At 56.1% G+C, this 69,633-nt stretch overlaps 1 protein-coding gene across 2 annotated transcripts; it reads left to right on the top strand.

The window, feature by feature from the left end:
* The first annotated feature begins 9,238 nt into the window (after positions 1-9,238).
* Positions 9,239-49,866, top strand: SCARB1 (scavenger receptor class B member 1). 2 transcript variants are annotated; one of them, XM_049769222.1, is made up of 13 exons: positions 9,239-9,408; positions 33,796-33,953; positions 34,734-34,875; positions 35,717-35,920; positions 39,335-39,430; positions 40,128-40,243; positions 41,335-41,501; positions 43,032-43,150; positions 43,706-43,779; positions 45,230-45,281; positions 45,608-45,754; positions 47,681-47,809; positions 49,414-49,519. In XM_049769222.1, exons 1-12 carry the CDS (start codon positions 9,283-9,285, stop codon positions 47,807-47,809), a joined length of 1,530 nt encoding a protein of 509 aa, XP_049625179.1. In that variant the 5' UTR covers positions 9,239-9,282; the 3' UTR covers positions 49,414-49,519. The 2 variants fall into 2 exon arrangements, with proteins under 2 accessions (XP_049625179.1, XP_049625181.1); XM_049769224.1 differs by lacking the exon at positions 47,681-47,809 and having other exon boundaries at positions 49,414-49,866.
* The last annotated feature ends 19,767 nt before the right edge of the window (positions 49,867-69,633 follow it).

The following is a 69,633-nucleotide window of genomic DNA, read 5'->3' as shown; positions in this document are numbered from 1 at the left end:
GCTCCTGGGCCTGACACCACGCCTGCCATGGCCTCTGTACCGACTGGATGTTGAGTCAGGAACGTCCTCCCCCACGCCTCAGCTTGTCCTCCACCCCCTCATTTCTCTGGGTCTCACCCACATCTTCCCTTTGCTGTTTTCAGCATCTCTGAGATCCTTGTTTATCTGCTTCCGTGTTATTTGCTTGCATTTAAGTCTCTCTGCCTGTTGGAGAACGGGCCAAGACAGAAACCCATGTCTTCCGGAGTCTGTTGCTCCACCCACCCAACCACCCCAAAGGCTTAGGATGTGGGCTAGGAAGGGGGGACCCCAGGGACCTGCCTGCACCTCCTTTAGTGCTGGGCCTGAAAGTTGTTCTCTCAGAAAGATTTCACAAAGCTCCATAAGAAAATAATGGTCGGGGCCAGAAAGATAGCATGGAGGTAAGGCATTTGCCTTGCATGCAGAAGGACGGTGGTTCGAATCCCAGCATCCCATATGGTTCCAAGCCTGCCAGGGGCGATTTCTGACCATAGAGCCAGGAGTAACCCCTGAGCACTGCCGTTTGTGACCCAAAAACCAAAAATAAATAAATAAATAAAAGAAAAAAATAGTTGTAGGGTCCAGATTAATAGCACAGCAGTAGGGCATTTGCCTTGCATGCAGCCAACCTGGGACGGACACGGGTTCAATCCCCAGCATCCCATATGGTCCCTGAGTGTAGGGTACCTATCTGAGACCCACCCATTTCTGGGAGGGGTTTTGGGAACCGAATAATAGGTGTGACCTTACCTGCAAGACCCCTCCCAGCCCCAGCCACGTGGCTTCATCCCCCATCCAGCCTGCGAGTCCCAGGCCCAGGTGATCGGCGAAATTACTCACATGCAGGCATTAGGAAGCATTATTTTTATTCATGCCCTGACCACCACAGGTGTGTGGCCTATCTCATAACCTTTCAAGCATTTGGCCATTCTTAGCCCTGCATCTTATAATTCAGTCATCTTCCTCCGAGAGCCCATCAGGGCCAAAAGGCAAAGACCCTAATTCCCTGGCTTCCGGGTTTATCTACCTATTCCAAGACCCCTCCCAGGAATGGGCCGGGTCTTGCAGGTAAGGTCACACCTATTATTCGGTTCCCAAGACCCCTCCCAGAAATGGGTGGGTCTCAGATAGGTACCCTACACCTGAGCATGTCAGGAGTAATTTCTGAAAGCAGAGCCAGGAGTAACCCTTGAATGCCACCAGGTGTGGCCCAAAAACAAACAAACAAACCCAAGAGAATAATGGTTGTAGTATTTCCCAAGGACTCCAGTCCAGGCTGATCCCTCTGGGGCCTTCTCACTGTGTGTGGGGCAGATCCCCCTTTCTGCATGAATATAGCAGCCCAAATGCCACCCCTTGCAGAAATGGCCCAGCTTCAAGACTGCACATGATCAAACTGCTCAGACACCTAATTTGTTTCAGGTTTATAAATGTGGGTCATGCAGCACCATAGAAAGTTCCATAGAAATGGGGCTGGAGAGATAACATGGAAGTAAGGCGCTTGCCTTGCATGCAGAAGGACAGTGGTTTGAATCCCAGCATTCCATATGGTCCCCCGAGGCCTGGAGGAACAATTTTTTATTTTTTTATTTTTTGGTTTTTGGGTCACACCCAGCAGTGCTCAGGGGTTACTCCTGGATCTACGCTCAGAAATCATCCCTGGCAGGCACAGGGGACCATATGGGATGCCAGGATTTGAACCATGGTCCTTCTGCATGAAAGGCAAATGCCTTACCTCCATGCTATCTCTCTGGCCCCAAAAAGTGTCCTTCCATCTGAACTGAATATTAATTTCTAAGATATTGAAACAGCATTGGTCTTCTTTCCCTAAGGTGGCAGTTATTATTTTTTGGGGGGTCACTCCCGGCAGCACTCAGGGGTTACTCCTGGCTCTATGCTCAGAAATCGCTCCTGGCAGGCTCAGGGGACCATACGGAATGCAAGAACCACCGACCTTCTGCATGAAAGGCAAACGCCTTACCTTCATGCTATCTCTCCGGGCCTGGAGTGATTTCTGAGTGTAGAGCCAGGAGGAACCCCTGAGTGCTGCCGGGTGTGACCCAAAAACAAAAACAAAACAAAAAAAAGAAATCTACTAAGCTGGGCCAGACCGATAGCTCAGCAGTAGGGCATTTGCCTTGCATGCAACCGACTCAGGTTCAATCCCTGGCATCCCATAGAGTCCCCAGAGCACTCCCCGAGCAGGAGTGATTTCTTTTTCCTTTTCTTTTTTTTTTTTTTTGGGGGGGGGTGTCACTCTCAGTAGCGTTCAGGGGTTACTCCTGACTCTACTCTCAGAAATGGCTCCTGGCAGGCTCAGGGGACCCAATTGGGATGGCAGGGTTTGAACCACCATCCTTTTGTTTGCAAAGCAAACTCCCTACCTCCATGCAATCTCTCTGGCCCCAGGCCAGGAGTGATTTCTGAGTGCAGAGCCAGGAGGAAACCCTGAGCAACTCTGGGTGTGGCCCAACAACAACAACAACAACAACAACAAAACAAAATAAAAGCTATAATGAAAGAAATCTCCCATGCTTAGGGAGCCTAACCAGTACTACAGAAGCTCAACTACCACCACTCCAGCTCGGGAAAGCTCGGGAAATCCTCAGACACTCAGAGGGACAAACGCCACGTAGAGACAGGGTAACTAGTTACAACTGACCCATGTGACCCATCTAACTTTTATTTATTGATTTTTTTTTGAGTCACACCCAGCAGTGCTCAGGGGTTATTCCTGGCTCTGCACTCAGAAATTTCTCCTGGCAGGCTAGGGGGACCATATGGGATGCCAGGATTCCAACCACTGTCCATCCTGGATTGGCTGCGTGTAAGGCAAACGGCTCTACTGCTGTGCTCTCTCTTCCCCTGTGTGATCTAAGTTTTCATGATTCCAGTTTCTTTGTATCTTTTCACAAACAAGACGATGTCAATGTCTTGATGCCTACATGGAAGCTGGCTAGGGTGGTGGGTGGAAAATTGGGGACACAGGTGAAAGGACAGTCACACTGATGGTGGCGTTGGTGTCTGCTTTTTTGTTTTATTTTGGTGCCACACCCAGCGGTGCTCCAGGGTTACTCCTGGCAGGCTCAGGGGACCATATGTGATGCCAGGGTTTGAACCTGGATCCATCTTGGTCCATTGCATGTAAGGCAAACATCCTACTGCTGTGCTATTGCTCCAGCCCCTGGTGTCTGAACATTTAATGCCTAAAATGACTACATTATGACTTAGATCACATGATCAGCATGTATTACAGCATGGCAAATCACAGTGTTATAATAAAAAATTTCAAAAAGAATTAATATTCTAGGGCTGGAGTGATAGCAGAAGCGGTAGGGAGTTTGCCTTGCACGTAGCCGACCTGGGTTTGATCCCCGGCATCCCATATGGTGCCCTGAGCCTGCCAGGAGCGATTTCTGAGCTCAGAGCCAGGATTAACCCCTGAGCACCACTGGGTGTGGACCCAAAACAAAATAAAACAAAAATAATTAGCTGCAGGGAGGCTGTGACTACAGCCACCCCTGTCCAGCCCAGAATATTTTTGGGTGGGGAGAAATTGGGCTGTGGGAGTCCAGAGCCCCCCTGCACCCTCCCCCTTAAGGACTCACGGGCCTTAACTCTGAGGGACCGGGGCAAGGAGACTGGGGTTCTATCTGGTGCCAGTCCCAGTTGGTAGAGGGGATACAGCACCCCACCCAGGAAGAGGCACACCACCAAAACCGAAGCACTTCTAGCAACTTCTAGCTATGGGGGCCAGCACCAACGGCGTGGGAGGCCCAAGATATACTTATTTTATTTTATTATAGTTTAGTTTAGTTTTTAGGCCACACCCAGCCATGCTCCGGGCTGGGCTGACTCTGGCTCTGCGAGCAGGAATCACTCCAGACGTGCTCAGGTGGGGGTGCTCCAATGGGATGCCAGGGATCAAACCAGTGTCAGCAGCGTGCAATGCAAACGCCCTCTCCCCAGTGTGTTGTGCTAACAACTCTCAGGCCCAGTGGGGACCCCCACCTAGATCCTAAGCTGCTCCCTCATTTTTTTGCACTGAGTGTGAAGGCACGATCTCTGGGCTCAATTCTCCCACCCGGCCGGCCCAACCAAACAAAAATTAAAAATTTGGGTGAAACTTTATTGTACTTTTTTTTTTTTTTTTTTTTTGGTTTTTGGGCCACACCCGGCTGTGCTCAGGGGTTACTCCTGGCTGTCTGCTCAGAAATAGCTTCTGGCAGGCATGGGGGACCATATGGGACACCAGGATTCGAACCAACCACCTTTGGTCCTGAATCGGCTGCTTGCAAGGCAAATGCCGCTGTGCTATCTCTCCGGGCCCACTTTATTTTACTTTTAAATTTATTTAATCAAAATTTATGGGTGGAGGCAGAGTCATAACACAGCGGACATGCCGATTGCCTTGCATGCAGCTGACCCGGGTTCGATCTCTGGAGTCCCTAACCTCTCCAGAAGCAATCTCTGAGCTCAGACCCAGAAGTCAGCCGTGAGCATGGTCAGGTGGGACCCTCAAACAAATGAACAGAACAAAACATTGCATGTGTAGTATTCGGGGTTGGACCCTGGGCTTTATTCCAAAACACCGCACTGAGACTCTCCCTAGATCCAAACGTGACCTGACTCGAAACAGCTCACAGTAGTGGCCCCTTGGCCACTCAAGTTCCAGTCCCTCCAATCCACAACAGAATTCGCTGTCCCTTGTCTCAGAATGCAATTCTGGGGAGGAAATTTGGGGGTGTCACCCAGCAGTGCTCAAGAGCTACTTCTGGCCCTGTGCTCAGGGAATCATGGCGGAGCTCAGTGGCCATGTTCGGTGCTGTGAGGAACCCTAGGTCAGCTGCATGTAAACACGAACTCGAGCAGTTGAGCAAACTCTCTGGCCTCAGTCTGAATGGGCCTGACACTTTCTGTCTTTCTTTCTTGTTTGTTTGTTTTCAGGTCACACCCAGAGGTTACTCTCCACGCTGTAGTCTTGGTGGTGCTCTGGGGATCCTATGGGATGTGGGGGATCAAACCCAGGTCCACCATGTGCAAGGCAAACTTCCTCCCCTGGCATATTCTGGAATTTAATCTGGAAAAAGTAGTGTCTTTTCAACATGCAATCAATGAAGAATATTGAATATAAGAATATTGGAATATTTGATTTTTTTTCTTTGAAACACAACGTGCCTAATTTCTTCTCACCTCAACTGGCATCATTTCTAGGTGCCAAGGCGCTGCCCTGCTCTGCCACGGCCCCCAAGAAAGCTTGCCCCTCCTCGCCAAAGCCCTGCACAGAGCAGGTGTCTCGAAGGCCACGTGAGGTCTTTCCCAGCAGCCCCGTGGGTGACAAATACTAGTGTGAGACCACTCTGCCCTTCCTGTACCCATCCCGCTTCCTTCCTCCTTCCTTGCCACGAGCCCCTTTGTCCTGCAGATACTCATGACTCAAGTCCAGCTGTGGGTGCCAGCCTCACGGGGCACATGGCTTGTGCCACTGAGCTAAACGGGGCCAGAGAGGGCACAGTGGAGACTTCGTGTCTGGGCACAGACGTGGGTTCCGGGGGAGGGGGTTCAAGGCAGGCTCTGCACCCCTGGGGGTTCCTACCGAGGGCTGCCCTCACCCTCTCCTATCCCAGGTGCTGGGGACATTCAGGAATGACTGGCCCCGGGAAGGCTCCAGAGTTGTAGGGTATGGCCAGGCTGGGCATGTTGGGGCTCTGCCCTGATAGGAGCGGATACGAGAGGGAACCATCATGGAGCACAGTGATATTTGAGCAAGGACAGAGGGAGGAGGTGGCCCCAGGGTGGGGCCTGAGGTCAGAGGGGTGGGAATGATCTTGGGCTGAGGTTATAACCTGCTTCTGCTCAGATGGGATGGCTCAGGGGACCCGTGTCCCTCTTATGGGGAACCCAGTGACTTCCAACTCGGTTCATTTCGAGGTGCGCTGAGGGTGACCATCAGATTGTCCTGTGTCCGTCAAGCTCCCGAGGACACATGGTGAGTGACTTCGAACATATGGGAGTGTTTGAGAGCGGGTGAACGAGACTCCATTCCAGAACCTCCTGAAGGTGCCTGAGGGTCCCTGCCGCCCTGCGGCATTGGGGCAGGTACCCCTAACCTCCGGCTCACAGGCTGAGCCCAGTCTGTAATACACACAGTGCCCGCACGCCCACACTCTGTCATGCTCCCCAACTCTGCCTGAGCACAGGCTGTTCTGTGCTACCCATGTCCCCCTTCCTTTCATCACCCCATGTAGACTTGTGGATTCCTGTGAGCCCGGGCCCGAGTGCAGGGTCAGCTGAATTCTCTCCTGCATGTCCATGTGCCCCTATCTGGGGCTGTCCTCACCCCTGCAAGGCCTCAGTGTGACACAGCCTCCCTCACCCCCCACCCCGAGGCCATCTCCTACCCCCTTCGGAAGTGGCTCGGGGCCGAGGTCGAATGAGTGGCGTACAGGTCTTTGTTGTCCATCCCAGCTGTCTTGGGCTCCTGCCCAGGCCTTGGGGGCTCTGGGGTAAGCACGACGCACATGAGGACCTTGGAGGTGGGTAATGACTGCATGTCAGATGGGGGAGACGCAGTGAGGAAGGGGGTCAGGGCCAGGGCAGACCCCAGAGAACTCAGCTGGTGAGTTCCTAAAACTGGCCAACAGTAGAGACTCTCAGGAGCTGGGTGACCTTGTCTCTCCAGATTCAACACAGCAAACTTCTTTCTTTTTTTCTTTTTCTTTTTTTGATTTTTGGATCACACCCGGCAGCGCTCAGGGGTTACTCCTGGCTCTGTGCTCAGAAGTAGTTCTTGGCAGGCATGGGGGACCATGTGGGATGCTGGGATTCGAACCACCATCTGTCCAGAATCGGTCGTGTGCAAGGCAATCGCCCTACCGCTGTGCTATCTCTCCGGCCCCAACATCGAACTTCTTTATTTATTTATTTATTTATTTATTTATTTATTTATTTATTTATTTATTTATTTATTTTTGGTTTTTGAGTTTTTGGGTCACACCCTGCAGCGCTCAGGGGTCACTCCTGACTCTACGCTCAGAAATCGCTCCTGGCAGGCTCAGGGGAACATATGGGATGACGGGATTCGAACCACCATCTGTCCTGGATTGGCTGCGTGCAAGGCAAATGCCCTACCGCTGTGCTATCTCTCCAGCCCTCAATTCATTTCTTCAAGCCTTTACTAAATGGTCTCAGTTCCTGGAGTTGGACACGCACCATTAGAAAAACAGAACACGGGGCCGGGCGGTGGCGCTAAAGGGGCCGGGCGGTGGCGCTAAAGGTAAGGTGCCTGCCTTGCCTGCGCTAACCTTGGACGGACCGCGGTTCGATCCCCCGGTGTCCCATATGGTCCCCCAAGCCAGGAGCAACTTCTGAGCACATAGCCAGGAGTAACCCCTGAGCGTTACTGGGTGTGGCCCAAAAACAAAAACAAAAAAAAAAAGAAAAACAGAACAACCTTTCCTTCCTGGCACAACTGCAGAAACAGCCCTGGCCCTGGAGCAGCAGCAGGAGTCAGCCCTGGGGACATGTGGGGGAAAAAAGGCCTGGTGGCAGGAAGTTGGGGCTGGAGGCTGGGCCGAGAGCACCAGTGGGGTGAGGCATGGAGAGAAGGTGGGGCAGTGGGCAGGTCAGGATATGTGCTCGGAAGTGGTCCACCAGCAAGTGGCCTCCTGTGTTCACAACTGCCATCCTGGGCCAAAACCAGACAAGAGACGGACAGAGGGGCCGTGCCACTGGCTTCAGGACTCTGGGGTGGACCCGAGAGGGGCAGCGATGCTGAGCAGTTCCTTGGCCTGCTTGCAGCATGACCTTTGGGCAGACATAGGGCCTGCTTCCTTCTGTGGTGAGCACCAAACACTGCGCCTGGTTCTCAGATACCATTGGCCCAAGCACTAATGGAGAGAGGAGTGTTCCAGTTCATTCCTGGGACAGGCAGAACCATGGTACCCTCAGCATGCGCACTAAGGTCCTAGCTGGGCACTGTGTTGAGGGACTGTGAAAGGGACGACGTGAGCCCAGCCAGGTGGTGCTCTGAGATAAGGGGCTGGGTGCAGATGCAGGCTGGGGCTGTGGGGCTATTTTCCCTGGGGTGGGGGCTTTGTGATAAGGTGGAGGAGGGTCCCCAGGGCCCACAGAGGAGAACTCAGAATTCCAAAGCAGGGCCTTAGGGCAGGTCTGCTAGGTTGGTTCTAGGAGAGAGGGAAAGAATGTGTGTGTGTGTGTGTGTGTGTGTGTGTGTGTGTGTGTGTGTGTGTGTGTGTGTGTGTGTGTGTGTGTGTGTGTGTAGGGTCTGGAATAGCAGAAGTTGCTGCGGGGGGCGGGGGGACCATTCTGGTGTCCCTGATGATTTGGGAAATTCCTACAGAGCAGGGACAATGACACGGTCATGACAGAGGAAGTGGGACCGGAGATGGGGGGCAGGATTAGGGGAGCAGGGGTGATGGGCACGGGGGAGAAGGGGATGACAGCCAGGAGGCAGAAAAGGGGCCACCCCGGAGTGGGGAGGCCAGAAAGGGAGGTAGAAAAGGCGGCAGAGAAAAGCGGGGGACCCAGCCGGGCTCCAGCAGCGTCCCGGTGCGCGGGAAATCCGGCGCAGCCCGCGGAAACGGGAGGCCCGGGGCTCTCGGAGAGAGCAGGTGCCCCAAGGCCACGCCCAAAACCACGCCCACACATCGAACCATACAGCTAAACCACGCCCAAGACCACGCCCCGCCGCGTTCAAGCCAAGCCGCAGAAGCCACAGACCACGCCCCATTACGCACAGGCCACGCCCACCAACGGCAAGACCACGCCCCCACCATGCCAGAACCTCGCGCCTACACACACTCACAGACCATCGTTCCGTTACTCGCAGGCCACACCCAGGCAGACTAGGCCACGGCCCCGATATATACAAGCCACGCCCCGTCATGCGCAGAAAGGGCCTAAGAGGCTACAGACCACGCCCCGTCATGCGCAGAGCGGCCCTGAAATTGACAAGCCCTGCCCCGAAATTGACACGGCCCCGCCCCCTCCCCGGCCCCGCCCCCGCCGCGCCGGCCAGCCCGGATCCCGGTGCCCAGGGCGGGCGGCCGTGCCCGCGATGGCGCATAAAGCCTCGGGCCGCCCGCCGGGCAGCTCCTCCGCGCGCCGCCCTCGCCGCCGCGGAGCCCGCCCCGCCCGCGCCGCCGCCGCCGCCGCCAGCCGCATCCCCGCCGCCGCCGCCTCTCGCCCTGATCGACGGCCCGGGGCGCCGCGTGGGGTGCAGCGCGCGTGGGGCCAGACATGGGCAGCCGCGTGCGAGCGCGCAGGGCGGCCGCGGGGCTCGGCTGCTTCGGGCTGCTGCTGGCCGCGCTGGGCGGCGTGATGATCGCGTTCGTGCCGTCGCTCATCAAGCAGCAGATCCTCAAGGTGGGTCCGGGACCCGCGATCGGGGTCCGGGGGCGCGGGGAGGAGGGCCCGGGAAGCCCCGCGAGGCGCCCCCAAGGCCGGAGCTGGGCCCGCCACGTTGGCCCGCTGGCCCGATCCCCGCGGCTCCGCGCTCCCGCCGCCCGGTCCGAGGTCTGGATGGTCCGGTTCGGTCCATTCCAGCCCGTCCGGGACCCTCGCTCCGGGTTTCGGGGCGCTCGCGACGGGGACACGCGCCGCCCCATCCCAGCCCGGGTATCCCGGCTGCTCGGGCCTGGCCGAGCTGGGCCTGACCTTCAGAGGCGCCGGCCCCGGTCCTGTCACCGAGTTCCCGGACCCTGGTCTGGCCTGGTCGACGGCGATCGCGGGCCTGGCCCGACCCGCAGTGGCCTGGGGCTCCCGCCGGAGGGGTGCGTGGGCGTGTGCGGTGTGCGCGTGTCTATGCGGGTCTCTCTCCGGGTCTATGCGGGCCTGTGTGTGGGGATCTATATAGGTCTGTGTGGGTATGTATGCGGGTCTCTGTGCGTGTCTGAGTCTCTGTGGATCTGTGTGCGGGTGTGCGCGTGTCTATGCGGGTCTCTGAGGGTCTGTGGGTCTATGTGCGGGTCTCTGCGGGTCCCTGAGTCTCTGGATCTGTGTGGGATCTGTGTGCGGGTCTCTGTGGGTCTATGTGCGGGTCTCTGTGTGCGGGTCTCTTCTCCAACGTTTCCCAGGCACGAGGGTTACTACTCCCGCTGCTGCCCAGGAATGAATGAAGGAAAAACTGGGTGTTGTGTGTGTGTGTGTGTGTGTGTGTGTGTGTGTGGTGTATGTCTATGTGTCCGTGTGCTTTCTATGTCCCGCCTCTTCTGAGTAACTTTGGTCTCACCACGGCTCTTGTTTTCAAATCTAGTCTTGGGGAGTTCCGTCATCCAATGGGGGCCCCACCCCAGGTGAGCCCCAGGCTGACTTCCTGTGTGTGTATATGAGTGTATGTGTGTGGCACGTGTCTCGTGTGTGGTGTATATGCTGTGGTTTATGGGGTGTGTGTGAAGTGAGAATGTGTGTGTGTGTGTGTGTGTGTGTGTGTCTGAGAGTGTGTGAGAGAGGGTTCAGGGAGAGATAGCACAGTGGTTGGGCATTTGCCTTGCACATGTGACCAACCTGGGACAGACCCGGGTTCAATTCCCAGCATCCCATATGATGGTTCCCCCCCACACCCCCAGCCTGTCAGGAGCAATTTCTGAGCACAAGGTCAGTATCAGTAACCCCAGAGCACCCACCAGGTGTGGCCCCAAAACAAAACAAAGAAGAGTGTGAGTAAGTGGGTGTGTCTACGAATGTAATGTGTTGGTGCGTGAGTGAGTGAGAGAATATGTGTGTATGAGTGGGAGAATGTGTGTGTCTTGGCCCCCTGTCCTGCGCTGCTCGCGTGCATCCCTGAACTTTCTCTTCTTGCTTTTTGGTCAGTTGTGGGAGGACCTGGGCTCCGCCTTTGGCCCCAAAAAACCTCAGTGGGGTTGTTGGACTCCGCGGGCTCTCCTGTGTGAGCTGGTTGCATTGCTCTGTGAGTTCCACAGGATCAGTGTCGCAGCCACTCGCCTTCCCGACCCCCTACCAGGGACAGTCCCAGTCTCCACTCGGGGATATGCTGGCTTGGAATTGATTGGGGTGGGGTGGGTTTGTTTGGGGGCTTCTCCCAGCAGTGCTCAGGGACTACTGAGGATGTGCTTAGGACTGGTCCCTGTTGGTGTTCGAAACTCGGAGTTCGGTGCTCAGAGCACACAGGGTGTTGCACCCCCGACCTGCCTTGGGCAGCACCTGAGCCTCGTCATCTTTTAGGGGCTCGCCTGAGGGTTCCGGTCCCAGCCCCAATGCTCAGGGGCCAAGGAGGGACCCTGGCAGTTCCCTGGCAGTCCCGGGGTGGCTGTGTTTCTTAGAGGGGGGCCCAGCTCAGGGCCAGACACGCTTCGCTTCAGAAGCTGGCGCGTGAAGGCTACTGTGCTTGTGTGTGCATTTGTGTGTACGTGTGTATGTACGTGTGTATGCCAGGCATCCACACATCAATGAGAGACCAAGGTGCTTGTCCCTGACTTGTCCTCATGGGGATGGTGGGGGGACCTGTCTTGCCTATGGCCGAACCTCGCCAGGAGTGATCCCTGAGCACAGAATCAGAAATAGCCCCTGACACTGCTGGGTGTGGCCCAGATACCCCCAAACACCCCCCACATAACCACATAACCACAGTGGTTTCTCTTGGGCAGACTGGCTGGGTCACAGAGGCGTGACGGACCAGGACCAGTTGAAGAACAGACACATGTCCGGGCTGGAGCGAGAGCATAGCAGGGAGGACGTTTGCCTTGCACTTGGCTGACCTGGGTTTGATCCTCAGCATTCCATAGGGTGGAATGATCCCTGAGCGCAGACCAGGAGGAACTTTTTAGTGCTGCCAGGTGTGGCCCCAAAACAACCAAAAGAGACACAAAAAGATGGGGCTGGAGTGATAGCACAGCAGTAGGGTGTTTGCCTTGTATGCTACCGACCCGAGATGGATCTGGGTTCGATCTTGGGCATCCCACGTGGTCCCCCGAGCCTGCCAGGAGCGATTTCTGAGCGCAGAACCAAGAGTAACCCCTGAGCACATCCAGGTATGGCCCCAACCACTCCCTCCCCCCCCCAAAAAAGGAAAGAAAAACAAAAAGACATTGTGTTTCGTGGTTTGACAGTGAGTCCTGGGCCCCCACAAGGAGGTGCGTGGGGGCCCTTGGGGAGGCAGCAGATGGACACTTCGTTCTCCCCTCTGGCAGTGAGCGGGCCAGTAGACAAGGCCTGTCTGGATCCAGGCCCCAGGCCCCGTGCCTGGCGGCACAGGGTGTCTCTGAAGACAAACTCAGACTTCTTCCTCCCACTTCAGTTGTGAGGGCTGCGTGGGACTCAGAACCTCACACGGAACCTCCCCCGCGTGCCCATGGTGCCCCTACCAAGCTGTCAAAAGAAGGGTTGATCTTGTGGGTGAGCCTGATCAGTGCCCATTGCGCCCCCGGGTCTGCCTTCCAACACCTCACACTAGCAAAATGGTGGGGATGGGGTTGGGCCACAGCACACTGGGATGGGCGCTGACTTTGCACGGGCTGACCCGGGTTTGCTTCCTGACATCCCATAGGGTCCTCCGAGTATCGCCAGGAGTGATTCCTGAGTGCAGAGTCGGGAGGAACCCCTGAGTGCTGCTGAGTGTGGCCCCCAAACCAAAAATAAATAAATAAATAAATGGGGCCAGGGCAATAACACAATGGGGAGGGCTTTTGCCTTGCATGCGGCCAACCTGGGATGGACCCGGGTTCGCTCCTTGGCATACCATAGGGTCCCCTGAGCACAGCCAGGACGGATTCCTGAGTGAAGAGCCAGGAGGGACCCCTGAGTGCTGCTGGGTGTGGCCCCCAAGCCAAAAATAAATAAATAAATAAATAAATAAATAAATAAATAAATAAATGGGGCCAAGGCAATAACACAATGGGGAGGGCTTTTGCCTTGCATGCGGCCAACCTGTGACAGACCCAGGTTCAATCCCCAGCATCCCATAGGGTTCCCTGAGTGCCACCAGGAGTGATTCCTGAGCAAAGAGCAGGAGTAGGAATTCTCAAGCACTGCCAGGTGTGGCCCCCCAAATCACACATTTAAAAAAGAGGAAGTGAGTGGGGGGTGGGACGGTGCGGGGGTTCAGGTGCTTCCTCACAGATGGACCGACCTGGTTCCCTGCTCAGCACCACAAGGTCCCCCGCGCAGTCCCCAAGCAACAAACCTGGAACAGCCACCCCCGAACCCCACGGAAGTGGCTCAACTGCAGAGGGAGGGTCCCCAAGAGAACGGGGTGTTCGGGACTGGATGCTGTTCAGGGGGGCATCATGGCACTACCCCTAGCAGGATCAGCTATGGTGACAAATAGGGGTGCCCCTGTCCTCTGCTCTCCCCTTCCTGTGGGGTTCTGGCCTGTTCCTGTCCTCCCTCACCACCACCCGCTGGAACTGAAGTGCTGGAGTACCAGGGGGTTTTCTGAATGGGGCTAAGATCCCCCCACCACCTCAGGGCTTATTCCTTGCTGCCTGGGCTGGGGTTGGTCAGCTGCAGGGCTGAGGGGTGCAACCTTCGGGTATGGTGGGTCCACCAGGTGGACATCCCTGTGTGTCGTGGGGCTCTGTCCCCATCTCTTCCCTTCCAGGAACTTCCTGTTCCTCCAGCTGCCTCGCCCCCAGGGCTATATTTAGTTTCCCTGAGTTGAGTTTATTTTTGTTCTCTCTGCTCTTGGGCTGGGCCAGTCTGGGAGACACTCCGGCAGTATGGCCGTGGGTGGGTGGGGGCAAGGGTCACCGGGTCCTGGTGTTGGTGTGTGTGTTTATGTGTATGCATACACATGTGGAGTGGAGCACGTGTCTGGTCGAGATACAGTGGCACAGGCCCCTGTCCCTTGAACCTTCTCCGAACTGCTCTGACTCCCGGGGTGACTAACAAACAGGCCCTGCCTCATCCGGAGACCAACCACCTCCGTTACCTGGAACCCACAGAGCTTGGCTCCCGGAAGGGGGGTGGAGGGACTGACTGGCTGGGCCACCGGCTCGCTCACTCACTCGCTCTTGCCTTCCTTTGCTCATTGACTCATAGGCTCTCTCACTCATGTCATTCAATCACTTCCCCATTCACTGGCTCTTTAGTCTCATCCTCACTCACTTTCTCACTCTCACTGGCTCTCCTTAGAACTCCCCGGGGCCCCTGGTGTGCTCTGGCCCTCCTTCCTCCCTCCCAGGGTCCCATCTTGGGTCCTCGATACCCAGAGACAGCGAGAGGGTGCAGGACAGGCTTGCTCCATCCCCGGGGCATCGTAGACACAAGTCACTGGTAGTTCAACAGGTGATTCAAATAGAGTGATACAAGAGAAGGAGCCCCTGGCCATCCAGCCCTCCTCCTCCTGACTGTGGCCTTGGTCTCCACTCACCACCACCCATCCCTGGCCCTGGGAATGTCCGCACAGGGCCAGAGCAAAGAATAACAAACATCAAAACATTTCAGAAGGAACAGGCTTGTTCTTGGCTGTGTGTGTTGGGGGTTGGGTTGGGGGTGGGGGTTACAATCTAAGCTGCTTGAGCCCCTTAGGCTCCTGGGCCGAGCCCACCCCACCCCACTGTCTTCACTTCCTACCCTTGTTTCTTCCTCTGCGGCACACGCGCTGGGCACGGAAGGCTCTGGAGTGGCCGGCCCCCGGTGCTTCCTGCCATTGGCGCCAAGTTCCTTCCACCTTCTTGGAAGCCTCTGAAGAGGCCCCTGACACATTGGCAATGTCCACCCGCTCCTGGTCTGGTCAGGGCACCCTGACACATTGGCAGTGTCTTCCCGCTCCTGCTGTCTTCCCACCTCTGACCCCTGACCCTCAGCCCCCGACCCCATCCTTTGCCATTAGCATTCCCAGGTCTGCCCTCTGCATTCATCTTTCCCTGCATCCTTCCCAGCTTTGTCTGTGTCCAGAAACCTATCTGGGAATCCCAGACTGTTTTTTATTTTTCTGGAGTCTGCACCCCACATAGGGCCCTAAGGCAGCATCCACTTTCTCCCGCTCCTCACAGAGGCCCAGGACCCAATTACCAGCCCTTACAGGCAGGATGCCTGTACCACTCAGGACCCGAGGATCCTTTTTGGGCTTTTTCTGGTTTCTGAGCCCTACGTGGAGGTGTTCTGGGACCACCTGGTGTTGGGGACTCAAACCCAGGGCCGCCCACAAACCACTGAGCTCTTTCTGTGGTCCCTCATCTCAACCCCCACCAGAATCCAATCATTTCTCTGTGGCGAGGGCCAGCACCTTAGTCCAAAGGCCATGGTTCTTGTCCAGATCCCATGGGCCTCAGGCAGGCAGCTCTGCTCCAGGGACCCTGTAAAAGTAATGGGGTAAGTGGAGGAGATAGATGTCACAGAGCCAGTGTGAGTTTGGGGTCTAAGGTCAGCATCCTGTGCTGGGAGAAGCCCCTGAACACGCTGGCAGAACCCAATGCCACCTCACCTGGGGTGCCCCGCCCAGGACCCACGTGCCCCTTCGTGCCCCATGCACCAACCTGCCCTGGACCCCCACAAACTCACAGCCACCCCTTCCCTGAGTGGTCGTTTCCCCTCCACCCATCCTGTGCAGCCTGGTTTACTCACGGTCTTGCCTTCCCTGACACAGCCTGGGATGCAATTAAGGTCCTTAGCCCCTGGCAGGACCCAGAGCACTGGCCACAGAGTCTCGAGCTGTGAGAGCAGATGGGATCTGGGGTCCACAGGGACCCATGCGTGTCTCATGGTAGGTCTTTGAAGAGTCCTTTTTCTGGTGTGTCTTTCCCTTGGGAGACAGACCAGCTACCTCGAGGTCTCTGTGGTCTTGAGAAGGGACCTCAGACCCCCCATTTTTTTAAGAATATCTTTTTTGTCTGTTTGTTTTTGTTTTGGAGTCACATCCAGTCACACTCAAGGTTACTCCTGGCTCTGCACTCAGAAATTGCTCCTGGCAGGCACAGGGGACCATATGGGAGCCAGGATTTGAATCCCCGTCCATCCTGGATTGGCTGTTTGTAAGGCGAATGCCCTACTGCTGTGCTATCTCTCCGGCCCCCTTAAGAATATCTTTTTTTGGGGGGCCGGGTGGTGGCGCTAAAGGTAAGGTTCCTGCCTTGCCTGCGCTAGCCTTGGACGGACCTCGGTTCGATCCCCCGGTGTCCCATATGGTCCCCCAAGCCAGGCGCGATTTCTGAGCTCATAGCCAGGAGTAATCCCTGAGCGTCACGGGGTGTGGCCCAAAAACCAAAAAAAAAAAAAAGAATATCTTTTTTATTTTTGTTTTGGTTTTAGGGTCACACCCAGCAGCCCTCAGGGGTTACTCCTGGCTCTATGCTCAGAAATTGCTCCTGGCAGGCTCGGGGGACCATATGGGATGCCGGGATTCGAACCACCATCCTTCTGCATCTAAGGCAAACGCCTTACCGCTGTGCTATCTCTCCGGCCCCAAGAATATCTTTATTTAAGTACATGATGGTTATTTCTCTTACTGCACTCACCACTCTGTGGCAAGCTTCGTACCGCGAGCCAGTCCTTCCAGCCCTCATCTTTGTTATTATTACAATAATGTCTTTTATTTTCTTAAATCCCACAGATGAGGGAGACTATCCTGTCTCTCTCTCTCCCTCCAACTTATTTCACTCAGCATAATAATTTCCACATCCATCCATGTATAGGAAATCAGACCCTCTTTTGGTCTCCTGGCACCAAGGGGTTGTATGAGGGCCTGGAGCATGCGTGTTTGCCCACAGAGGCCAAGTTTGGTGCTGGGAGCAGTTATGCCTGCTGGTCCCCGAGCACCGAGTACCAAGCACCACTGGGTGTGGCCCTGCTGGCCTGAGCATTCAGTACCGAGCACTGGCTGGTCCAGTTTTTGTTTGTTTGTTTGTTTTTGATTTTTGGGCCACACCCGGCGGTGCTCAGAGGTTACTTCTGGCTGTCTGCTCAAAAATAGCTCCTGACAGGCACAGGGGACCATATGGGACATATGGTCCAACCACCATATGAACCAACCACCTTGGGTCCTGGATCGGCTGCTTGCAAGGCAAACACCGCTGTGCTATCTCTCCGGGCCTGGCTGGTCCAGTTTTGGTGCAGGAGAGCTCCTCCGTTCTGATTGGCCAAGGAAAGTTGTAGCCTAAATATTCCCTCATTCTGATTGATTTTGAGAATCAGGCTGCTGTGATTGGTCAAATTCCTATTCCATTCCCATCTGTGGGGTTGGAGAGGGATGTTCTTACACCCCCCAAACCACAGGGCTGTGAATAGTGCTCCAAAGGAATATTTTGTGGGGGGAGGTCTTTGTCCACATATAGGAAACCATATTGGGTGCTGGGGATCCAACCCAGGTCTGCTGCTGGTTAAGTGCCTTAACCTCTGTTCTCTTTCTTGAGCTCCCAAAGGAAATCTTGATTCCCGTTAGCAGGAGGAAAGGGACAATGGTCACCGGCTCCCCCCAGGTAATTTCCTCACACCCTCCACTTATGGCCTGTATGAGAAACGATTGTGCCCGACTCTCATCTGACACCTTTTTTATTTTGTACATCAGGCTTATCAGATAATTGCTTTTCTCAGGAAAGTTTTCATAAAACTTTTGGATTGTTAGATCCGAAACTTGGGTTCGACTCAACAACTTTTATGTTTTTGGGGAGAAAGCTAACTCTCCAGGGAAGCAAAAGTGCATAAGGCCGAGAAGCAAGCCAGGGGTGAGCCCTGCCAGGGAATTGGAACCTACACAAGTCAGCGGCCAGGACGGCAGGGGTAGGGAGAGGGGAGAGGGGAGGGATGGGGGGTCAGGAGCAGCTGCCCGGCAGGCAGAGGGAGAGTTAGGAAGCCCCTGCCCACCCCCACCCCACCCCGCCCGGCCATCTCCGGTCCCTGTTGCATCCTGGCATTATGTAAACTGGGGGAGATGTCAGGGTAAGACTGTGTCAGGGTTCAGGACATGTGGGCCCAGGTGGGCAGTGTCTGCTGTGGGCAGGCAGGGCTGGGCAGAGACGATGTGGGCCAGGCTGAAGCGGAGAGAAGAGTGTTAGTGTCGTGCCGTGGCCCACAGAGATATTCCGCAATGTCCTGGCTACACACACACACACACACACCTGCTGGCTGTTGTCCCCGTGCCCAGGTGTGTGTGGGACAGCTGTCTGGAAAGCAGCTGGCCGCCTCAGGAAGCCTTCCTTTGAGCTTGGGTTTTAGGGTTGGGGTTAAGGTTAGGGTGTCAGGGTTAGGGTTAGGGGTTTGGGATAGGGTATTAGGGTTAGGGTTAGGGCTTTGGGATTAGGGTTAGGGATTAGGGCCTGGGTTAGGGCATTAGGGTTAAAGTGTTAGTTTAGGGTATTAGGGTTAGGGCTAAGGTTTGGCTAGGGGTAGGGCCTTAGGGTTAAGGGTCAGAATCAGAGCAAAGGTAAAGGCAGAGCAAGTGGAAAAGCAGCCCTGGGAGGAGGCAGTGCAGCTGATCAGAGGATCAGACAGCTGCCCCATTCCCCTGTTGTGCCTCTGGGCCTTGACTCATCGCCCTGGACTGTGGATAAAAGTCTCTCCTGAAGGACCTGGAGTGGTAGCACAGTGTTAGGCATTTGCCTTGCACATGGCTGACCCAGGATGGACCTGCGCTCGATCCCGGGCATCCCATATGGTCTCCAGGAGTGATTTCTGAGTGCAGAGCCAAGAGTAACCCAGAGTGCCTCCAGGTGTGCCCCCCCCCCAAAAAAAAAAAAGTCTCTTCTGAAGGCAGAGAAAAGAGCACCATGAGTGATGGCTCAGAAGTGAGCTGTGATGTGGATTCTCCCATGCCTCGGATCAAACCCTCACCCCGAGACTCAGGCTTTTCTCTTGGCCATCAGCAGCTCTTTGTCCCAGCTCCATCATTTTGCTTTTTTTTTTCTCTTGCGCAGGGCCACACACAGTAGTGTTTAGGGCTGACTCCTGGCTCTGTGCTCTGGGAATCACTCCAGGTGGGGCTCCGGGGACCATATGGGATGCCAGGTATAGGACCTGGGCCAGCTGTGTATCTAAAATAAAAGATATTTAATATATGTATATCCTACATACAGTATATAATAAAATATATATATATAATTTTTTGGAACCAGAGTGATAGCACAGTGGTAGGGTGTTTGCATTGCACGAGGCTGATCCGAGACAGTCCTGGTTTGATCCCTGGCATCCCATATGGTCTCCTGAGCCTGCCAGGAGTGATTGTGATTTCTGGCTCAGAGCCAGGAGTACCCCCTGAGCGCCACCGGGTGTGGCTCAAAAACAAAGCAATAAAAATATATATATATAATTTTTGGTTTGGGGCCACATCCTGCAGTGCTCAGGGACTGGAGCGGAAGCCTCCATGCCTTAATCCTGTGGGATTGGGATCTCGGGTCTGGAATCAACAGCAACAGAGCAATTATAACACTCAAGGTTGAGAAGAATAAAACAGGTTTGGGAAACTTCCACCTCAAGCTTTCCACTCACTAGCCAAAAATAGTAGGCAGATTGACTAGCTGTGGAAACCGAACCCTCTACTCCCTGAGACCCAAAGTCTTTATTGGGAAGAGAAGGACCACCCCGTGGGTGGAGAACAGGTAGGGACTGATCCAGAGGTCCTTCCAGTCCATGGGTGACCAGCACTAGCAAAGAAGAACTACGCTGAATAGAGCGAGAACCAGTCACTCCGACATCCCCTCATTCATATTTTCAAGCCCTGGATCACAGACTCTCCTCCCACACACTATCTTTCTTTGTTCTGGCCGGGCCTCCCCTCCTGGCCAGGGAGGTCAGCTGTGTTTCTGGCAGGCCACCGTCCTGGCTCTCTTGTTGGGATTCATTGAGGCGTTTCTGCGTGAGCCGTGCTTTCTGCTTAGCAGATCTGCACAAAGGCCTCCTTGTGGCCATTGGCTCGCTGCCGAGCCGAGCATCCTGCCTGGCTTAGGTCGGCTCCTGGAGCTTGGGGTTTCTTCTCACCTGCTCTCCTGTGTTCCTTGCGCCCCCCTTGGCCCTCACCTCAGGACCCTCAGCACCCCTGGGCACCAGCTGGGCCTTGTAACTCCCCGGATCTGTCCTTTCCTCTCGGCTAAAGGCCCAGGCCTGTGTGATGGAGGCGAAGTTCCCACAATGCAGATGTGGGGCTGGTCCCAATGCCTCCTCCTCTCTGGCTCTGCGTTGGGGCCTCAGAAACCCTGGCACAACATTTTGGCCCCGTCTGGCTGGCTCTGCACAGGTCATGTTGGCCAAACTTAGCCCAGTTCCCCTCTTCGTTCCACCCTGGACCGGTCCCAGCGGCCCCTTTACTTGGTCTCCATGTGGGAACCCATAAACCCCTCACACGGCACAGCCCCTGCCCCCAGATTCATAGGGTCACCTGCCAGAGCCAGGACAGCTGGTGGAAAATGGGGTAAGGGTTTGGGGGGACCCAGACAGCCCCACACACCCAACTCAGTTGCTCTGACCCTGAACTCCCAAAACTGCCACTGAGACACGATGTCCGCACCGCTGCTGGGCCTTGCGTTGAGAGTGAGGCCCTGGGGAAGGGAATGGGGGTCCTGTAGCCTGGGGATCGGTTCCTACCACAGGGATGCAGTCAGAGGGTCCCCCCCCACCTCTGAACTCTATTCCTAGATATCTGTTCCCAGGGGTGGGGTGTCTGTTTACCGCCGAGCAGCCTGTGTGGTCAAGGATGGAAGTTGATATCTGGGAGCGAGATTTGCAAACACAGCAGGGGCGGGGAGACAGGGCTGGAGTTAAGGTGCCCGCTTGCACATGGCCGGCTTGGCATGGATCCTGGCACCTTTTATGGCCCCCCCAGGCCATAAAACAAGAAAATCAAAAAGCAGACCCAGCTCTCGAGCTGTGCATAGAGAGCTGCGAGCAGGCCAGCGGGCAAGAGAGCAGCCGATGTGGGCGAGGGAATGGCTGGGTGTGGGTGGAGGGAGCCGCGGGCAGAGGCTGGACTTCGTGTTGGGACCTGGAGCAGCTGGTCCGAAGAACTTGTCTCCATCTGGGCACTGGAGTCTGGACTCAGGATTGTTCGCACTAGGAGCCGGGGAGGAGGGGCAGGGGTCAGTGTTCTGGGCACTCACAGGAAGGTGCCAGGATCACCAAAGGGTGGTCCAGAGGGAAGTGGAAACTCGTCCTGGCCCTCAGGAGCCAGCCAGCAACGGGGACCCCAGGGATGCTCATGAGATGGGGACCCTTGCGGAGTCTGGGGGCAGCTGGAGGGCAATTTCTTGCTTACAGAAAGGGCTGCTATCCCCAGGCTGTAAGGTGGCAGGTGAGGGGGTCAGCCAAAGACATGGCACAATGTGGGGAGGGTGTTTGCCTTGCAAGCGGTAGACCTGGGTTTGATCCCCGGCATTCCATAGGGTCCCCCAAACCTGCCAGGGAGGGTTCCTGAGCACAGAACCAGGAGTAACTCCTGAGTGCTGCCAGGTGTGGCCCAAAGATCAAATAAAAAGACCTGGACCAAAGTCCTCCTACTCACAGGCCGACCCTCGGGGCCACAGAGGGACTGAGCTTGCCTTCCTGCACTCCTTCCTGCTGCTGCTGCCGCTGCCGCCAGAACCAGGCCCCTTAAGCGGGTCCTTTGCTGAGATGGCAGATTCTCGAGTCTGAATACAATTCCAAGGTTCCCACAAGTCTGGGGGATTTCTTCCTCCCGGCCTCAGTGCCCTCATCTGTGAGCTGGGCCTGGGAGCTCTGGCCTCACTAAGGTTTGTCACTGAGGGATGAAGGAGGTCCAGTGGACAAATCAGCCTGAATTAGCCGCCACATATGATTGTGTCTCATGGCCTCACTCAGTAGCCGGCCTTGTTTATAAATAAATTTTTGTTCTATTTTGATTTTATAGGGCCGCATTCAGCACTACTTGGGGCTTACTCTGTTAGGCTCAGGGATCACTCCTGGCAGGCTCAGGGGATTATGTGGGATGCCAAGGATGGAACTCAGGTTTCCCTCCCAGATTGGCTGCATGCAAGGCAAGTGCCCTCCTCATGGTGCTTTCTCTCCTGCCCTCGGTTTTTTTGTTTGTCTTTTTTGACAGCTCTCAAGACCTCAGGCTTGCAACTACCCCCTGCCTCATCTCCCACATCATCAAGGCACCTACTCTCCCTGCCCAGATGAATGAGTTACTAAGGGAAGTCTGCTGCCACTGTCCCTGTCCTTGGCCTGTGGCAGAAAACAGAGAAGGTTCTAATTCTGCCTGAGCTGAGGCAGAGGGAGAGTCGGCTGGAGGAAGAACTTTGGGGTCTGGGCATGTGGTATGCGGGTCAGGGTCTTGGGCTGGCATTTGGGGACCCCCCCCCCCGATGGGCCCCAGAGACAGTAGATCGGTGGGTTGCAGGGCTGGGGGGGGGTGATGGGCCCTGTTGGGATGACATCTGCTCCAGCTGGGGGCAGGGGTATGATTGCTCAACTCTGATTTGCTCATAATCACTGGGCTAGCTGCAGAGTGCTGCCCAGGCCAGCCAGCAGGCCATGAGATTTTTGTTTGGTTTTGGTGCTTGGGAGGCTAAATAGAAAGAAAGACTGACCGGGGTCGGGGAGGAATCTGGAGGTGCCAGGCTTGCACTCCAGTCCTTGAACCATCCCCCTGACCTCCCAAAGTTTGGTACTTTTGGGGGGAATTTTGTTTTCATTTTGGGTAGGTTGGGTATTGCTCTGTAGTGCTTGGGGGGGGGCACGTGATCCGGGGATCAAACTAGGATTAGCCACATGGAAGGCAAGCGCCTAACCCCTGTGCTATTTGGCCACAAGGTTATATGTTCATTTTCACACAGGAAAACTGGGCATAGGTCCCCCACCCACCCACCCCATCCCACCGCCGTGTAGATTGGCCTGTGGCCTTGCAGGAGGCAGACTCTGGAACCCTGCTCCATGGCTCTGGTGAAGTCACGGCAGGTGAACCTCCGACTGAGACTGGCTGATTTGAAGCTCCGAGGTTCTAAGGCTTTTGGCTAGGGGCCAAGGCACGCCAGAAAAGGCTTAAGCTCTGGCACTATAAATCCTGGTTCTGATCCCTTGAGCCATGCAGTACCCAAGTAAAGGCCTTTGGCTAGGGGCCAAGGCGCTCCAGAAAAGGCTTAAGCCCTGGCACTATAAATCCTGGCACTGGCTTCTCCACAGAGCTGCAGCATTTCCTTCTAGGCTGGAGGGCAGAGCAGATCAGCTCTGCCTCTGCCTCTCTTTCTTTTGCTTTTTTATTTTTTGGGGTCACACCCGGCAGTGTTCAGAAGTCGCTCCTGGCTCTATGCTCAGAAATCGCTCCTGGCAGGCTCAGGGGACCATATGGTCTGTCGGGATTCGAACCGCCAACCTTCTGCATACAAGGCAAACGCCTTACCTCCACGCTATCTCTCTGCCCCCCGCCCCCCGCCTCTCTTTATGTCTCTCTCTGTCTCTGTCTCTCTCACACTCCTTCCCTTCCTCATCTCCTTGGTCCCACATCTCACCCCCGGCTTTGAACAAACGTGAGGCTGTGACAGGAAGGGCCTTTCCTGAGTTTTTGCACGTTCTGGAACACAGCTCAGCCAGCTTTGTCTCTGAAGGGACAAAGTCAATAGCTTTAGGAACCAAATCAGCTTCTGGCTCTGGGCTCCCCCCTGGTCACCCGTGGTGGGAGTAGCCTCTGCCCCGTACCCCTGAGTTTCTTTCAGGTACCTTTCGGGTGCCTGAAGTGTCTGAAGAGAAGTGAACCATGAATTTCATGGGCTTTTCACTTAACAGGGCAAGTGTGAATCACATGGATTTTTCACTGGCCACCACAGGAAGTGATGAATCTCTTGTAGTTTTTATGTGTCACCCAAGCTGTGAATTCCATTTATCTTACCCTTAATACCTGAAAGTGAGTTTTATGTTACCTTTCATTCAATTCCTGAAGTATGGATTTCATGGACTTTTTACAGACCACCACTGGTGGGGTAATTCCTGGCGCTGTGTTCAGAAATTGCTCCTGGCAAGCTCGGGGGCCCATATGGGATGCCAGGAATCGAACCGGGTCCATCCTGGGTTGGCTGCATGCAAGGCAAATGCCTTACCATTGTGCTATCTCGCTGGTCCCCGTCATGTAGCTTTCATTTTCATATAATTTTCACCAAAGCTGGGGATTTCATGTAGCTTTCATCCAACCTGGAAGTGTGAATTTCATGTAGCTTTCATACAACTCGGGAAATGTGAATTTCATGTAGCTTTCACCCAACCCGGAAGTGTGAATTTCATGTAACTTTCACCCAACCCGGAAGTGTGAATTTCATGGACTTTTCACAGGCCACCACTGGATTTGTAAATTTCATGTAGCGGTCACCCAACCTGTGAATTACATGTAGCTTTCACCCAACCCCGGAAGTGTGAATCTCATGTAGCTTTCACTCAACCCCAGAAGTGTGAATTTCATAGACTTTTCACAGGCCACCACTGGATTTGTAAATTTCATGTAGCTTTAACTTTCCATGTAGCTTTCACCTAAACTGAATTTCATGTAGCTTTCACCCCCTCCCCCCCCCCCCCCCCAAGTGTGAATTTCATGTAGCTTTCATCCACACCCCCCCCCCAGTGTGAATTTCATGTAGCTTTCACTTAAGCTATGAATTCGTGTGTATTTTACTCAACACCAGAAGTGTGAATTTTTTTTTATCTCTTCCTTACATCACCAGGAAGAGATATTTTGCTTTTGCTTTTATTTATTTTATTTATTTATTTATTTGGTTTTGGGGTCACACCCGACAGTACTTAGGGGTTCCTCCTGGCTCTACACTCAGAAATCGCCCCGGCAGGCTAGGAGGACCATATGGGAATGCCGGGATTCGAACCACCGTTCTTCGGCATGCAAGGCAAACACACTACCGCTGTGCTATCTCTTCGGCCCCGGAGTTTTGCTTTTAAATTTAATTTTAGTTCTTTATTTGCAGGGCTGGGTCCCAGGAGGATCCCAGCGCCATAGGATTTGTGCATTGAACTGTGCGGCCTTGTTGGCCGAGTACTGCCAAGATTGGTCGCCCTGTGCTCCCTGAGCACTGCCCAGGAGGCCTTTCAAAGCAAAGATTAAATCACTGCTAGTTCCTGGGGTGAATAGAAGCAGGCCACAGGCCACACGGCGCTTAGAGGACTTAGTTTGCCTGACCTTTTTTGTTTTCTTTTTGATTTTGGGCATCATTCAGCAGTCACTCCTGGCAGGCTCGGGGGACCATAAATCCGTTTTTTTCGTGGGACCATAAATCAGCTTTTTTGTTTTGTTTTGTTTCTTGTTTTTGGGCCATACCCGGCAGCGCTTGGGGGATTACTGCTGGCTCTGCACTCAGAAACCGGTCCTGGCAGATTTAGGGGACCATCTGGGGTGCCGGAGATTGATCCCAGGTCCGTCCCGGGTCAAAGCAAACGCCCTACCGTTGTGCTATCTGTCTGGCCTGAAAATCAGTTTTATTATTGGAGGGGAGTGAAGGTGGTTGATGGGCCTGGTCGTCGGCCACCACACGCGTGAGGGAAAAAAATGGGGCTATGGCACCTGATTGGAGATAGTGCTTGTGGTAAAGATCACAGACCACCGACTGCCTGGTGTTCTGTTGTGTTTGGGGGAATCTGCATGAAACCCTGATTTGGGGGGCTGGAAGGCAAGAATGTACCCCTTTCCTTTTCGGGCCTTCCTGCGACCTAACCTTTGACATTTATTTGCACCCATGGGAGCCCTTGCAGAGGCAGGAGAGTGGTTAGAGCCCAAGCTTTGGGGGCCCACTTGACTCCTGATCTTCTCCCCTGGTGGCCCACCCAGGGTTTTACTTGGCTCACCTCGACATGCCTCGGTTCCCTCGTTCATAAAACATCAATGCAATAACCGTCCTCACTCCACTGTCAGGTTTTCCCAGAAGAAACTTGGCTTCAGGTGGGCTGTGAGCCTGGTGAAACCTTCCCCTGAGGGCTTCTGTAACAGGCACAGCTGCTGTTATCAGGCTGCAGAGGAACTAAACACAATGTCACTTCCAGATGCTTCTGTGGTTTGAGCCACATCGGGCACAACTCCAGGTCTTGCTCTCAAGGTTTCACAGTGGCTGCCACTGCACAGGATATCTCATCACACATCAGTTAGTGCCAGAAGGAGGGGAGGGATGGTGCGGTTCTGTCTAGAATCTAGACTCTAGATCCTCCTGTTTCTTCCTCTCTTTTTTGGGTCATACCCTGCTGTGTTCAGGACTTATTCCTGGAACAAGCTCTTGGGATCTTGCTACTGATCAGACCTAGACCTGCTGCTAACAAAGTGAGCACCTTACCTGCTGTCCAACCACGTCCTTCTCATTTATTGAAAGAAGAATTCTTTTCTAGAAACACAGATGGACTTTCCTCTTCTCACTGGCCAGAGCAGTTTTGAAACCGGGATCATGATCAAGGTCTGGGGCCCGGAGAGATAGCACAATGGTAGGGCGGACCCAGGTTCAGTTCCTGGCATCCCATATGGTCCCCCGAGCCTGCCAGGAGCAATTTCTGAGTGCAGAGCCAGGAGTAACCTCTGAGCACCGCTGGGTGTGGCACAAAAACAAAAAGATCAAGGACTTTGGATCCAATGGTGAAAGCCAGTCAGGCCCTCAGTGGGGTGGGGGAAGTGCTAGCCTGGTGGGTGACACTCCCCCAGCTCCTGCCTGGAGCTCATCTCCGGTCATGCTATGGGAGACGGCTGGATGTTCACAGGAGCAGCCAAGACTCAGAGCCTGGAGGAGGAGCCCTTCACCCCACATCCTTCCCATGGTCCCCCAGTGCCCCCTGACTCTGTTAGACTCATCTTTGTTTTTGTTTTTGTTATTTGGAGGCCACCCCCAGCAGCACTGAGGGGTCACTCCTGATTCTGCGCTCAGGAATAACTCCTGGAGGGCTCGGGGAACCCTATGGGATGCCAGAGATCAAACCTAGGTCGGCCATGTGCAAGACCAATGCCCTCCCCGCTGTGCTTATGGCTCCGGCCTTTGTTGGATCCTTCTTCGTCTGAATGCTTGCACACACGTGTCCTGCTTGCCAGTGTTTCGTGTCAGGTGTGTGTGAGCACGTGTATGTATGAGTGTGAAGATATCCAGGGTTGCGTGTGTGTGTGTGTATCTCTATCAGTTAGCATTGTATGAGTATGTATGTACGTGGATATGCATGACTGTGAGTGTGTATTAGGCACATATATGTGTCTGCTTTAATGTGGAGGTAAACAGATGTGAGTGTCCCTATGTACATACGTGAACGTCAATAGCTGTGAGTGTAAGTATGTTCGTGCATCGCAAGTATGCTGCGCTGTCCTCTGTGGCTACGCTGGCCCACAGATGAGCAGCCCTATGCCATCTTGCCTGTGTCCGCTCAGACCCCGGGCATGTCCCCTCAGTGAAGCGGGCATAGGGCACCACGGAGGCGGAGTTCATGATGAGCTGGAGCCTGACCCGCATCCTCGACCGAGGCCCGCCCTGTGCTCATTGTTGGATCTTCCTGGGTTTCTGGGCCAAGGCCCTGGGGCAGGGGGTGGCCCATGTGGGGAGCAGGAATTAGGTGATGATGACATTGCCTGCAGCCCCCAGGTGCTCACACCTCATTCGTCACCTTGTCACCCCCTGGGGATCCGGGTTCTGATCTGACATGAGGTCTGAGCAGGCCGGAGCGTGGCCCAGCCTTCAGAGAAGGGCCCTGTTTAAGGCGGATGGTGTGGGCTGCTGGGAAGCAGCTGGTGAGCCAGGCAGGCCAGGGGCAAGCGGGGAGCCAGGACTAGGGTTTGTGGGGGACGGGGGCTGGGAGATGGCGGAGTCGGAAACACTCAGCTTAGATCAAGCGCCTCGTCCAGTTTCCTTCCTTCACTTCAGGTTGTACTCAGGGCTGACTCCTGGCTTTACACTCAGGGGCACCCCTGGTGGGCTTTGGAGACCCTATGGGTTGCCAGGAATTGATCTCAGGCTAAGCTAGTGCAAGGCCAGTGCCCTCCTTGCTGTGCTGTTGTGTTTTGTTTTATTCTGAAAATAATTTTATTATTTTGCAGTTATTTAGGAAAGTCCCTAGGTGGCTATAGCCAAGATTTGGTCATCACACAACCAAAAATTAGAGCATTATTAGTTAGCCAGCCCCCCAGTGTTCTCTCTTTGGGGTGGTGAGAGCAGGCAGGATGCACAACAAAAATTCTCATATCTGGGGCTGGAGCGATGGTGCAGCGGTAGGGCGTTTGCCTTGCACACGCTGACCTTGATCCTCCGGCGTCCCATATGGTCCCCCAAGCCTGCCAGCAGCGATTTCTGAGCACATAGCCAGGAGTAACCCATGAGCGGCACCGGGTGTGGCCCACCCCCTAAAAAAAAAAATTCTCATATCTCTCCATAAATCTCCTATGGGCTCTTTTGCAGCGTGGCGGTTTTCTTTTTCTTTTTTATGTTTTGTTTTGTTTTATTTTGGGGCCACACCCAGCGGTGCTCAGGTTCCTCCTGGCTCTGCGCTCGGAAATCACTCCTGGCAGGCTCAGGGGACCTTATGAGATGCCAGAGATCGAACCCAGATCAGGGGCATGCAAGGCAAATGCCCTACCCATTGTGCTATCTCTCCAGCCCCAGCGCAGGTTTTCTTTAAGAGCATCTGTCTGCCACTCCTTGTAGCCTCTCTGTCCCCAGTTGGCTGCGTATAAGGCGGACACCCTTCCGCAATGCTATCGCTCCAGCCCCTCCTTGTGCTTCTCCAAATAGGACTTAGCAGGGCTGTGACTGACCCCACAGTTCTGTCCACTTGCCTCAGAGCCCAAGGTCCGGTCTGGCCCTACAGGTCTGGGCTGCGGAGAGCGGGGTCAGGCCAAGGGACAGAGGACAGGACTTGGAGAGGCGACCTCTGGGCTGAGCCTAACAGAGGTCTACCTCTTGTGTTGGGGACATTCTCAGTCACCGCAGGGGAGGGGTTCGGTTTTGCAATTCTGGGCAGGTTGAGTTAATGGGTAATGGGGGAAGCTGGTGAGTGTCCCAAAAGGGGAGAAACTTGAGGGGACAGCTTCAGCCCCCTGTGTGGCTGAAGGGTGGGTGTCCATTTGTTTTTTTCTGCCCATTCGTGTCCTGGACAGATCCTCTCTTTCTTGTCTTTGCACGCCCCAAAATAGAGCCCCAAACACCCAAACCTGACCCGTGATTGGGACTGGGAGAAGCCTTAGCCATCGAGCTCAGCCCCCCTTTTCCACATCAATGCCCCCTCCCCACGCTACTGGGTGTGCCTTCCATAATGACCAGGACTGAGCCAAGAGCACGTCCAAGTACCCTCAGCAGGTCCCCCAAATGCATCAGACTGAGTGACTTCACTCTGGGTTCTGCTCTGTGAGGCAAAAGAGAAGCAAAAAGCAGCAAGGATGGGGGCCAGAGGGTGTCTGGGGGGACTGGGAGGGGCTTAGCTGAGGGGCTTTGGCCTGTCCTCCTGCTGCAGTGCCTTGGGGACTCACAGTAGGAGCCCCCCAGGACCCAGAGTCCAGCCACCCCAGCACCCTCTAGGCTTGGGTGTGTGGGGGGCTCTCATCTCTTCCCTGCTGTACACTAACTCCCTTCTCACTCACAGCCCAGCCCTGGCCGGTGCTCACGGAGCACTGGGGGGCATTGGGAACATCGGGGGGCACTGAATTCATTTGCAGTAATTGGGGTGCACGGACATTATCCAGTGGAGCCTCGCTGACCTGCCAGACGTGGGGGACATGGGCTGAGCTTGAAGTGACCCCAACATGAAGCTTGCCCTGTGTCCAGGCGTGGACTAGGGACCCTGTCAAGGCTGGCTCCAGGCTGCAGGGTGTTGAGCTGAGGGGGCATGGCTGTCACGCTGACCCCAAAAAAAACCAGGCTCTCAATGCTGGGGGTCAGGAAGGGCCAGAGGAGGAAATTGGGGTCCTTCCTCCACAGGCCCAGTTGGGTGAGGCTGGGAGGTGGAGAGAGGTCCCTCGCTCTGTTGGCTCTCGTGCTCAGGCTTGTCCGGGTGCCCGAGGCCTGGGGTGTGGTGGGGTGGGAATGCGTCCGTCTCTTCCCTGGGACCTGGCCTCACCCCACTTTGCTGGATCTCCTGGTTTTCAGCTGCTCTCAGCTCCAGCCTCCCTGCCCCTGCCCCGTGGCCTGGAAGTGCCTTGGGTGCAGGTGCCTGGGTGAATGAATGAAGGCGCCTGGGTGAGGCCCAATGGCCCAGTTTCCCACTCATCCAACCCAGCTCAGCCCCCGAAAGACCCTGTTCTGGGTGCAGGACACAGGGACACCCGCTCTGAGTTGGGCCCCGACTGCCCAGGGAGAGTGGCCCTGCCCGGCCGGCCACCCCACCTGGACCTCCTTAGTGTCAGAGCCCACATTTGCCCAGTCAATATTTGCCGAGCACCCTGGGGCCCCAAGGCCATGCAGGCCCGTAACAGGCGCACGGTGGAATGAGCATTGAGGCCAGCCCAGTAGAGTCCTGCCGTGGCGTGGGGGGTTGGGGGGAGAGGGTTTTAGGAAAGACCCTGAATTCGAGGGAAGGTTCCAGGAGCTCAGGGGTTGAGGGTGGATGGCTTCTTCCCAGAAAGGGCTAGTGACAGTGGATGAGGCAGGGAAGGAGGTTCCCTGGGGTGGGGTGGGGTGGGGGTGGGGGAGCTGGGAGAACCATGGGGCCATGCAAAGGCCCTGGAGCCTATGGTCTGGCAGCAGCTTTCACCCCAGGAATCTGTTTAGGGGGCTGGAGAGATAGCACAGCGGTAGGGCGTTTGCCTTGCAGGCGGCCAACCCACGAGACAGTGGTTCGGTTCCCGGCATCCCCTATGGTCCCCCAAGCCTGCCGAGGGCGATTTCTGAGTGCAGAGTCAGGAGGAACCCCTGGCACCGCCTGGTGTGACCCCTCCAAAGAAGGAGTCTGATTAGTAAATAAAATGTTCGGTTTATTTGGTCATTGGTGTTTCGTTTGCTTACTTTGGGGGCCTTCCTCAAAGTGCTTGGGGGCCTGGGGGGGTCACTCCAGTGACATTTGGCCTCTCAGACAGACGAGATGGTTTGGTGTTGAGGCTACTGGGGCTGCCCCTGTCATCCACAGGGTTATGTGGTGGCAGGGATGGAACTTGGGGCATTGCTGCATCTGGCCTGCACCCCGTCCCTGGAGCCTTGGACCCGACCGTCTGGGCCCTGACTGGGCTTGGGGTTTAAGGGAGTTTCACTGCTGGGAACTTGGGGGCTTTTTTTGGGGGGGGGGCCTCTAAGGTGTCTGGCAGTTGCTGGCACTTGTCCAGGGGGAGACCCTGGGAGGGAATTCTTTTCTGGGTGCCAAGGTACCTGCAATCTTATGGGGTCCACACCTCCTTTCTGGCTTCCTCCAGCTCTCTGGGCTCTCCCCGCCCTCCCTTATCCACTCTGGCGGCAGGCTCTGCCGCCCACTTCCTCAAGTCAGCCTCCAGCGTGTTTGGGAAGGAACTTTCAGCCAAGCCTGTGCCTCGACAGTTCATGGAAAGATTACAGAGTGCGTGAGAGTCAAAGTGAGCCCCAACCTCGGGAAAGCACCAGTGGGAGTCACTGGTGCCATGAACAGCTGCTGAACTGCACATGCACCCAGAAACACCCAAGCCCCCTACTTTGAGGTCCCCAATTCTACACCCCCCCAGACACCTCTGGCCCCTACTCCATGGGTTCCTCCATGTGCTGTTCTAGAGCCTCTAGCGCTGTCCCAAATGTCACTAGTCCCAGCCGCGTCAGCTAATATGGACCATTGTCCCGTCCCCCCCTCCCCCCCGAAGTTCTGGGCTGGTTTCCTGGAAGCAGCAGCAAACTGTGGGTGTCTCACTGCCAGGCAACGTTTCTTGATGGGGTGAACATGTGGCTGGCGGTGCGTGGGGTGTGGGCGGGGTGTAGCACCGTCTAGTTCCAGGTAACAAAGGGCCGAGCACCCCGACTCGCTCTGTGGTTCTCTGTGGCCTGGCTCACGTCTCACTAGGAGACCCCAAAATACACTGTGGGTTTTTTTTTTTGTCTTTTGGGCTGTAGTACTTGGGGGTTCCTCCTGGCTCTGCATTCAGAAATCAATCCTGGCAGGCTCGGGGGACCATATGGGCTGCCAGGGATCAAACCCTGGTTTATCCCAGATTGACCATGTGCAAGGCAAACACCCTACCGCTGTGCTATCACTCCAGCCCCTCTGGCCTTTTTTTTTTTTAACCCCCAATGATGCTTTGCAGGAGGTGCCAGGAGCAGGGATGTTGGCAAGTACATGCACCCTTTGCCATCTGTGGGATCCTGTAATGGTTCTAGAAACAGCTGTCCCTGCTGGGGTGACGTCGGGCATCTGCATCTGCCCAGCTCAGGCCCCTTCCCCAGCTTCCCTTTGCATGGTCCGGGGAGAGATGCTCGTGGCAGTGTCCCCAGGGTACTGTGTCTCAGTGAGCCTGCAGTGAGGCCCCCTGAGACGTGACTGGACGCTCCTCTGTGTCTCCAGGAATGCCCAGTTTGTGCTCTCAGTGACCAGTGACTCTTCCAGGAAGCCCGTCTGGGTTTGAGGGGCATGCAGGGCTGAAGGCAAGGGTGTGACCTGGATCCTTTCCCCCACCAACCTTGGTGTGCCCAGGCGGTGGTGACTTTCAACCCTAGGTCGGGACGGGACGGGAGGGGAGGGGAGGGTTGGACTGACAGGGCCGGTGAAAGGCCAGGCTTGGCCAAGAGCTTATCTAATCGGTCCCTGGTCTATTGTGACCAGCTCAGAGCTGCCTGCCCATCACGGGGGCCGAAGTCCACCTTGCCTGGCCTGGGGGGGAGGGACATGGGTCTCCCCTCCCTTCCCCTCTCCGCTCTCCGTACGGGCCTGTGACGATGTCCAGTCCAGAGCTTTGAACAAACCCCTGGCGAATATGCATCCGGCTGCTGAGAACTGCTCAGTGTCATGAGCCTCAGTTTCCCCATCTATAACAGGGGGTCATCCCCCTCCGGCTAGCTGGCCTGAAGGTGACCTGGGGCGCAGGGGCATCTGAGTCCTGCAGACTTTTGGGCGAATAGAGTCCTGGAGGAGACCCTGTCTCTGCAGTCCCGCAAAGGATTCAGATTGGGGGTCCTGTGGCATCCACTGGGGACCGCCGGGGAGCAGAGGCAGTGGGGAAGGGTCATCAGGCCACAGGTGGGAGACTTAGGGACCATTCCCAGGGAAGCGGGCGCACAGGACCCAGGTCAGAAGTGCTCCCAGTTATAGCATTCCTTGGGGCTGCGCCTGGATCCGCTCAGACGCCACCTCCTACGGGAAGCCTCATGGGCTCTCGAGGGAACCCAAATAAAGCTTATTCCTCTGCAGTCACAGCTGTACTGTTCCTGCCAGGAGCCCAGAGAGGCTTTAAGCTCCTAGGGGTGCTGGGGGCAAGGAAGGTGAGGAGGACAAGGGGAGCCCAGCACTGCCCCTCAGTGCTCAGGCTCTAGAACTGGTACTCGACACTGTGGCTCACGCGATTCCGACTTGTCCCTCGTGGCTCTCACCTTCGTGGCCAGAACGTGCGAGCATCACAGGATGGACCCCGGGGACCAGCCGCTGGGCACCCAAGTTTCTGAGGGTCACCGGAGACCCTCGAAATCTTCATTTGTGGGTTTTTGAGCCACACCTGGTGGCATTCAGGGGTTCCTCCTGGCTCCGCGCTCAGAAATCTCTCCTGGCAGGTTCGAGAGACCCTATGGGATGTCGGGGATTGAACCCGGGTCGGCCGCGTGCAAGGCAAAGCCCTCCCCGACGTGCTATCTCTCCGGCCCAAAATAGTTGATCTCCAATTCTCAGTAATGACCTGACCCCACTTACATGCCCCCGGACAGGAAGATGGGTCCGGGGCCCCACTGGCCCCTGGTCTGGCCCCAGGGATGCGTCTCCTGCCGCTGTGCGTGGCGAGGATGGCTCGGCCTGACCCCCCCCCCCTGCCCGCAGAATGTGCGCATCGACCCGAACAGCCTGTCCTTCGGGATGTGGAAGGAGATCCCCGTCCCCTTCTACATGTCCGTCTACTTCTTCAACGTCCTCAACCCCCAGGAGGTCCTGCAGGGCCAGAAGCCGTCGGTGCAGGAGATGGGCCCCTATGTGTACCGGTGAGCGGGACGGGCAGCTGAGGGGAGAGATGGCGCTCCAGAGGGCACGGGGCGCTTTGGGGGGGTGACGGGACACCAGCCTGGCGGGGCGGGAGGGGTTTTTGCCACCCAGGCAGCCTGCACAGAGCTGTGTTCCTTCAACACACACATGCTCGGCAACACAATATCCACATGCATGTTTCTTCAGTACACACGTTCATCATAAATGGGTTTGCAACACATTCAACACAACACATTTATGACACGTGTTTGGTACACAATCCAATATGTAATCATTGCATGTTCAGGACACAGGGCCGTCGAGGTCACATGGGGCAGGGGCCCGGGATTCCTGCTGCTTTGTCCCGGCCTTTATTTTCTCCTGCCATCCCTGGCAGCGCTCTGCTCTCTCCTGGCACCTCTCCCTGGGTCACTCCTCCCGAGGTGCTCCTGGACCCTGCGGGGTGACAGGTGTCAAACCTGGGTTGGCCGTGGTCATGGCTGACCTGAGTTCAATTCCCAGCATCTCACATGGGGGGATATGAGCCTGCCATATCATCCGAACCTGCCAGGGGTGATTTCTGAGCATAGTGCCAGGAGTAACCCTTGAGCACTGCCGGGTGTGGCCCCCAAAACCAAAAAAAAGAATGGGGGCTTGGGCCAACCTGGGAGGAGGAGGAGGAGTACTTGGCCAGGTGGATTCGGGGTGCTGTATTGGGGGGATGATGAGCTTTTGGGGGGTGGGAGGGTGGGTGGGCCGGGGCATCCTGGAGCAGGCCGTCCCTTCTGCCCACCCTCCAGGGAGTTCCGGCACAAGATCAACATCACTTTCAACGACAACGACACCGTGTCCTTCCTGGAGCACCGCAGCTTTCAGTTCCAACCTGAGCGGTCCCGCGGCTCTGAGGATGACTACGTAGTCATGCCCAACATCCTGGTCAATGTGAGGTCATGGTGCCGGCGTGGGCACATCCACCCCTCAGGCCCCTCAGCCCCCGCTTCAGTCCAAAAGCCGTGAAGCTCCTGGTCATCTTTGTTTTGTTTTTGTTTTGGCCACACCCGGTGATGCTCAAGGGTTATTCCTGGTTCTGCACTCAGAAATCGGTCCTGGCAGGCTCAGGGGACCCTATGAGATGCCGGGAATCAAACTCGCATCCATCCTGGGTTACCCGTGTGCAAGGCAAACGCCCTACTGCTGTGCTACCACTCCGGCCCCTCCTGGTCTTTGTTGGGAGGAACCCCCTCACCCCTGGGCTCTCCATGTGTTGGCAGGTGCCAGGGCTGGGCACTGGGCAGGGGCATCTCCCAGGCTGTAGTCGCTCCCCCTACAGTGAGCATGACTTTGTGCGTGAGGGGGTCAGGACAATGGGAGAGAGAGACAGGGATAGACAGTCCCCACCCAGCTACCCCTAGGCAGCACAGTGGATGCCACCAGCCAGCTTGTCTGCTAAACAGTCCTGCATGGGGCTCCTGCTGACCGGGAACTGGGGCTTCCATTCCCCCCACACCCAGGACTTGCCCAGTGCCCAGCGCCCCATGACGGGGGTCCTGCCTTTTCCGCTGTGAGACACAGAAATGGGGATACTTGGTGGTACATGAGGGAGGTGGGAGCTCACATCTGGGTCCAGAGAATCGTTTCGGGGATTCTCACAAACAGATGCCAGGGTAGCGGCTGTGGGTGCCCCAGATTTCTTCTTCAGATATGTCTGAGCCCCTCCTGCCCCCTCCATTCTGGGCCTGGAGTGCCTTCTCTGACCCTGTTGCACCTCCCTTCCATCCCCCAGAGTGCCGCAGCCATGATGGAGGACAAGCCCATGGGCCTAAAGCTGATGATGACTCTGGCCTTCAGCTCCATGCAGGAGCATGCTTTCATGAACCGTACCGTCCGGGACATCATGTGGGGTTACGACGACCCCCTGGTGAATCTTATCAACAAGTACTTCCCCGGCGTGCTCCCCTTTAAGGGCAAATTCGGGCTCTTCTCCGAGGTGAGTGTGGCCAGGGCCTCGGCCAAGAGGTGGGGGGAGGCACGAGGGGCATAAGACCCCACTCGGATCGGTGCCATCGAAGATTCTGGACACAGTGTGAGCTTCAGGCTTGGCGTGATACAGGGTCACGTCCCTTGGGGTTAGTTCCTGGAACTAGAAGTTTTGCGGGGAGGGCGGGTGACAGGTTGTTCCAGGCGCCCAACTTCTTCCATCTTGACCCCTGGGAACAGGAAAGGAAGGGTGGGGACCGGGCCGGGAGCCGGTCCGCATTGCACTGAGTCCTGCCCTCTGCTCCCTCTGCTGATCGAGCCACAGCCTTATCTTTGGACCCTGCTGCCGGGGTGTAGACAGTTTAGGGGAAGAGTCACAATTCTCTTTCTATGCTATGTTTTCAGTAGTCATGGATGTGTTAGCAAATAGGCACTTGTAAAGCCCAGAAGCATCATAGAAACTTGTAGACAGACTGATGTTATCAGCATCTCCACTCATCCTCAAACCAGCTCTCTCCAGCAGTGACTGGTCAGTGTCAGTGGGTGCAGTAGCTTTGGCCTCTCTGGGAATCCAGGATGCCCAGACCCCAGTTTCTTTCTTTATGATCACCAAGAGGGGCCAGAGCGGTGGCACTAGAGGTAAGGTGTCTACCTTGCAAGTGCTAGCCTAGGACGGACCGAGGTTCAATCCCCCCATGTGTCCCATATGTTCCCCCCAAGCCAGGAGCGATTTCTGAGCTCATAGCCAGGAGGAACCCCTGAGTGTCAACGGGTGTGGCCCCAAAACAAAACAAAACAAAAAGATCACTAAGAGTTCAAAGCAGCTGTCAGAGCACCAGCCATCACATCCATAATTTCAGATAGCCTAGCAGGAAGGAAGAAGTGGGGGAACAGGCAGAGTTGCTGAGGATTGACAGGGTTGTCCTAAATGTCTTCCACCCTGGGAGAAGAAAGTCTGTTGGTCAGAGCCAGGTGATGGGACCAACATCAGCTCCAGGAAAGCTGGGCTCGTGTGTGTGTGTGTGTGTGTGTGTGTGTGTGTGTGTGTGTGTGTGTGTAATCTCAGTCAGGCTCGGGTTCACCATGAAGGATAGGGGGGAGGGTGTCCCAAAGTCCCAAAGACTTTGGGAGGCAGCCTTCAGAGGTTACTCCTGGCTCTGTGCTCAGAAATGGCTCTTGGCAGTCTCAAGGGATCATCTGGGATGCTGGGGATTGAACCTGGGTCAAGCACGTGCAAGCAAGGGCCTTGCCCTACCAGGTGTGCTGTTGTTCCTCCACTTGTTCCTGGGGTTCTTTCTTTTTTGTTTTTGTTTTTGGGCCACACCCAGCAATGCTCAGGGGTTACTCCTGACTCTGCACTCAGTCATCGCCCCTGGCAGGCTCCTATCACCCCATAGGGGATGCCGGGAATCGAACTCAGGTCAGCTGTGTGCAAGGCAAACACCATACTGGTGTTATCGTTCCGGCCCACCTGAGGTTCTTTAGTACCCATGAGACCAGCATAAATCAGGTGGGCTTAGAGCCACCTCGAGAGTGTCTGTTCTGGAACCTGTCAACTGCCAGGGTCCCTGGGGCTCTCGACCCATCGGAGGCCAAGCAGGCAGAACTCTGTCTAGATACTTCAAGCCTTTTATTTCTTTTCTTTTCTTTTTTTTTTTTTTTTTTTTTTTTTTGGTTTTTGGGCTACAACCATTTGATGCTCAGGGGTTCCTCCTGGCTATGCACTCAGAAATCACCCCTGGCTTGGGGGCACCATATGGGACGCCGGGGATAGAACTGCGGTCCGTCCTACGCTAGCACTTGCAAGGCAGACAGACACCTTACCTCTAGCGCCACCTTCCAGGCCCAAGCCTTTTATTTCTTTTTTTTTTTTTCCCTGTTTTTTTTGGGTCACACTCGGTGACGCTCAGGAGTTCGTCCTGGCTCTGTGTTCAGAAATCACTCCTGACCATATGGGTCACGGATGACCATATGGGATGCCTGGGATAGAACCCCAGGTCTGTCCTGGATCGACCAAAAGCAAGGCAAATGTTCTACTGCTGTGCTATCGCTCTGGCCCCCCTAAGGTCTTTCTTAATGGGTGGGGATCCTCTTTTATGGCTGCTGGGCGTTACAGGGATGACACAGGAATGCAGGAAAAGACTGCCCACCCCAGGGGGCTCTTGGTGACTCTGCTCCTGAGACGCCTCTGCCTCTGACCGGCCCGAAGCCCTAGGTCAGGGCTGGGCTTTGAGCTGGACTGGTTCTGCTGCCCCTTTGCCTCCCAGGCCAGTTTGGCTCCAGAGTGGCTGAGCTGGGGCCTCAGGGGGGTTCTGGCCACCCTGTGAGGGTCACCTCGAGGTGTTGGTTTGGCCCACTCATACCTGAGGCTCTGTTCTGGCTCGGAACCTGCTTCTAGGCTGTGCGTGTCCCCCACCTCCCCATCCTCAGCCTGTGCCCGCTGGCTGCAGTGCTTGCAGGACTTGGTTCCAAAGTCAGGGTCTGCTGGGTTCTTGCTGTGTGATCAGCAGCCACCAAGGACCAGCAGCGTGAGCCTGGCTTGGGCGTCAGAGCTTTATGTCTTTTCTTTTTTGGTTTTTGGGTCACACCCGGCACTGCTCAGGGGTTCCTCCTGGTTCTGCACCTAGAAATCGCTCCTAGCAGGCTCGGGGGACCATCTGGGATGCCGGGATTCGAACCACTATCCTTCTGCATGCAAAGCAGACGCCCTATCTCCATGCTATCTCTCTGGCCCCAGAGCTTTATGTCTTGCTCAGGCTGTGCGGCCCAGTGATGGGTCCCTGCTGGCCACGGAGGCGGCGACTTGTCAGCCCCGGGCACAGTGGAGTGTGAGAGCATGTGCATTTGCATCTGCAGTACACAACATGTGTGTTAGCTCCATTCATGCGCACACATGCAGAATGCTAGCTACACACGTGTGTGGATGTCTGTTAGTGCCTTGCACATGTAAATGAGCATGAGATCTGCTTATAGGTGTGGTCATGCATGTACATGTATTAGTACATGCAACACTCTCAGTGCAGGCATGTGTGGGTGTGTACCTGCAAACAGGCATGTTCATGCGGTGTACCAGCATGGATCCATGTATTAGCGCGGACATTGCATTGGCCAGTGCTGCACACATGTACTGCTTCAGCATGTGTGGCCGTGTATATGTTCTTGTGTGGAGGTGCGTGTGTGGCATCCCCTGTGTTCGTGTGTGTTGTGCAGCTGTAGACGGGCGTATCCATTGTGTCTGCATGCGTGTAGGTACACACCTGTGGGCGCCTGCATGCCTTGTGTGTACGTCTGGCTTTGCCTACCACGGGGAGGAGACCCGACGCAAGCCTGGCTAGGAGGAGGAGGGACTTGCTCGGTGCCAAGTGCTCGTGTGCTGCATGTGACCCCGCACTGGCCCTCACCACGGTCCCTGCTCCACCCGCAGCTCAACAACTCCGACTCGGGGCTCTTCACCGTGTTCACGGGGGTACAGGACTTCAGCAGAATTCACCTGGTGGACAAGTGGAATGGGCTAAGTAAGGTGCGTGCCTAAGGTCGTGGGTGGGTGGAAGGGCAGCATGAGGGCTATGCACGCACATCTCCGGGGATGCTGAGCGGCCTTCCAGTTTTGGCGGGAGGAGGTGGCGGTTCTGTTTGCTTCGAGTCTACACATTTATTTATTTGTCAGTTTATTGGTTTGGGGGCCACACCCTGCGGCGCTCAGGGGTCCCTCCTGGCTCTGTGCTCAGAAATCTCTCCTGACAGGTTCTGGGGACCATATGGGACGCTGGGGATTGAACCCAGGCCGTTCCCCAGATGGTCACGTGCAAGGCAAATGCCCTCCCCGCTGTGCTGTCGCTCCAGCCCTCAGACGCTTGCTTAAACTGCTTGTGTTCTTGCATGTGCTTTTTGCATTACGGATGTTTTCGAGACTTCACAGGTGTGCTAATGCCTCCCGTGGGCACCATGTGGGATCCCCACGGCTGTTCCCCTCCCAGCCGTAAAAAGTGTTTTCGAGTGAAAACAAAACAACAGGGAACACAGGAAGGAGCTCCTGCCAGCGGGACAATGGGCTGTCTGGAGCTTGGCTTTGTTCCCTAGCTTGGCGCTGGCCATAAGGCGGTGTAGGGGCCGGGGGGGGGGGGGGGCAGAGCCCAGCGTGTCCGTCCACCGTGTTGGGGTGGCTGTGTGGGGTCTCTGGACCAGGTGATGTGTCTGACCCTGCCCCACTCCTGCAGGTGAATTACTGGCACTCAGATCAGTGTAACATGATCAATGGGACATCTGGGCAGATGTGGGCCCCCTTCATGACCCCCGAGTCCTCGCTGGAGTTCTATAGCCCCGAAGCCTGCAGGTAACCCCCATGCCCCCCCAGCAGGGCCTCAGGGCAGAGGAGGCTGGACAACGTTCCGGATCTCCTCGCTGCCCTGAGGCCTCTGTGGATGCTACTGTCCCCCACGGGCCCTGCAGTTTGGAGTAGGGACAGTTCCCACCCTCAGCGCTGCCACTAGAAACAATTCCACAGCCTTTTCTTTTGGGGTGGGGACACACCTGGTGACACTCAAGGTCTGCGCTCAGAAATCGCTCCTGGCTTGGGGGACCATATAGGACGCTGGGGATCAAACCCAGGTCCATCCTGGGTCAGCCGCGTGCAAGGCAAATGCCCTACCGCTGTGCCACTGCTCCAACCCCAGGCTCCATAGTCTCGCCTGAAGGCTGAAGGGTCCCTGGACCCAAGACCCTGCCCAGGAGCAGCTGTGGGGTTGGTTTCACGGGTTGTCACCCCAAGGCTCCTGGCAAAATGGAATCACTGTTTTCACGTGGGAGTCACTGATGCTCAGTGTGAAATGCGCGCCTGTTCGTCCTTCTGCTGTCAGTCTGGGCACCCCAGTGGGCACGGACACCACTGGATAGACTCCCTCCCCTGGCACCCGTGCTGAGCTCAGGGCCCACCAGGCAGAACCTCGCACACCAGCCACAGGAGGCTCACGAGTGTCTTTGCAGGGTGTGGGGGTGCAGGGCAGGGATGTGAGGATGTTCGGGGCATCAGGAGCTTCAGCTGGGGGAGTTGCCCCAAAGTCACCTTTGGCAGGCGCAAAGGCTCAAGAATAGAGGAAGCAGAAGGGGGGTTGCAGGGAAGAGGAGTGCGGCCATCGCGAAGCCCTGGGGTCCTGTTCCAGACTTGTTGGACTAAAGTGAGGTCCTTCAGGCCGCACAGCCGGCAGGGGATGGAGAGCCTGGGGGACCTGAACTCATGTGTGTTAGTGTGACGTGTAACATGCCGTGTACATGGATGGGCACGTGTGCGTATGTATACTGTCACATGGCATATGGTGTACATAAGTTCATGTGTGCATGTCCGTGTGAGCGTGTGCGTACACATACATGTCACGTGTGAGTACATTTGGTTGTGCCAGCCTGGACACAACCCCGGTATTCCCACAGGTCCATGAAGCTCATCTTCAAGGAGCGGGGCCATTTCGAGGGGATCCCCACCTACCGCTTTGTGGCCCCCAAGACCCTGTTCGCCAACGGCTCCGTGTACCCGCCCAACGAGGGCTTCTGCCCCTGCCGGCAGTCAGGCATCCAGAACGTCAGTGCCTGCCGCTTTAGTACGTGAGCGAGGTCAGGGCTGGCGGGGCTTCCAGGGCCCCAGAGGACCCGGGTTCCAGGCCCGGCCGGCCAGGCAGTGGCGACTTCTCTTGAGTTTCAGAACGTGCCACCTTCCATGCCTGCCGCAGTGCTCTGGTGCCCGCCATGAACTCTCCCCAAGGCATCTGGGGGTACAGAGGCCGGAAACCACCCTTGGAATACCCTAGCCAGTAGCCCCAATGGCCCCAGCTCCAGACCAGGAGCGGCCTTTTGGGGGGGCTCTGCTGCTGACACCCCCTGAGTGTTCACAGCGCCCCCCCCCCCCATATGGCTTCGTGAACCCGTGGGGATGCCCCACGTGGAGTCTTGAGGCTAGAGGCTGGGGTGTGGAGACGGCTTCGGGACATGGGGGCATGGGTCACACCCCCTCCTGAACTCCTTCCAGCCCCACCCACCCTGCCCAACCCAGTTTCCAGCATCTCCCAGGCTCTCCCCCAGAGATCTGGGAGCTTTTGAACAGTCCTGCCCTGCCAGCCTATCTCCATTGTAAACTCATAAATTAATTATGCCTGTGAGGGTGGGGCCCCGTCTGTGTGGAAGAAAATTAACTCAGGCTGTGGAGGGCTGGAAGGGGGGCAGAGGTGGGCCCTGAGCCAGGCGTGGCTGGGCCAAGTGGCCCTCACCTTCCTCCCCAGGCCGGGTGGGGGCCCCAAAGGGCTCCTGAGTCTCCTCCCCCTGCCCTGGGTGCCCCCAGTACCATTCTCAGTGACAACTAAACTCCTTGTCTTATCTGCAGGGATGTTCAGGGTCAGGTCTGAGCTCACAAGACAGGACAGGACAGTAGAGCCAGGGAATGAGGGGGTTGGGGCCCCTCATCAGGGGGGCTGAGGAGGGGAAGGAAGAGGCCATCATGGCAGCCTGCCTGGAGAAAGCTCCCCCAACACTAGGCTAGCCCTTCCTCTCTGCTCCTGGGGGCCCAAAGGTCCAGAACTGGAAGGAGCTGGGATCACAATTCCAACATCCTGGTGCAGTCGCCTCACCAAATGCCATCGCCACTACCTACTTCCAGAACATTCTCTTTTCTCTGGTGCTCCTCCCTACAGTGCCCCACCTGGTCTCCATCTCTGTTGTCCTGTCGTGGGCCACACCATCCCCTGGTCCCCCTGACCGTGCCTGCCCTAGACACCAGTTCACAAGGAGGTCAAGCGAGGCGGTCCAGTCGCCACTCACCCCAGCCTGCCTCAATTTACCCTCCTGCATTCACCCCACAATAGCCACTTAATTCCCGAATGGCCTCTGCCTACAGTGTCTCCCGCTCAGCCTGCCTGAATCTCAGGACCAGCCTCGCTGTGAGGACCTAAAAAGGCCCTTGGGGGGGCGGGGGAAGTTGGCACCATAGTCTCCCCTCCAGGCCTCCCACAGAGCTGAGTGCCTCAAAGGCTGGTGCTGGGACTGTCTGCCTAGGGCTGTCTCTGTCTGGGCTTCATGTTGCCTGGTTCGTCCTGGCCACCTTCTGTGCCCAACGACCTGTCTTTGGCTCTGCCCTACAGGTGCCCCTTTATTCCTCTCGCACCCCCATTTCTACAATGCCGACCCGGTGCTGGCAGAGTCCGTGATTGGCTTGCATCCAAATGAAGAGGAACATTCCTTGTTTCTGGACATCCACCCGGTGAGTTTGATGAAGGTTGGGGGTAAATGGAACCCCCCCACACCTTGCCCGCTCTGGCCTTCGACACAGATGACTGACAGTCTCAGGCTGTCTGGGCCGGACTCCTCCCCGCCTGCCTGACGGACTTTATGATCTCTTTATTGTCTTAACGATCTGACTGTCTATCAAAGAGCCATAAGACAGTAAATTAATTAGGAATTATCAGCCTGCTAATTAGTTGAGGCATCTGCTGATGGTGCTCAGACACCCCGGGATAGCCTGTGCTCTGATAACCCAGCCCCGGGGAGTTTGTCCTGGCCAACACGTCACCCTGTCCTCCTGGTCTGCCTGGGCTGCATGGACCCGAGACCTCACCCAGGCTCCTAGTGGGTGTGGGCCCAGGTGTGCATGGCGGGACTGAGGCCCCAAATCAGGCGCTGATCCTCCCCCCCCCATTTCCTCCACAGGCCAGCAGGAGGCACCTGGCTGGTGTCTGGGGGTGGGTGGGCACCATCCTCAGATCCTGGGGGCTCCTCAAGGGGCCTGAGGAAAGCGTTAATCCTGTGTCTCCTGTAGGTCACGGGGATCCCCATGAACTGCTCGGTGAAGCTGCAGCTGAGTCTCTTCATGAAGGAGGTTCGAGGTATCGGGTACGTAGGGAGAGACGGGCCTGCCCTCCAGCACCTGATGGACACCCCAACTCCAACTCCTCGTTCCTACTCCCTGTCCCCGACCCCCCAACTCCCCAATGCCCCATTCAACGTCCGTTTTCCATCTTCTCCTGCCACTCCCAAGTTCTCCCAGAATCTTCCATCTGGCTCATTTTCCATTTGGGGCCCAGAATGTGGGCAAAGTGGTGGGAAGAAGGAAGGGCCCCAGGGTGCTGGCACCTTAGGGTGGCTGGCGGGCCTCCCTGGATACAGCTGCTCAAACCTCTCCCATGCCCCCCTACCCAACGGCCTCGCAGAGACCATCCTGTCCCCGTTCCCCACCTCCTTTCACCTGTGCTGGGCTGCCAACCTGTCATCTTTTTCTGCTTTATTATTTTTTGTTTGTTTTGGTTTTTTGGGCCACATCCAGCGGTGCTCAGGGGTTACTCCTGGCTCTGTGCTCAGAAATTGCTCCTGGCAGGCTCAGGCAGCCATTTGGGATACTGGGAATTGAACCTGAGCCTGTCCTGGGTTGTCTGTGTGCAAGGCAAATGCCTTACCACTGTACTATGGCTCTGGTCCCAAAAACTTTTGTTTTGTTTTTTTGGGTCACACCCGAAAGCACTTAGGGACTACTCCTGGCTCTACGCTCAGAAATCGCTCCTGCCAGACTCAGGGGACCATATGGGATGGCGAACAACCATCCTTCTGATGCAAGGCAAACGCCCTATCTCCATGCTATCTCTCCGGCCCAAATTTTCTAAGAAATATTTCACGTTTTGTTTGTTTGTTTGTTTTATGGGCCACATCTGGCAGCGCTCAGGAGTTACTCCTACTTTGTGCTCAGAAACCACTTCTGGCAGTCTTGGGGGACCATATGGGATGTCAGAGATTGAACCTGGATCTGTCCTGGGTTGGCAACATGCAAGGCACACACCCTACCGCTGTGGGCGGTACTCCAACAGGCCCCTGCATTTTATTTATCTATTTTTTGTTTTTGAGCCACATATGATGGCACTCAGGGGGTTTCTCCTGGCTCTGTACTCAGGAATTACTCCAGGGGACCTTATGGGATGCTGGGGATTAAACCTAGGCTAGCCACATGCAAACACCCTCCTCTCTGCCATCGTTCTGGCCCCTCCTGCATTTATTTGATTTTTATTTTAATTGCTGGGGGAGTTTGGGCCACACCCAGAGGTGCTCAGGGCGCACTCCTGCCTCCACAATCAGGATTTACTCCTGGCGGTGCTTGAGGGGGCCATATGGGGTGCCAGATTCCAGCCAGGGTCGACCACAGGAGCCACTTGCATACAAGTACTTTCCCCAACTCCACACTGTCTCTTCATCACCTCGGGTGAGAGTTTGGTCTGAAAGAGCTTTAGTCATGGTGTTGGGGTCCCCCCACCCTCCACCCACCACCCACGCTTTCTGCTCTGTCCTGCTCTTCCAGACAAACAGGGAAGATCAAGCCAGTGGTCCTGCCGTTGATGTGGTTTGGCGAGGTCAGTCCCAGCCCCTGAACTGGGTCCCTAGGGAAGACTTGGGGGGGGGGGCCAGGAGGGAGGAGCTATGAACCCAGGGTCTGCGGTGCCCATTGGCTGTGTAAACTTCCTGCCCCATGTCCTGGCACTGAGGGGTGAGCCTTTATGTCAGGGTCTCTGTCCTCAGCCTCCCCTGGCAATGCCAGCTTGTATTTTAGGGAATCCTGGGGGGGCATGAGACCACTCTGCGGGTCACTACATTGACCCCAACCGCCCAACCACTGGCCGAGTTCAGGACACTCAGGACACTTGGACACAGGGTCAGAGGCCCCTGTTTGTCACCACAGAGCGGGGCCATGGAGGGGACCCCCCTTCGGACCTTCTACCGGCAGCTGGTACTCTTGCCCAAAGTGATCCAGTACGCCCAGTACGTCCTCCTGGTGCTCGGCGGCCTCCTGCTTCTCATCCCCGCCATCATCCTCCTCCGGACCCAAGTAGGTGCCGTGGGTGGGGACAGGGAGTGGGCGTCTCTGGTTTCGTCCTCCACCGCCTCCCTGCTGTCCTCGGCTCTTACTGTCCCTTGCTTGTCTCTCGTTGTGTGGCATCGGCGATGATTCAGTGCCCAAAACTGCCCTGGGCGTTCCTGAAGACCAGGGGAAGGCCGGGCATGGGAGTGAGGGGGTCGATAGGTCCTTCAAGCAGGGGCCCAGGGGGCTCCAGGGAGGCAGATATGAGCCTCAGAGCTGGTGATGCTGTTGGCCTAACGTGCCGGCTGCTCCGAGTGCTGGCGCACGAGCACTGAATGCAGAGCAAACTCACCCAGGGGTTCCCTGTCAGGGGAAGGGTTCAGGCACCCCTGGATGTGCAAGGGGCAAGGTGGCACACACCTGCAGCCCTGCTCTGGCAGAGGCCCTGGGAAGACCCTGGTTGGGCCAGGCCAGGCAGTGCAGCGGACGAGGATCAGGGGCCCAGCAGTTAGTGGGGGGCCCAGGGAGAGCCACCTCAACCTCCAGCCTTTCTTTAGGGGCGCAAGGCAGTGCCCTGTTGGGCCAGCATCATTCATTCCCGGCAGTCACTGGTTCATTCATTCATTCACTCATACATTCCCCTTCCTTTGCGCTCGTTTACTCCTTCACTTGTTCCTCCGCCTTATTCACCGGTTCATTCATTTATCTCCTCCTTCCTTTCTTTGTTCGCTCACCTGCCCGTTCCCTCCTTCATCCTCAGTCCTCACCATCACTGATCTCAGGGCACAGAGCCCTGTTCGGACCCGGCCGGGTAGGGGACAACCTAGTGTGCATGATGCTTTGGAGACTTCCCTGGGGTCGGGCTGGGAGGCCCAATGGTGGGGAGTGAAAGTGACTTCCTATCTCCTCTCAGGCCTGTCATTGGGAATCTGTCCCCCTCTTGGGCCCGTCTATCCCCCTCATCTTCCTCCTCCTGGAAAGACCTGGATGCACAGGTCAGAAGTGCATTTGAGCCCCCCCAGACAGTTGTGAATTCAGTGGTGGTGGGGAAGCCAGCTAGGCAGGTCCCCTGGGTCAGTTAGCGAAGGGCCATGGTGCCTCAGAATCCCAGTCAGGCCTTCTATCATCCAAATCACAGGACCCGGCCCAAGGGAGGCTGGTCTTCGTTCTGTCCCCCAAAACTGCTGTCAGCAGGGGCGAGGGTCTCTGCCCGGCCCCCCTGGCCAGTAAGCTATTCCGCTGAGAATGCAGTGGGGTCCCTCTGGGTTCCAGGGAGTTGAGAGAAGGAAGCAGCCCCGGGTCTGCATCTAGGGGTTCTGCGAGTCGAGGTCTCTGTCTGAGAAAAGCCACACCTAGGGAATTTCTGGTTTCCATTTCTCTCCAGACACAAAATTCGCGTCGATCTTTTAAATGAAATCTAGTCTTTCTGTGGGAAATTCTGTTTCGGCCTGTCTGAAATGCCACCTCCTTAGCCACCATCCTGCAAGCGGGTGGTGACCCCTTTTGGCCAAGTGCGGCCCTTCTCTCTCTCTCTTTCCCTCTCTCTCTCTCCTCTCTCCCTCTTCTGTCTCTCTCTTCCCTTTCTGTCTCTAGCTCTTTCTCTTCTGTCACTCTCCCCCCTCTTTGTCTCTGTCTAGCTCTCTCTCTCTTCTGTCTCTCTCCCCCACCCTCTGTCTCTGTCTAGCCCTCTCTCCTCCCTGCTCCACCCTCTGTTTCTCTCCCCTGCTCCTTCTCTCTTTCTCACTGTTTCTTCCCCCCCTCTGCTCTCTGTTTCTCCCTCTCCGTCTCTCAATCAATCTCTCTTGCTCTCGCCTCTCTCTCTCTCTCTCTCTCTCTCTCTCTCTCTCTCTCTCTCTCTCTCTCTCTCTCTCTCTCTCTCTCGACCACCTGGCGGAACCCCAAGAGCGTAGTACCACGCCCAGACCCTCTAAACGCGGCCCGGTTGTCTTCTAGGAGAAATGCTCTCCCTTTTGGAGTAGTAGTAAGAAGGGCTCAAAGGATAAGGAGGCCCTTCAGGCCTATTCCGAATCCCTGATGACAGCGACCCCCAAGGGCACGGTGCTGCAGGAGGCGAGACTGTAGGTGGGTATCAGGTAACGCCCCGTGCCCCAGCACCCCACCGGCTGCCGACGCTCGGGGGGCATCACCCACAGAAGAGGGAGAGGCAGTCTGCGAATCGTGAGGGGCCGGCCTAGTCCCCCACACCCCAGCCTGGGGAGCTGGCTTTGATGTTCAGGCGCAGAATCCGAAGTTGTGGGGGGCTCCTGTTGGAGAAGTTTCGATCCAGCCAGGACAGAAAAGGGTTTCCGCAGATCCAGGGGTGCCCATAGCCATGCATCTGTTCAGAACGAGTGAGACAGACAGACTGAGCAGCAAGAAAAGGGCTGTTTGGGGCTGGAGTAATAGCACAGTGGAAGGGCGTTTGCCTGGCACACGGGCCGACCCGGATTCGATCCCCAGCATCTCATAGAGTCCCCCAGGCATTGTTGGCAGGAGCTGCAATCCATCGACAGGACGTCACCCCAATGGGATCTGATTGTTATTAGCTTTGTGGGTCTGGGAATTGGCTGGGAATCGGCAATGAGTTGGGTTGGGTTTGTTCCTGAGCTGCTGCGACTGGTCTGGTTCTGGAGGCCCGCCCTCCAGCTGGAGATGCTACCGATGCTGGGGCTGGGGGAGCCCTAGGAGTGCCCAGACCACCCCCAAAATCAACCAACCAGGGACCGAAGAGATAGCACAGCGGGAGTGTGTTTTCCTTGCATGCTGCCGACTTAGGACAGACCCAGGTTTGATTCCTGGCATCCCATAGGGTCCCCCAGCCTGCCAGGAGCGACTTCTGAAGCAGAGCCAGAAGTATCCCCTGAGCACAGCCAAATGTGACCCCCAAACAAACAAACAGAATGACCAACCAGCCAACCTGGTCTGTTACTTGCAGACTCTTGGATTTGGGGTGCTGGGAAGGTTCTTTGGGCCAGCTGTCCCATCTCAACTTGGACACTGTCATTCTCTGGGGCTGGTCCGGACCCAGAATGGGGATCCCCACCGGGCTCCTGGAGAAGGTGGAGGCATGTGGGCCCCCCAGGAGCTGTGGAAAATGGGACCCCCCATTCTCAGCTGTGCCCCACATCTCCAGAAGGAGCAGAGGCCTGACCCGAGAGGGGTTGGTCTCCCCTCTTTGAGGTGAGGCACCACTTTTGGGGCACAGTCAGGGGTTTTGAGCAAGGGGTTTTGGGGTTTTGGGGAAGGCGGCTGCTGAGCACAGGGGGGCCCGGCCAACCCACTCCGTGTATGGCCTCTTTCCACGTCTCTGCCAGCCAGCTCCAAGCAGCAAGTCTTGAGCCTGTCGTCCCTCTGCCCACAGGCCATGCTGCGTCACTCCAGGGACCCTTCACAGGGTTACCTGGGCCCCGTTGCTTATGGAGCTGAGCTGGGACACACTTGGTAGAGGCTGGCGGGGTCCTCACCTGGGCTCTGCTCTTGGACAGCGCTGGGCACCTTCCAGGTCTGCTGTGGCGGACCTGGGCACCCTGCTCTGCCCATACTCCTCTGCATTCTCATCTCTGCAGGGCCAAGGGGAGGCCCTGGGGACCCTACTCCGGCCCCTGCTCCGGCCGCTCACTTGTGGGTGACAGGCAGAGGTCAATGCTGCTGTGGGGCCTGTGACCCAGCATTTTCTTCCTCCACAGGACCCTAACAGTGCTGTGAGCCGAGCCAGCCTGGCAGCCCCTCCTGACGGGCCCCCCGGCCCTCAGACCCCACTTCTTCAGGACTCTCTCCGAGGACAGCCCAGACAGCCCGAGTTCTGAAACGCCCTGGCCAGCCGGGCACATTCACTCAGGGATGGAGCTGCAGCCAAGAAGGCCCTGCCAGAGGCCCTTCTAGAACCTTGTCAGGTCACTCAGTAACCCGTGTGCAGGTGCCGTGGGAACTGGAACCCCACACCCCGCAGCTGTGGACTCAGATCCAGGTATCTCAGGCTAGCCCCACCAAACTGCCATCAGCAAGCCCCCTACCCTTCTTGGCTGAGCCCCGAAGACAGACGCCCGGTCAGCCACCTGGGCCAGGGGCAGGACCTGGGTTTGCTGCACTCGCATGACAGAACCCGAGCTTGGTTCCAGCACATGGTGGGCTCCAGGGAGCCGCTCTGGACTCGAGCCCTCAGACCCCTTACCTGGGGGATGCCCAAGCTCCAGCCGGCGACCCCGCCTGTGCCTGTCCCCTGCCAAAACTGATAGCACCGAGCGCCTGGGCCCCTGAGACCTGCCCCTGGGGCCTCATCTCTTCTGTGAAATGAGTTTTATGTTGTCAAATAACTCACGATTGAAGAAATTAAAACGTTTTTAAAAAGTGACCTGGGTGGCCTGTGTGTGTGTACGTACAGGATCCCTGACCTCTGCCCTCCGGGGTTCTCCCATTCTCCATTTCTGGTGCAGAAATGCCCACCTCGGGAGCAGGAAGAATCTTCCTGAAAGCCTGGGCCGCCCTGCCCCAACTCTTGCCCAGCAGAGGAGACAGGATGGCTGTGCCAGTGTCCCAAGAGGCCCACGTCCCCCAGAGACACTTGATTCAGAACCATAATAAAACCGGTTCAAGGCACGTTGGTTTCCACACAGCTGCTTTGATAGCCCCTGGGCCTGAGCTGCAGAAACTCTGGCTCCATACACACTTTCGGAGGTGTCCGCACCTCCAGCTCCCAGAGGCTGCATCCGAGGAACAGAGATGCTACAGGACAGGGCTGGGGGCAGGCGTTGATTTTGGACATTAGGGTGTGGCAGTGACGTCAGGGCGGGATGACATCAGGACACAGCGGTGACATCAGGGCTGGAGTGGCAGCAGAAGTGGCTAAGGGCAGCCCTGGGCCCTTCGGGTGTGGTGGAGGCAGGTGAGGCAATGGAAGGGCTCGGGGCGCACCTTGTCCCCCCTGGGCTTGGCTGCTCCCCAGATCGATCTCAGTGCCTGTGACTTGCTTTACCTGCTAGAGGGAAAAGAAAAGAGGTTGTGTGTGTGACCCTGCCTACCCTGGAACATTCTAGAATGTTTTCCAACACCAGGTACCCTAACTCCAATTAGAGGCCCCCTTAAACCTGCTGCTTGGTGCCGGATCGTGCCCAAGGTGGTCCCCTGCCCGCTGTCTTGGACCCCTTCACTGGCCACTGACCAGGCCAGCCCCTTCCTCACTGGCAGACTGGAAGGAGACATCACCAGGCTCAGACCTCCCGGCAATTCCTGGACCAGCCACTGGGGGGCAAGCCGAGCTCACAGATCGAGTCAGTCCAATCCGCATTTTGTGCTGCGGCCCTGAGGCTTCCCCGCCCCCAAAACCTCTGAATTCCGGGGTCACCCGAGGCCACAGCCCTGAATCAGGAACTCTCAGTCCCAGGAAGATGAATTGGAGGGGTGGTGAGGGAATTTCCCTGTCCGAATATTCAGATTTATTTTTGTTTGTTTTTGTTTTGGGGCCAAACCCAGCTGCTCTCAGGGGTTACTCCTGGCTGTGTGCTCAGAAATCACTCCTGGTAGGCTCCAGGGACCAAGTGGGATGCTGGGGACCGAACCCGGGTTCGTCCAGGTTCGGCTGCGTGCAAGGCAAATGCCCTATCACTGTGCTATCTCTCCGGTTCCCGATATTCAGATTTTCAAAGGGATACGAGGCTTTCAAGCCTCACGACCCTCTTCCTGAGTCCTGAAATTGGGATTCTGGATGAGGTTAAAACCTGCACCCAGCTAGGCAGACCCAGCCCCGGTGGTGCCTTAGGCCTAGGTCAGCTGGGTCTCCAGTTCAGCCATTGAGCAGCCTCAGCACAACTGTGCAACAAGGCCGGAGCCATAGCACAGTGGGGAGAGTGTTTGCCTTGCACTCAGCCAACCTGTTTGTGTGTGTGTATGTGTGTGTGTGTGTGTGGTGTGTGTGGTTTTTGGGTCACACCCGGCAGTGCTCAGGGGTTACTCCTGGCTCCATGCTCAGAAATTGCTCCTGGCAGGCACAGGGGACCATATGGGACACCGGGATTCGAACCAATGACCTTCTGCATGAAAAGCAAACGCCTTACCTCCATGCTATCTCTCCGGCCCCAGCCAACCTGGTTTTGATCCCTGGCACCTTATAGCATGCCCCGAGCCTGGCAGGAGTGAGTCCATTGAGTGTGGCCCAAAAACCAAAACCAGAAATATTGGACTTACTGGATTCTACAGGTTCTCCCAGGAAGTGAGTTTGAAGATGCCTCTCTCCCCAGGAGAGGAAGAGTAGAAAGGCAGTGGCGGGTGCCCTTTGGCTCTGCAGACACTCCCCTCCCTCCTTCCATCCTTCCAGAATGTTCCAGAGCACCTTTCCATGTGTCTCCATCTCTTACCAGCCAGCCAGAGACTTGCCCTGACGCCTCCTGCCGGGACCCCTCCCCGCTAACCAGCCACATGACCCTCCCCTGGCTGTCTCCCATCTCTGGCCTCCATGTCCTTGACCCCTCCTCCAGAAAATCGTCCTTGCTCTGCTCCTGTGGGTCTTTGCAATGGAAACCCCAGTACTTCTGCTCCTTCCTAGGTGCTAGGGGGAGACCCCCGCCCCATGTGTGTGGTTATGAGTCCCTGCCCCAGGGGAGAAACTGAGGCCTGTAGAGATGCCAGCACCCTGGTGGGGACGCTGGCAGTGTCCTGACAGGGCCGGGTGGGGGCGGCATAGAGCTGAGCGCTGCCACAGTGAAAGAACCTTCTCTGTCAGGACTGAGCTGGCTTTGCAGGCAGGAGACCTAGATTCACTCCTTGGCACCAGGTAGTCCCCTGAGCACCACTGTGAGAAGTACTTCTGAGCACCCTCTGAACTTAACTGGGATCACCCCTTGAACAACACCAGCAGCACCCCTGAGCACCGTTGCGAGAACCCCCTGAAAACTTTCGGGAACACTCCCTGAGTACTGCCAGGAGCACCCTTGAGAATCAGCAGGAGCACCACCAGTAATAACTTTGAGGACCACATCCATGCCTGTGGCCCCCAAACAGGCCTGACAACAGAGCATTTACTCAGTTCTTTTTCTTTCTTTTTTCCCCCCACTTTTTGGGCCACACTCAGTGTATGACGCTCAGGGGTTACTCCTGGCTCTGCGCTCAGAAATCGTTCCTGCCTCAGGGGACCCTATGGGATGCCGGGGATCGAACCCAGGTCTGACCTGGATTGCCACATGCAAGGCAAATGCCCTACGCTGTACTATTGCTCTGGCCCATCTGCTTGGTTCTGAGCAACTCCAGGCTGTGACCACCATGTCCATCCACTGGGACCTCCCATCCTGGAGCTACAAGTTGGGGGTGCAGGGGGGGAACCTCACGGAAGCGGGGATCTGAAAGCGAGGTGGATCTTCCCGAGGAAAACAACTCCGGTAAAGGCTCGACCACCAAGTTGGGGGCTGGCAGGGTTTGTGCGGTGCCTACACCCCTGGTTGGCACCACTGCAGTCTGACCTAAGACCCCGGGACCTGCCTGTATCCGGACATCTCACTGTTCAGCCCAGCTCATTCTGGGCCTCACATACGCCCCGTGGGGTCTGGCGGGCTCCAGCTGCCGTAGGCTGTCTTGTGGGGTGCTGTGGGAGTCCCGCCTTGAGTCTGGCCCCCCACAGGGTCTCTGCAGCCCCAGAGTGGGATGACAGGAGGGTGCTCCCTGCAGGCTGGGCATCCTGGGTCCTCTCTCGCCTCTCCTCTGCAGGCCAGGCTTGGGCATGTCCTGTTCTCTGGGCATTGACCCTTAGGCTGCACAGTCGCTGACTGTTACTTATGAAAGCATTTCCATAAGATTATCTCTGCCTGCTGCCCCACCTTAACCTTCCAGGTGGGGGCGCTGTTGAGAGGCTAATAAATAGTTTGGGAGTGAGGTGCTCGGGGTCTTTTGGGAGAGTTTACTGGCCGGCTCCAGGTGTTTTTCGGGAGCTGGTACTAGGCTTACAAAGGACTCTGCACCCAACGTTCTTACCCCTTTACCCTCCTGTCTGTGTAGATTATTTGCTGCGGGTAAATATTACCAAGATCTCTTCCTGTCCCCCCACACCAAGGGGATAGGAAAATGGGAATCAATTTCTCATTCTGGGAGCTCTTTGAGGATACACCGATAACCAATCAAGGGGTAAACGGGACACAGCAGCTGACCTGTCTCGACCCTGTAGGAACCTGCCGTTTGCTGGGGTTTCCTGCTGACGCTTGCTGGGCAGTGCACAGGGGTCAGATCTCAAGCCAGAGATGCATGCTTGTGCTGCAATGGGGCCTGGCCTGACCATGTGCCTCTCACCCCTGTCAACTGATTGGGGCAGTCGGTCAGTGGTCAGACACCCGTGGCAGGGCCCACACGGCACCCAGCTGCCCTCTCCAGAACCCCGGAAGCTGCCCCAGGCATGGGACAGTGAGGTTGGGCATCTTTCCGTGTGTTTCACCCCCCCATGGTGAAGGTCTCCGAAGCTCTGAGCCCCTTGGCCAGCTGGCACGGGGCCTTTCATGTCCATCTCCTTCTATTTTCTGGTTGGGAGCTAACAAGGGTCTCATGAGGTCACCTTCTGGCCCCCAAATTATTTTCATAATTGGGCCCGGAGAGATAGCACAGCGGCGTTTGCCTTGCAAGCAGCCAATCCAGGACCAAAGGTGGTTGGTTCGAATCCCAGTGTCCCATATGGTCCCCCGTGCCTGCCGGGAGCTATTTCTGAGCAGACAGCCAGGAGTAACCCCTGAGCACGCCGGGTGTGACCCAAAAAACCAAAAAAAAAAAAATTATTTTCATAATTGAAATGATCAAATCAAGAGTGACTTCCCTCTAGGGGAGAGGACAATGGAAGAAGGGTCAGGGGCCTGTTGGTGACTGGGGAGGGAGAGGTCAGAAGACAGGGCAGGCTTGTGGTGACCACAGGGCTGGGGGACGGGGCTGCAGATGTGTGGAGGCTGCAGGGATGTGCATGTGTGCGTGCGTGCGTGCATGCGTGCGTGCGTGCGCGTGCGTGTGTGTGTGTGTGTGTGTGTGTGTGTGTGTGTGTGTGTGTGTGTTTGGGGGCTATACCAAGTGATGCTCAGGATTTACTACCAGCTCTGCTCTCAGAAATCACTCCTGGCAGGCTCAGGGGGCCATCTGGGATTCCTGGAATTGAACCCAGGTCAGCTATGTGCAAGGCAAACACCCTCCCCCACTGTGCTATCACTCGGCCCCTATTTGGAAAAAAAATTTTTTTTTTTTTTTTACTAAATTCAGTTCCTTAATGAAGCACCGTGAGATCCACCCACAGACTTGATTTTGGTTGAGTTTCTGTTCCACAGAGCTGGGGGTGGTGGGGGAGAGCTGGTCTGTTGGGTCAGCAGCCCCAGGCTGGTTTTTTGTGGGTGCACCAGGCCATTTCTCTGAGTATTTGTTCCTCTCCGCTGGGGAAGAAACCAGGAACCCAGGAGCCCCTGGAGGGCTGAAGGATGGGCCAGGATCTTCTCGGCGGGGCCAGGCGCTTCCCGAGGCCAGAAATGACTCAGCCCCTTGTTGGCAGACGCGGTGTCAGCTGCCAGGCTGGCTCTCACCCGGCGGCCAGTGCTGGCTCAGCCCTCGAGTTGCAGACGGGCCCCGGGCCTCCTGCCTCCCTCCGTCCCTCTGGCGGAAGCCGCCACCTCCGGGAGGAAGCAGCTGCCCACACTTCATGCCGGGGCGCAGTGCTGAGCCCCTCGATGCCCTTGACCTGGGCAGGGTCACGGAGCAGTGGCCCACGCGCCATGTCCTTCGATGGTTCTGGCAGAAAAGTGAGATTCTTTTTTTCTTTTCTTTTTTTTTTTTTGTGGGGGGGGGGGCACACCTGGTGACGCTCAGGAGTTACTCCTGGCTCGTGCTCAGAAATCGCTCTTGGTTTGGGGGACCATATGGGATGTTGGGGGATCAAACCACGGTCCTTCCTAGGTCAGACACGTGCAAGGCAAACACCCTACCACTTGTGCCACTGCTCTGGCCCCCAGAAACTGGGATTCTATCACCAGGCATTTGCTTAGCAGCACCCTGAGCCCGGTCAGGTCTGTCCAGAAGGACTCGCTGCTCCATTGCTAGTGCTCTGCCTCAAGGGCCTAGGTGGGAGGGATGGCGCTGCAGGCTGGCGGCTCAGAGGTGGGAGTGATGCCAAAAGGCACAGTAGAAGGGCGTTTGCCTTGCACATGGCCAACTCGGAACAGACACAGGTTCGACCCCCGGCATCCCATATGGTCCCTTAAGCCTGCCAGGAGTGATTTTTGAGTGCAGAGCCAGGAGAGTACAGCCGAATTTGGCCCAAAAACAAAACAAACAGATCAAAAAAAATAAAAACAAGGTCTATCTGGCAGTGGAAAAACACAAGGAAGCCTTGAAGTCACCAAGGAGAAAAAGGGAATTTACTGCCAGCCAGTATTGGGACAGTTAAGTGTGTCACTTCAGGGTCAACTGGGCCAGGGGAACACTTACTAGTGGTCATGTTTCGGCACCAGGATTTGCCAGAGGGGTCACCCTGGGAGTGGGTGCTGCTCAGCCAATGAACAGCCCCTCCCAGCTCTGCTCTTCTGTCTCTGGACCCACGTTCTTACTCAGCAGGGCCTTGGAAGAGGGAAGTTTCTTTCATGTGCCGACCTGAAGTTTATGGCAGTGCGTCGGGCCTGGTGGCAGATGGTTTAGGGATGCTGTGGCACAGTTGGTGTGGGAATCAGGCAGGGGAGGAAGTAAAGGGTTTCAAAGGGAAGGAGTATGGGAGAAGGTCTCGAATCGACTCAGAGGAACTGATGTCACTGGGTCTGTCCACCTTCCCCATGCTGGGGGACTGAGCCTGCCCAGAGTTGATTTGTTTTGTTTTGTTTTGGGGTCACACCTGGCAGCACTAAGGAATTATTCCTGGCTCTGCACTCAGAAATTGCTCCTGGCAGGCACAGAAGACCATACGGGATGCCGGGTTTTGAACCACCTGGATTGGCTGCATGCAAGGCAAAATGTCCTACTGCTGTGCTATCTCTCCGGCCCCATGCCCAGAGTTGATTGTTGGAGCCAAAAGCTTTACCAAACCCAGAGGCATCCAGAGGTTCCAGCATGGCCCAGTCATGCCCATGAAGACCAGACTATTCCTTTCTTGCTGACTTTCCTTTGACCTCATGTTGCCCAAATAGCTGCAGCTGCTTCAGGCATCACTTCTTGGTGCAAGAGCGTCTGAAGCAGGAAGGAAAAGGGCTGGGGTGGTGGGTGTGAGTGAGAAAAGGTCCTGTGTATGATTCTCTCCTAGTGGAAGTCAAGTCTTTCCAGAGTCTCCAGCTGGCTTCCCTCTTTGGGCTCACTGGGCAGCCTTGAGTCACATGAAACATGCAGCCAATCGCTGGCTGAGGAGAGCTGCTGTAATGGCTGTCCTTGGCCCAGGGCTAGGCATGGGGCTGCCCACAGCAGAGGACACAGTGGGTCAGTGCCAGGCAGTGCCTGTTAGCCCTGCCCACATGCTCTGGGGGACCCTGGGGACTGAGCTCAGGGAGGGCCAAGAGACAGTCCAAGACCTGCTAGAGAGTCTCTGTCCCAACCAGTTTCCTTCGAACCCATGTGGCCTGGCACCGTCTCTGTTTTGGGCCTTTTTGGGGGGGGGGGGTGTCACACCCGGCAGTGCTCAGGGGTTACTCCTGGTTCTGTGCACAGAAATGGCAAACGCTCTGCCTCCAAGCTATCTCTCCAGCCCCTCGGCCTTCATTTTTATTTATTTTGAGTTTTGGGGGGATACTGATCTCGGGATACTCCTGGCTCTGTGCTCTCAGGAATCACTCCTGGCAGTGCTCAAGAGACCCTATGGATGCCGAAGATCGAACCCAGGTCAGCTGTGTGCAAATCAAACACCCTCCCAGCTGTGCTCTATCTTGATCCTTCCTTTTTTTTTTTTTTTTTTTTTGATCCTTCCTTCTTTTTTAGAGATGGGACCATGCCCCAGTTTTGCATGGGACCAACCCCCCACACACACATTGGCAGAAGTATGAGGAGGGACGCACTGGTCAACTGCCCCAGCCTGGCCTCTGCGCAGCGGGGGCAGACTGTGGCGAAGGGCAGTGCCCATCCTGGGAAGGGGAACCAGGCTTGTGTGGACTGCCCGGGCTCTGAGTGCAGAAGTGACCATGGCCCCGGGGCAGCTAAAGGTCAGCAGTTGGCAAGGGATGGTGGAGCCAGTGCAGCCCGGTTGGCTCGAGACTGTCTCAAACATGTCCCGAACATGGTGCTTGGGCCACAGTGCTCTGCACAAATGGCCATCCTGAGTTACCCCCTGAGGCTGCCAGACTGCGTGTTCCTAGTCCCTGACCATCCCCCTCCCTGGCTGTCTTCCCCTGGCAGTCTCTCTCATTGGGAGTGCCCCGTGGTGGTTGACAACATGTCCCAGCCCTTCCTAACTGTCCCCCATTGGGACCCGCCCAGTTCTGAGCAGGCCCAGGAGACACTCTGAGGGTTGAGCACAGACCCCATGGTATTGCCGTTCCAGTTAGATCTGGCTTCTCTCCTTTAGCACCCCCAGACAGAGCCTTCAGGCAGAGGCCTTGGAGGTCCCTCGGGGGGTGTCAGGAGGGAAAGTATCAAGAACTGCAGGGTAGGGGCCAGAGAGCTAGCCCAGCAGTAGGGTGTTTGCCTTGCACACAGCCAATCTACGAAGGACAGAGGTTCGAATCCCGGCATCACATATGGTCCCCGAGCCTGCTAGGGGCGATTTCTGAGCATAGAGCCAGGAGGAACCCCTGAGTGCCGCCGCCGGGTGTGGCCCCAAAACAAAAAACCAAACAATCAAGACCTGCAGGGGTTCAAGGCCCACACAGGCTCCATGCAGGGCATCCAGACTGCCCTCTTTGGGCCATCCCCGCAGAGGCTGGAGAGAGTGTGCTGGGCCTAGGGGTAGCCCACGGAGGGAGGGACCTGGCTCTGTCCACTCTCTCCCCTGGTACAGCCCCATCTCAGCTGACCACTAGCTCTAGCTTTCGCTGCTCACTGCAGAACCCCTGGCCTGGGGAGATGGCTCAGGACCCCTCACCCACCCCAAAGCACCTGTCAATGAGGGACAATGAGGGTCACGTTCTCAGCTCCTGGATCCCTCCATGCCTGAAGTTGTTCGATTCCTGGAACTCTGGGCCTTGCAGCCTAGAAACCCTTTTCCAGCTGGAGCTGGCTGGGTCTGACTGAAGCACGAGCAAGATCCTGGCATGACCCGCTAGTCCTTTATTTATTTATTTTTTTTTTCCGCCTTTAGCTCCATCCTGCACCGAGTCAGAAGGAGCTGCAGGAATGCTGAGCCAGCGGCAGGTGCAGTGGCTGAGCGAGTGTCTGTCCTTGAGGTCAGCAGGATTCCAGCTGGCGATGGGTCTGCCCGGACGAGACTGACGAAGAGCGGTCGTGCCCCGGGCCTTGTGTGAAGCTGGATGGGCTACTTCCCTGGCCAAGTGTGGGTTTTGCACACAGCTCACCTGGGAGGGAAGGGGGAGAAGGGTCTGGGCAGAGCTGGCTCTTCTCTGTGGCTTGAGGCCGTGTCACCTTCCAGTCGGCACCTGGAATTGGGGACAGTGACATTTCCTCCCCTCTGGGCTGCAGTGGGACCCACTGCACAACACATAGAGCCTCAGGCTCCTGGCTTGTCCTCTACCAGCAGTGGGCCAGAGCCGGCTGGGACCAACTCTTACAACTTCCCTGGAGAGGCTTTGGGGGACTTGCAAGACCCCAGTGGACATGTAACAGCTGCCGATCTTTATCCCTGCCCCTGGGACCAAAGACCCAGCCCTGTGCCACACACAGTGAGGCAGGTGCTCTGAGTTCAGAGTCTTTCTTTTTTTTTTTTTTTTTTTGGTTTTTGGGCCACACCAGGTAACACTCAGGGGTTACTCCAGCTCTGCGTTCAGAAATCACTCCTGGCTCGGGGGACCATATGGAACGCTGGGGATCGAACTGAGGTCCGTCCTGGGTCAGCTGTATGCAAGGCAAACATGCTATCGCTCCGACCCCCTGAGCTCAGTGTCTCTTCATGATGATGTCTCATTTCTTTCCCCTCTTTGGCCCTGGGTTGGGGCCCAGCTCACAGGATGCTCCCGGCTTGGTGCTCACAAAATGAAGCTGTGGTGGTCCAAGATTACTTTCTAGGGGCTGGGCGGTGGCGCTAGAGGTAAGGTGCCTGCCTTGCCTGTGCTAGCCTTGGACGGACGGCGGTTCGATCCCCCGGTGTCCCATATGGTCCCCCAAGCCAGGAGCGACTTCTGAGCGCATAGCCAAGAGTAACTCCTGAGCGTCACCGGGTGTGGCCCAAAAAAACCAAAAAGAAAAAAAAAAAGATTACTTTCTTTGTGAGGGTGCCAGGGTCCCCTACAACAGAGGGCAGCAGCTGTCCTGGGCTCCCCAGAGCCAGAAACTTCGGTGCTGGAAAGGATCAGCACACAGCATCGTCCTGTTCTGCAGGACACACACACACACACACACACGGACACACACACACAGCAAGCATGTCCCCCACAAGCACACACACTCCCACAAATGCATACTCAGATTCAGGAAGCTAAGGTCCAGCTCTGGGGTTCCTCATGCCCGTCAAGTATCATTGGCCTATTCTGGGCATCACTGGCCAGGCCCACGGTGCCTTCAGAAACATTTTTTGGAGGGAATACTCAGAGCTGCCGTTGGGTCACTGGGGTGTCCATCCTGCCCTCGTGTGGCCTCAAACCCATCCCACAGCCTCCCCAGGCTTTGGGCAGAAAGTGGGCCCAGGACTCCCTTTCATCAGCCAGAGTGACTGGCAGTGCCAACTGAGGTGACTGAGGCATCTGGTGGGCCACCCCACGAGGGTTTCATAAGCACAATTCTGGGCTGACCTGGGCATATCTGTGGAGCCCCAGGGATGGGATTCTGGGGCAATCCATGGCACGGGCTGAGGCAGGGGTGGTCCATCTGTGCCCTGGATGCATCCCTGGGAGTGGCTGTGTTGCACACTGAGATTGGCAGAGGCTGAGGGGGACATTTCTGCCTATCAGTGTTCTGTGAGCACTGGATGGGGAGTCCTTCCACCAGGCTGAAATGAACTGCTGTGTCAGACAAATTTGATGGGTCTGGAGGACCCCTGAGCACTGTCTGGAGATTCCTCATGGATAGCAGCACCTGTACTGGTCCACACACCAGAGGACCATCTCACTCTCCTCCTCCTCACCAGTTTGGGAAAGAAAGAGGTTGCTCGGGCACCTCAGAGCGTGGCCTGGGCTCCCTCCACAAAGCAGCGACTCTAATGTAATGCGAGTCCAGAGCCACCCACAGCTGCCACCTGTCACCAGAGCTTCAGGGAGTCGAGTCCCCACAAAAGGCAATAGACTAAAAAATGGGCCAAGGCGGTTTTCTTCCTTTCCACTAGCCTTGAACATCTGGATCCCCACCCATACCTTAAGCCCTGGCAGTGACCGAAAGGAAGGCTCAGATTCTGAGGTTGCAAGTCCCCCGCAGGGTTTAAGTGCACCGACATGGCATGAGTGTGCAGGGGGGGCTTCTCCTTGTCCAGACAAACAGGGGACCCAGCTGCACACAGGCCGCCTGTCCTCAGCCCTCCTCACTGCAGCCGGGTGATATATCCTAATGTGTCTTAGACAGGGCGTGGAATCGAATTAATTTAGGTTGGTTAATAAACGGCCACATCCGCTTCTAAATCGGGCTTCATTTTCCTCTGGAGCAACTGAATTCCTGCCTTGGTTTAATTTGTTGTTGAGATCCTGTAAGGCTGATGAGATTATGGGAAGTTGCTGGTGAAATTACCCAGATTGAATTAGGGTGGAACACAGGAATATTTTTGCCCTGTTGTCTGGAGGTAGGTGGGCTGAGGCCAGAGGAATAGCTCTAAGAGCACTGGGACATAGGGGCTGGAGAGATAGCACAGCGGTAGGGCATTTGCCTTGCACGCAGCAGATCAGGACGGACGGTGGTTCGAATCCCGGTATCCCATATGGTCCCTCGAGCCTACCAGAGGCAATTTCTGAGTGCAAAACCAGGAGGAACCCCTGAGTGCTACTGGGTGTGACCCAACCCCCCCCAAAAAAGAGCACTGGCTCTTTCCTGGAGGGTCTGGAGGGTTGCCACATTTAGTAAGCACCAGCTATGCATTTATTGAGCGCCTACTGTATGTGCGGTCCTGGCAGTTATTCTCTCAAAAGCACTTACAAGAGAGCACTGGGTTTCTAAGAGACGGTAGTTGAGAGGGTATATTTTAGGACACCCCTCCAAGGTCCCCTCCAACTTGGTTTGCCATCTGGGGTTTGTGAAATCCTCATGTCCTGTTTCCTGTACACCTGGAGCTGGCCTGAAATAGCTGCTCACGGGCACATGGGTTAGGCCTGGCCCTTGACCTGGAAGGACTTCCCACTGGCAGTCAGTATCTCCCCCAGCCTTCTGTGAGTTGAACCTCTGGAGACACGGTGCCAGATCTCAGCCCAGCAGGGGATGGACCCCCAGCACCGTGGGCCTCTTGGTCTCTGGCCCTGCGTTCGCCTATGACTGAGTTTGTTCCGGAATGTGGTAGGCCAAGCCCCAAGTGGCGCATCATGGTGGAGGAATCCAAAATGATTCCAGGCTCTCTCCGGGCTAGGGGGCTGACACAGATGGGGGTGAGTGACTTATACCCTCATTCTGACTCCAGCGGGCCAAGCCAGGGTGTCCTCCAGCCCCTGGAAACCTCCTCTGCCTGACTAAATGGGCAGTGACAGAGGTTGGCACTGAGTTCAAGGCCACCCACCACTGGGCTGCATCTCAGTGCTCCCTGTGTCCTCCCTCAGCCCACATCCTCCCTCCACCCTCCTCTCAAAAGGTGCTCCTTTCTTGTGCTCTCCTCTGTGGCCCAGGAGCAGACACCCCCATGGTATCAACCAGACTCGGGACTCCAGATGCCAACTCGGTCCAGGAAGCGGGTCTTGGGGGCTCTTTGCAGGGGCCCCTGGAACTCCTTGAGGCCCCAGTGCAGACCCAGAGGGACAAGGACATCCATATTCTCCAGGTCCTGTGATGGGTCCTGAATCTCTCTTTGCCCTCTTCGGGTGTCCCAGCAGCACCCCAGGGCTAGGGGAGTTCCCCTGGGCAGGGCCTGGTGTCTTCCATGCCCGGTGGAAAGTTTCAGGAAGTTCTGCTGCGCTGACCTTCGACTCCTGGGAAGTGCAGGAAAGTTGTGAGGAACCGAACCAGCCTTTCTCGCCGACTCATGGAGGGCCCAGGCTAGCAGGGGCCTTCTGGAAAATTCTGCTCAGGCCTTCTGGAAACTTCTTTCAGAAGCCCAGAGGAGCAGCTCCTGGAAAAGGCTGTTTGCACACAGAGTTAAGTTCCTTTCTCCGGCACGAAGTGTGCGCAGCCAAGGAATCTGACCAAGGGAAAGAGTTTGAGGGGAAACACAGACACACCCACATTCTTTCCTCGGAACCTAAGCGGGAGGGAGAGAGAGAGAGGCCAAGAGCAGATCTGGAACTGGGCCGGGCTCTGGGCTTTTGTCTCTTGATGGGCGATTGTCCCACACGGGGGTAATGAGGAGGTTTTGGGAGTTTCTTTTGGCTGAAAAGCACAAACCGACATATGTCGGAGCTGCCTGGGCCGCTGCCCCCATGGGCAGGCCAGGGACATCCACGTGGGGGACGACTTGCTCTGCCGCTGGCCTTGAGCTTGTGGGGGTACAGGCCAGGCTCTCCGGGCCGAGGAGGATCTATTCCTCAGGGCTCCCACACAGTTCTGGGGTGTGGGTCAACCTCAAACTCAGTCTGTTCTTGCAGGGACCCTGTCTGGATCTCTCTGTGTCACAGGGAGCAGCCCATGGGGTGCAGGAGGTTCTTAGAGGGCCGCTGATGAGCTCCTCAAACTGGCCCCCACCCCCTTTTGTTTTGTTTTTGTTTTTGGGCCACACCCGGTGGTGCTCAGGGGTTCCTCCTGGCTCTGAGCTCAGAAATCGCTCCTGGCAGGCTCAGGGGACCATATGGGATGCCAGGAATCAAACCTGGGTTTGCCCTGAGTCAGCCAGCCGTATGCAAGGCAAATGCCCTACAATTGTGCAATCACTGTGGCCCACCTCCTGTTGCAAGTCAGCCCCTGAAGAGGTTGACTGATGGAGGGATGGAGGATGAGGTCTTTCCCCTCCAGCTTGGAGTACTTGTCTGCCACCCTGTCCAGCCAACAGTTCTGAGGTGAAACGTCACGTAAACAGCTCGCAGACAGTCAGGCTTGTGGAAATATTAGCTTTATTCGGTGGACAAGACTGAAGTCCAAAGCCTCAGCATCAGTTCCTGCCAAAAAGCCCCCCGCCTTCCACAGACCCTTGTTTTTATCCCCCAGAATCAGGTACCACCCAATGGTGGGATCAGATACCACCCAATGGTGGAAGCAGAATCAGGTACCACCCTAGGGTGGGGGCAGAATGCCAGGTCACACCCTAGGGTAGGGCACAATCACCCATCAGGGTAGGGTCAGTAACATAATAATCCCCTAAAATATTTACATACACAACACCCTCCCATTTCTTTTTTGTTTTGTTTTATGTTTTGGGATCACACCTGGTGGGGCTCAGTGGTTACTCCTGGCTCTGCATTCAGAAATCACTCCTGTCCGATTCAGGGGACTCTATGGTGTGTTGGGGATAGGACCCGGCTCAGCTGCATGCAAGGCTAATGCCCTCCCCCACTGTGCCAACTTTCCAGCCCCTCTCAATTTGGGGGGGGGGTTGGGCCACACCCAATGACGTTCAGGGCTTACTCCTGTCTATTTGCTCAGAAATTGCTCCTGGCTTGCTTGGGGGACCATATGGAACGCCAGAGGATCAACCTCGGTTTGTCCTAGGTTAGCGCATGCAAGGCAAATGCCCTACTGCTGCGCCACTGCTCAGGCTCCCTCTCCCCACTTTCTAAAAACCAAGGACGCCCTGATAAGCGTCTGGCACTCGGGCTTGTCTGTATGTCTGTCTATAGGGTGCTCGGGTGGGCTGCAGAACCCCCACCTGGCCTTTGTGGAGGTGTCTATGCAGACTGTAGGTTTGTGGGTGCCAAGGGCCAGAGGTGCAGGCTTTGGCTGCAGGTGTTCAGGGCCCGGGGTGAGGAAAATGTGCCACAACTGGGGCCGGAGAGATAGCATGGAGGTCAGGCGTTTGCCTTTCATGCAGAAGGACGGTGGTTCGGATCCCGGCATCCCATATGGCTCCCGAATCTGCCAGGAGCGATTTCTGAGCAGAGAGCCAGGAGTAACCCCTGAGCTCTGCTGGGTATGACTCAAAAACCAAAAAAAAAAAAAAAAAAAAAAAAAGTTCCACAACTGCAGTGGTGGTGGTTTTGCCGGTCTGCTGTGCCCTTGGTCACACTCTGAGGCTGTGGGTTCTTCCAGCATTTGCTCTCTTTCTTTTTTTTATTTTCTCTCTTTATACAGAGCTTTCCCCGTCCACCAGCCCTTAGATGGTCCATATCTGCCCTTTGGGCCTCTTTCGGCCCCTCTAGTCACCATGGCTTCGGTCACTGAGCTGTGTCCGTGAACAGGATGTGGGGCCAGGGTCCCCCAGAATCCCCGACCTCAGGCTGGCTGCCAACTGCCTCTTCAGGGAGCTTCGAGTGCTGCTCTTGCCATTTTGGAGGTGACAGGGAAAGGCGGGTGCCCCTGAGGGAGGCAGACCATGGTGTCCTCAGCTTTCCTGGGCCAGCTGCAGTTGGTCCCTACCCTGCCCTACCCTCGCTCTTGACTGTGATCCCCAGATCACAGAGGGCCCTGAGCCTCCAGGCAGCACAGCTCTTGGAATGGTCCCTGAAAAACCCCAAGCAGCAATAGCTCAATTTTATTGAACGTGTCTAAATCAGGAATTCAGGAAAGCAATTTAAATTCACGGGAGGGAGCTGGTAGCAGCAGTGTCCTGTCTGAGTAATTCTTCCTCATTCTCCTCACTGAGCAGGGGATGTGCAGACAGCCAGTGCACGGGGAGGGGACAGGGGGGGTCAGGGGACACTGTGTACTCTGAGGACACCCCAGGACCTTCCACAGGAGGTGGCAGGACACTTTATGGGCCTAAGCGGCGCCCAGCTGTTTCCACGCTCGACTTGCCCCAATCCTAGGTGGATCCGTCAGTAATGCCACAGCCCAATCCTGTTTTGTGCACAATGAATGGGCTCTGGGATCACTCCCGGGGTCCTGGGGTGTGACAGGAAAGTGTCCTGTGGCCGGCTGTGATCCTGGGGTCTTGCACCCTCTCTGGGCTCTGTGCCAGGCTTTTTACTGCTGACCACCCCAGTCTCATGCCTGCTTTCCTGCCCTGCAGCATGGATACCCCTGGTTCCCCAGGTGCCCCTTGATATCCAGAAAACATGCTCTGCAGTTCCCTGGACCAGCCTCATCCATCTCAACCCAATTCCCCGAGCAAGGATTCGTGTTGAGTGTTCCGCCGCACCAAGTGCTGTCCAAGTGGGTCTCTCCCGCCATCACACCTTGGTGGGTTTCGCTCCAGTTGTCCTCCCTTTGTCTCATTGGATGCTTCTTGCCCCTCAATGCTCTCAGAAAACAAGCCGGGTCTGTGCAGGTGGACCATGCTGCACCACATGGCAGCAGCTGGAGTGGTCCATCCTGGGGGACATTGCAGGATGCAAGTCCCAGGCCTGCTCTCACCCAAGGCCAGGTCAGGGGATGCTCCAAGTCTCTGGGCTCTCAAGAGCTGGGAGGCATATCTGGGATCTTTTGTTTTTGTTTAGTTTTGTTTCGTTTCATTTTCTGGGTCACCCAGCAGCACTCAGGGGTTACACCTGGTTTTATGCTCAGAAATCGCTCCTGGCAGGCTCGGGGGACCATATGGGATGCGGGGATTCGAACCACCGACCTTCTGCATGAAAGGCAAACACCTTACTTCCATGCTATCTCTCTGGTCCCATATCTGGGATCTTGACTCTGAGACGTCCCAGGGACGGGACCACCCCCCTTCCCAGGCTTTAGTGGCAGACAAGGGTCAGCTTCCCAGAGGCCTCCCTGAAACTCTCAATGACCCACTTTCTTCAAAAGAAACCAGCTCAGAGGTCTGGCCCTTTTCAGGGTCACCCCACAGGAGAGGCAGAGCTGGACCCTCTGTGGATCCCATTTTCCAAAAGGGGTCTTGGAGGGAGAGACTGAGAGGGAAGGTGGATGACAGGGCTTAGAGAACAGCACTCAGGGTCTCTCTCCAGTGCAAGGCCCTGCTCCAGGAGGTGTCCATCGTCCTGCTCTAGGGGTCATCCCAGCATGATGGGCAGTTTTGGGGGGCATTGTGTGTGTATCACATGGTAGCCAGAACCCCAGCCTCACACAGCTCCCCACCTCTCCCAGGGCCATTCCTGCTTGGGTTCTTCCTTCCAGGGGCCCCCAGGAACTTGCTAGTCTCCGAATTGGGTGAGACAAGTACCACCCGTCATTGGCTCCAGGACCTGTTCATGTGATCTGTTCTGGGCCAACGAGAGGCTTCCCTGAGAATTTAGCTGGAAAGGCACCAATGGGAGGTAGTTGAGTCTGTCCCAGGAAGAGAGACCAGATCAGAGGAAAACATCTCCCAGGAGACACTGATGCCCTTATCCATGCCCTGAACCCAGCCAAGCCTGAGTGTAGTCACCTCTGACGTCTCTGTTCCAAGGGCCAAAAAAATCCAAGGGTTGGACTCCTGTCTCCATCTCCCCAAGCTGCCCTGACTCATGTCTGAGAGTCCCACTTCCCTGTTTGCTGTTCCTTCCCTCTCAGGCTCCCAAAGACATTCTGGGTCCCAGATTCTCGAATGCTCCCCCAGTCTCCACTAACTAACTACAGATCCTGCCCCATTCCCAGACCCCCTTCCTCACACTGTCACACTGTCGTCTCTCGTCAGCCTCACACCTGGCAGTGCTCAGGTTACTCCTGGCTCTACGCTCAGAAATCCTCCTGGCAGGCTGGGGGACCATATGGGATGCTGGGATTCGAACCACTGTCCTTCTGCATGCAAGGCAAATGCCTTACCTCCATACTATCTCTCCAGTCCAAATGCTGTTTTCTTTTTTTTTTTTTTTTTTTTGGTTTTTGGGCCACACCAGGCGGTGCTCAGGGATTACTCCTGGCTGTCTGCTCAGAAATAGCTCCTGGCAGGCACGGGGGACCATATGGGACACCGGGATTCGAACCAACCACCTTTGGTCCTGGATCGGCTGCTTGCAAGGCAAACGCCGCTGTGCTATCTCTCCGGGCCCAAATGCTGTTTTCTTTTTTTTTTTTTTTTTTGGTTTTTGGTTTTTTTGGGTCTCACCCGGCAGTTGCTCAGGGGTTACTCCTGGCTCCATGCTCAGAAGTTGCTCCTAGCAAGCACGGGGGACCATATGGGACGCCGGGATTCGAACCGATGACCTTCTGCATGAGAGGCAAACGCCTTACCTCCATGCTATCTCTCCGGCCCCCAAATGCTGTTTTCTTAAGGCCACTGGGAGAGTTCAGCAAAATTGCTGGGAACCAAGCCTGGTTTAGGTGTGTCCTGTGGGGAGGGGATGGTGAGGGGAGCTGAGGTGGCAAGGGCAGATCGGGCAGAGTGGGTGTTGCCATGTTTAAAGACCATCTGTGGGACTTTTTCTTTTTTTTATCACACCCGGCAGTGTTCAGGGGTCACTTCTGGCTCCATGCTCAGAAATCGCTCCTGGCAGGCTTGGGGGACCATATGGGATGCCGGGATTCGAACTACCGTCTTCTGCATGAAAGGCAAATGCCTTACCTCCATGCTATCTCTTCCGGTCTCACCATCTGTGGGGCTTGAAGGGGTTTCTCTCTTCCAGTCTCACCATCTGTGGGGCTTGAAGGGGTTTCCCGGCCCCAGGAGAATGCAGAGTCCAGGGCTGGGGCATTCGGGGCCAAGGCACGGGCCTGGAAGGGGCCTTTGGACTTGATTCCTGGCGGGGGAATGAGGAACTTTCTTGATGGGCGAGCTGGAGAGTGACCAGGTGAGGGAGATTTTCAGGCTGGTGTTCTGAAAGGTATGTGGTGGGACCACATTCCTGGGGGAGCCACAGAGCCACACGCAAACGTGCAGATTCATACACACATATAAACTCAGTCACATAATCACACAGGGATATAAGCACAGCATTCACATTCACACACATATAAACACAACACTCACACACATTCACACAAACACACTCATACATTCACATACATATACAAAAATACACACAGGGCCTTTCTCTGCTGGGAAAGGTCCCAGTCCTGCAAGAGAGGGGCCAGGTATCAGCTGCCTCCTCTCCACCCCTGCGAGGTGGACACATGCCCTTTCAAGTGTTCACGTCCTGAGGGACCACTTGCTTGGGGAGGGCCTAGTGGGTCTGCTGGGCCTAGTGGGAGAGTGGGGTTGCTGCCAGCTGTAGAGAGAGGCCTGCAGGGCTTCCTATCTCCAGCATCCCAAAGGATCTCCCCAGCACCATCATGAGTGATCCCGAGCACAGAGCCAGGAGTAACCCCTGAGCTCTGCCAGGTGTGGCCCCCAAACCCAAACCCCATCCAAATTAAAGCCTAGACGTTATTGGTGCCTCCTGTGAGGCCTTCTGAAGGCTTGCAGAAAAGAGAGGGGCACCTGCCACCACCCCAGGGCATCGGATCTGGACTCCAATCTGCTTCCCAGCCCCACGCAAGTCAGATGGTTCTTTGTAGCCAGCTCTTATGGAGAGAGAACAGACACTGTTGAGTTCGGGGCTCACCTTGTGAATTCTCTCGTGGGCCCACCGTAGAGTTCGGGGCTCGCCTGGCCTCTTCCCACGCATGGCAGCCATTGTCCTCCCCCTGACCATGTAAGAACAGCAGACGCTTCTGCTGGATCCTGAGCTGATGAGATGATGGAGAGCAACACTTCCCGGTCTGGAGGAACTCGGGGTGATCCCCATGGCCGGGAGCCCAGGGACCCAGGTCAGATGCCCCCCAGCATTTGGCCCTAGTGGAACACACACACACACACACAC

This window comes from Suncus etruscus, chromosome 2 (genome assembly GCF_024139225.1).
Source record: "Suncus etruscus isolate mSunEtr1 chromosome 2, mSunEtr1.pri.cur, whole genome shotgun sequence".
NCBI lineage: Eukaryota > Metazoa > Chordata > Mammalia > Eulipotyphla > Soricidae > Suncus > Suncus etruscus.
Note: the sequence above shows the minus strand (reverse complement) of the source record. Positions and strands in the feature narration are given on the sequence as shown.

Coding starts and splice junctions, on each gene's coding strand:
- SCARB1 (XM_049769222.1), top strand. CDS start 9,283: ATGGGCAGCCGCGTGCGAGCGCGCAGGGCGGCCGCGGGGCTCGGCTGC. Junction 41,502..43,031: donor CGTCAGTGCCTGCCGCTTTA/GTACGTGAGCGA, acceptor TCTGCCCTACAG/GTGCCCCTTTATTCCTCTCG. Junction 45,282..45,607: donor CGTTGATGTGGTTTGGCGAG/GTCAGTCCCAGC, acceptor TTGTCACCACAG/AGCGGGGCCATGGAGGGGAC.